We start from the raw sequence: 67,911 nt of genomic DNA, 5'->3' as shown, positions 1-67,911 counted from the left end.
ATTGAAGTTTTGAATGGTTTTTAAGTGTCAAAACTATATAAGGCCATGACGCGAAAAAAAAAAAGGTAAACCTTGAAGCCTCTAAAATGAGATTTGCATACAAAGAAGTATACTATTTGGTTCAGATAAATACACGATCATTCCCATATTTAACTCCATTTTCAGCCTACCAATTTTAAGGTACGACAATCATACAATGTTCAACTGATCAGCAGGTATATGTGATAAAATGACCAATGCTATGTAGCACATACCAAGGTGGCACAGATTCAGCGTATCGGCATGGTAAAACCTGACCTGCCAACTTAGTATTTCGCTGGTTGGCATCCAAGCCGAACTGCACACCCTAATTCAAATCTGTACAACCAAAAATGTAAGGGAAAAGACTTCTATAAGGGGCTTCTTTTTGAAAAATTACAAGGAGGTTATTGGCTATTGCTAATATGAGTTCAGATTCAATATTAAACGCCCACCAGAACTGTACTAACAGAGGAACTTACATCAACTTTCTGATGCGATTATTGGTAACTTCAGATGATATTGCCCAACCATGCAGCAAATCATCCACTTTAAAAAAAAAAAACTATTTTCTTTAACAAAGATCTTCTTGTAGAACTCTAATATCCCAGCACATTATCAGCATAATACATGCCAGTAAATGAAGAACCTTACTCGGTTCAATGTTCTCAAATCTAACCTCATTCCTCGATAAAACATGCATAATGAAGAACATGACAATGCCAGAGAGTAGACACCAATAGATCGGTAAAGCCATACCATCCCGTTACCAGCAGAAGAAGAATTCATTTCAAGGATCGTATCACGATTTAAAGAAAATCCATCAGTTTCTGGTACAAAACCCTAATACTTAAAGCATCATTACCACGATTTGAAGAAAATCCATTAGTTTCTGGCACAAAATCCCTAATACTTAAAACATCAGCTACAGCGCCCAATCCTGTGTTCCGTTACCCTTCAAATGACGGGCGTAACAAAAGAGGAAAAACACATACCATGAGATTTTCACTGGCTATGGAGAAATTAGGCCGGATGATCATCGGATGAGACATCAAAGATTCCATCAAATAATCGCTTGAAACCGACAACAAATCGTCAGGCACTCCATCGAATTCAAGATCAAAAGCGAGTAGACGGCGAAAGGAGTTACAATTAACAAAGAAATTCAACAAAAATAGGATAAAAAGAAGCGAACATTAATCACCAAATTGCGCTCGTTGAATTGGCCGGCGCTTCCGCATGACGCGGAAGAGCAATGACACCGAAGGCCCAAAAGAACTCCAAACCCTACCCTAAAGATCGCCGAAGCGAGACGAAGAGGTGCGGAGAGACGGATTAGGAAACCTTACGCCACGAGCCCGCTGTTCGATTCCACCGCCCATTTAAACCGCCATCCCCTCTCCCCTTCAAAACGGCAAGCTTGGACGCCACGTGTGCGCTGGGTGATAACTACTAATGTAACATTCTGTTACAGAGGCTGTAACGGATCGGGAATTCAATTATTCGGATCTGTTTTACGAGCGAATTCCCGAAAAAAAAAACCCTTCATTTTTTCCTATATCTGCAAAATATCATTTTCGCTCTCTTAAAAAACATTAAACAGAATCGAAATTGAGATAACCTAATAATCTATCTGATAAGGGTAAAAATGACGATGTGACACGCCATGACGTCAGTCATGCCTGGACAACACATTGCCCGAGGAAGTCGGCATTAACACCTAACTCAGGCCTGGTTCTTCACGCCACGCTAACCCCATGTCAGACGCGATCAGCCTGCCTCCTACAAGCAACCACATCAGGTAACATCAAACTCATCTATAAATACCCCAGAGTTCTAAACGAACAGGGGGAGGAATACAAGCACAACGCACTCGGAGGCACCTCTTCCTCCAAAAACCCTCTCCACATCGCTAACTTGATCGTCGGAGGGGTCGGGCCGAGCTCCCGGCCCGACCTGTGTGCAGGTGCGAGACGGTGTCGCGTCTTCCCGGCACTGCGATGGAGCTTCCTCCCGACCCGACCTACCGACCCGAACCATCGTGCCCGGTCGTCGGGAGACCTCGAAGGACGCCGCCCGAGATCCTCGACATCCGGACCCCCGAACCGAGTCGCGACGGCCCCGCATCACTATCTATTTTTAAATTATTATAGTAACGAATATATATTTTCTATACTGATGTCTTGATTTATTGAAATCGAGTTTGGTTATCTAATTTGGGAGGATTTAAAATAAAAAGGGGATCGAATTTGGATTAGATATGTATTGATGAGAAAGCTATAATGAGAGGCTGACAACCACCCACTGACCACTGACGCTACTGACCATGAGTCACGTGGGCTGTGGCAAGCATGATTGGGGTAACATGGAAGATGCCATGGCGATCCACTCATTGGCTCCATCCGTTCTCAGAAGCTCCATCGGCATTCTTCGATGGCTTCGTCTCCACCCAACCCCTCCCTCTTCTGCTTCCTCCTCTTCTTCCTCTTGACAGCCGCCGCCGCCGCAACCGCAGCAGCAGCAGCGTGGCCAGAAAGCTTGGAGGTCGGCCTCGGTTCGGAGAGGTCGACCCACCTGCGCGTCTACTTCCACGAGGTCTTCCGGGGGCCCAACGTGACGTCGATCAACGTGGTGAAGGGGAACGGGGACTACCCGAGCGGGTTCGGGAACATCGACATGATCGACGCGGCGCTGCGGACGGACGCCGACGCGACGTCACGGGTGGTGGGGCGGGCGCAGGGCGTGAGCTTTCACGTGTCACAGGAGGAGGAGGCGCTGCTGATAGAGTTCGTGCTTCTGTTCACCGGGGGGGAGTACGCCGGGAGCACGCTGACGGTGGTCGGGCGGGTGGACGCGGCGGGCAGGGGGGACAGGGCGGTGGTGGGAGGGACCGGGCGGTTCTTGCTCGCCCGGGGGCACATGGTCACGCAGGTGCTCACCTCCTCCGTCGACGGGCTCGTCGCCGTGTACGACATCTATGTGATGCATTACGAGGGCCCTCGCCAAGCTTAGCGTCGTCGTCGTCGTCGCACCGTAGAAGCCTGTAACTGATTGCTTGGCTGCAGCGTCTCAGGCATCCACTGCGGCAGCATTTGACGACTAAATAAAGTAACCGTTCTCTTGGACAGCGTGTCTTATTTACCTAATAATATTTAAAAATAAACAATATTATTTCAATTATAAAACAACCTTATGAATTATTCATTTGATCCTCTCATTGATTTTATATAGACAGATAATAAAGAGAAGATTCTCTAAATCACAAGAATTATGATTCTCAATCATAAAATTATGTTAACATATCATTTCTCTTAAATCACAAGAAAATCATGATAATAATGTTTGCAATTTTTACTATATATTTATTTATCTATAAATACCTACACACTGAATAAAGATTGATTATTGTCTTCACTGATCATGGCTTCTTCCTCTCCACGCCATTATTCCGCCCTCTCCTTCTTGTTCCCCCTCTTCTTCACCCTGTTGGCTGCCGCCGTTGCCTTCCCGGTGACGTCGGAGTTCGAACTCGGGCCGCAAAATCGAACATACTTCCGCGTCTACTTCCACGAGACCTTCATCGGCCCCGACAACACCACCTTGAACGTGGTGAAGAAGAACCGCCCCAATGGCTTCGGCGACGTCTTCGTCTTCGACACGGTGCTGAGGGTCGGCCCCGAGGCGAACTCCACGTACGTCGGGAAGGCGCAGGGAGTGACCTTCGGGGTCTCGCGGCGGGACGTATCGCTGCTGATCCCGCTGTTGTTGGTGTTCACCGAAGGGGAGTCCGCCAACAGCACGCTCACGATAATAGGAAAGATGGACGGGGCCGGCAAGGCGGACCGGGCCATCATCGGAGGGACGGGTCGGTTCCGGTTCGCCAGCGGCAACGCGGTCAGCGAGGTGATCTCCAGCTCGGCCGAGGGGCTCATCGCCGTGTTCGACGTCTACGTCGTCCACCACGCCGGCGTTCGTCCCTATCCGTGAGGACGTCATGTAACTGCATGCATGGTTATGATATGAACCAACGATTGAGATCAATAGATGTGATGGAATAGACGATCACGATGGGTTCTTAGTGTCCTTCTTCGTGTCTTTATGATGACTGTGGTCGCCTTCCCGCCCGATCTTAAGCTTTGGGCCGAAAACCTAATCCCGTCTCTCTGCTTCCTCTTCGCCCTTGTCTTCCTAACTCGATGCAAGATTGCCAACCAAGGAGATTATTTGGAGATGCACGTTGACGGTACGAAAAATTTATGGGGCGATGCCACCGATTCATTCGTCGATCATCTTCCTATGTCCTGTAGAAGATGACCTCTGCTTGGGTGCCACGATCTCAACAGTAGCAGTAGTGCAGGTGCAAAGTGGTAGGTGAGGCACAAAGGAGGAAGCGGCGGAGGCAGGAAGAGTCACCTTCTGAAAGGAATCTACGAGCGTCTCCTCTGCTTCAGCCCATGTGGTCGGTCCTTCGGCTCCATCGACAGAGCATGTGGAATCCAAACAAGTCCTCTGTTCCTGAGAGAATCTGCCAAAGCAACCAAACAACAGTTGGGAAGGATATCAACCTAACCCATTACCTCGAGATTCTTAGTTATCAACAAGACTTGATACTGAAGCTTAAAAGACAAAAGACCTCAACTAAGCTGATAGGAAAGAGATTATTCCTCAGAATCACATGATGAAGCTAACAGCACTCCACAAGTTGTGTGAAACAAAGATGAGCAACTCAGAATGAAGGAATATTTGTTCTTCATCTTCATCAAGCTAAAGAAAAGAAAGAACACACAATGGGTTACAATGGACCAAAGGTGAAATAAGCATAAACTTCCTTTTACATGACCTGTTTGACTTGAAATAAATAACAATACCTCCACAAGAATCAGGTCATTTTAGTGGTGTGTTGATCAGCTGAAACATGATAGCAACCTTCACATTCAAAATTTTCTTCTGGAAATCCTATAATATGTGAAAATGCACTTAACATCTAATCAGATAACTTTGATTTTGAAGAAAAGCAGTAGTTTTGAGGTTACAATTAATCCATAAATAACTACATGCAAAATTTAATTGCTTCTTTACGGTGAGTAATCATATGGGTACTTACCATAAGTCCAACTCCATCAACGAAAAATATAATAAATTTAAATAATCAGTGACAAATACGACAAAAAAAAAAGAGAAAAAAAAACATGTTGTGGACTTTCTATTTATGTACTTTTGTGAAAGACTTCCACCTCCATAAGGTGAAGAGATCTTGCAGTTGTTTTGGTAGGCTATAACAAATGACACTTTGATTACACATTGGCCGAAAGGCCTGTTAATTGCTCAAAGGAGCAGAGTTATGACATTCGAATCACATTTGTCCCTAGATGTATAGAAGAATTTGGTCACCACAGTCCTAGAATTTAATTAATAATGCAAAGCATAAAAAAAGAAAACAAGACTTCGAAATAAAACCTGAATTCGTAATACAAGCTCATGTATTTAATTAAAACATAGCAGATGTATTGTTGACATGAAAGAAGATACAACTTTGAAACCAAAAGCTTTGCGGGGTAGTTGATAAAAGCTAACCAGAAAGCCTTAGAAAGTGCAAGCCAAGATAACACTCAATTTCAGCTGGCTTTTTGAAATAAATCTCTAATCCTTAAATCGGAAAATTGAAGTATTACCTTTGATCATCGGCTGCAGTTAACATAGAGAACCACTTGCATGTTTAGTCGCCGCATCTCGATCTCCATATGTTCATCTGCTAAACTACAATTCATAACATCTGAAGTCAAGATATCAAGATAGATGTGCTCTTCACAAGGCACCCAAAATAATACAGATGGAAGGTATAAATGCAGAATCGGCGACTGAGAGGACAATAACAAATTATACATTTTAAGAGAAGTAAAATGAAGCAAATCATTAAATGACTGTAGAAAAAGTCACAAAATATAGAAAAGAGCTTCACTAGAAGCGATAATAGAGACATCCTAAAAAATGAGGTCGATAGGGGATACAATCCATAAGGAACTGAACCATAGGAGAAGATCCATGTGGTGGACTAAAGCAGCCCAGACTTGGTATCTATATTTCTTCATGTGGAATGTTAGGTGTGCTGATGCATGCTTCGGTACAACAGCAACAACAATAATAAGACCGTAAGTCACTGATGCATGCTTCAGTGGCCAAAATGAAAAGGAATGTCTAGAGAGACAATTTCACAAACCTAGAATGCAAACAAATGATCAACTGTCAATTGTCATACATTTTCGAATCTTTGGATGCAGTTGAACATAAATGATAACCTGCAAAAGCATAAGAAACTTTTATGAAGTGGCTGCAAGCCACTGTGGTCAAGAAGTCACAGAATTATATCCGTTATGTCATTATTATGATCTAGAACTCAACTTGCCAGTTCTTGCTCCTGCATTCCTAATTGAGTGAGCCAAAACCTTAACTGATATCACAAGTCAAAAAACACGAGCATATTCCAATCAAAATATAAACAAAAATCCTCTGCATAATTCCATAGCCATCACCAAATGGAGAAGCCAAACAAATCATACAGTACACTGAGAAATTATATAGATTTTGTTAAAAAGTTGGAAGAAGAATACATCAACAAATTAGTTCTAGAGGAAAACAAAACTCAACAGATAAAATTTAGGAAACATCACTCGTTTTCCATTCTACAAGACCGGGTGTCATGTCATATACCAATAAGGTAAGTAGGAATGAACAACCTCCCTGGTAGTTAGATTCACTTATCTCCCTCGACAAAGAAATGGTGGCATCAGGAGAGCTTGTAAGAATACAATCAGATCTCCAAACAGTATTGCACATATAAGCACAAGAAAATCTCGATGCTTGCTCTTTGTTCCAGAAAGATCATCGAACTATGTCAGACACTCTTCGTCATAATAGTGCTACAGTCGTCGACTTCCTCAACTGCACTCACTGTAGCATTTGCAACCAATCTGCATGCCACTAATAAAACTTACTCACTTTCTCGCTTGCAGTTCCTAGGCAAGAGGTATCGGTACTGGTCAACATTCTGAATCAGGTAACTAGGAAGATGAACAGCAGAATATGAACTAGGTATTGGCCCCAACTTGGCAATGATTTGTTGGAACGTATACTCCTCCGGAAGCATGTCAAACAGATCTGCTCCTCGGCATATCACATCTTGAATTCGCGAAGGATTCAGATAGTAGGCAAATCTCACTCGATCAACGTGACTGTATGCCGTCATCTTGAATATGAATTGGCTAATATGACGGAAGCAGAAGCTGCAGTGCCACCCTGAATCAGCAAAGAGATCATTGGACTGGCGGAAATGAGCATATCTGGTCTTCCCTCCTCGGTACCTGTGAACCGAAGCCCTCCAGCTCTTGTCATCAAGGTGAAACTCAAAGGAGTAGAGATAGTTCCGGAGCTGGAGATGAAGCTTCTCGGGGATCTCATCACACCATCTCAGGAGGTCGATCGTATGACCGCTAGGGATCTCGTCAACGTCCGACATGATTAGCAAGTCATCATCTTCTATGCCCGCTATCTTAATAAGCTGATCAAGCGCCACTCTCTGATACGACTCCTCCACAAATGGATTCTCCCCCTTCACGAACCTTCCTCCCACGGTGCCATAGGTCAGCCGAGACTCAGAAAACTCGAAGCGGCGCCGGTTGCTGGCAAAGACGAGGGGCTTCCTCAGCCCGGTGAAGGTGGAATTGGACTCGAGGAGGACGAATTCGGAGATGTAGGGGCTGAGCTCGTGCCACCGGATCTCGAGCATGTCGAGCTCATTGCTGAAGAGGACGGCATCAAAGACGCGGCGAGGGTTGTCGCGGATGCCCCACCCGTGGAGTCGGCAGAGTTGCTCCATGGAGACGTTGGGGTGGTAGTAATGGAGGATGGTGCGGAAGGGCTTGGGAGGGGACTCCCAGAGAGGCCGGAGGAAGTAGGTGACCTTCTGGCCATGCAAGTAGATGATAAAGATAACGACGGGAGCGCCGATGAAGAGAAGCAGCAATGCCTTGAGATCGAACCCCCGGAGGGCGCACCGCAGCCGCGACATGCTCAGCCCTCCCCTCGACGTCTGCTACAAGGAAAAAAAAAAAAATCAGGAATCGAGCCAGTAATTTGGGGAATCGAGAGTTCTTGCGGGTCGAATCCTAAAGATGAGATCTTTTTTTTCACAGAAAACAAATCGAATCGGAAAAGATAGCAAGAGAATTCAGTTTGAAGAGGGGAAACCCAAGAACGGAAGAAAAATGCAAATAAAAGACCAAGAAAAAGGAATCAGATCTGAAACAAGGGATGATGGGGCAAAGGAATCACCTCGCCGCAGAGGTCCTCGCAGATGTCGTCCGTCTTTTTGGATGAATAATACCCGGCTTCCGGCATAACGAAGGGAGGGGAAGAAGGAAAGAAAGATCGAACCTTTCTGAGTAGAAACCGAAAAAGATCGTTTCTTTCCCCCCCGGGAGGGCTCGAAATTTCTCGATCAGAAAACAACCGGTCGCCGAGGGGAAGCGGCAATGTGTCGGCCGCCCTCTCCGCCGCCCGCTAACGCTATTGGTGTCCCCAGCCCCTGCCTCCTCCTCGCGAACGGTGTGCTTTTATTCCCAGCGGAACCGCCTAATAATAGCCTTTGTTTGGGACGGAGAAGCGGGAAGGGGAGGGGGGTTCATGTGGATCCTCTCGTCTCTGCGCCACTCCCCTATCCTCTCCAATCTCTCCTCTCTCTCTCTCTCTCTCTGCCCCCCACCTCGTTGTCTTGTATCGGTGTAACGTTCTGCGTTTGTCGTTGTTTGCCTTGATATCTGTCAAGCGCATTTCTTCCCCCCCACCCCTATATATATATATATATATATATTCGAAACTCCCCCCAAAAATTGCAGGAAAAAACCTTTTTTTTCCTTAAAATAAGGAACACAATAAACAAAATTAAATGGAATGGAAGCGATCTGCGACTGCGATACGCTTAAAAGTTTGAAGCTTTCGATCGAACGTTATCTGAAACAAGAAAGACAGATTAGATGAACATATTTATTATGGATGGATGGGTGGGACGAGGTGTGTACTCGAGACAAGCTTATGCGGCGCGGACATGGCGGGTGGTGGATGGAAGGCGATGTTGGGCTCCAGCTTTGAGAGGGCTGGAAGAGGAGGTGGTGGGCGGCGGCACAGCGTCGAGCCGCGACTTGGATCGCTCACCAATGGTTTCAAGAAGGTGGTTCGTGGCACTTGTCGTGGCGGTGAGCGCAAGAGACGAGGCTCGAGTGAATTTCTTTCTGAAAAAGTTCTTATTTTCATCCTTTTTTTTCAATTAACGTTTTTTTATTTATTTTAACGTATTTTAGTAAAAAAATATCCCTTGTTATTATCCTTACGGCTCGTCTACCGTTGTCGTCATTCTCGCTTTATTCATTGCCCATGTGCCCTCATTGACATTAGGACTACGTGTGTCTTACATTCTATCATGTGTGTTTCTACGTCGAATCGCATTAATTCTAATTGTATGCGGATTCGTCGAACGTTGCGTGATGATATGGTGGCACAGGGGAGAAGCGCGAGGCCAAAGTCGACTCCTCCATAACCAATATTTATCATAGTATCGACAATAACAATCATGAGAGTGTGTAGACAAAAATGACAATGAGGATGAGAACATTCAAGCTAAATTGGACAAAGGTCAAGATAACGACTAGCGATGAGTGATGGGATAGAGGTTAAAAATAATTTTATCTTTTAGGAAATAAAGAGTGTTAATAAAAAAAGTAAAAATAATTATAAAAAAAAAAACTACTCATAAATTTTTGGAACCCTCGAATTGAGAAATTTTGAAGTCAATTAGTCGTTGAGCTTTGGTTCTTTAATATCTCTTTAATGGTCACTCCAACTATTAAATTAAATCCTTCTAATAATGGAGACGGATAAAGATCAGTAAATTAACCGAGTGAATCGGATAAGATATAAATAATAAAAACATGCATTGATCATCATGCACGGATCCTTTCCCAATATATATATATATATATATATATATATATATATATATATATATATATATATATATATATATATATATATATATATATATATATATATATATTCGAAAAAACTTTGAAAAAACTCTTTTAACTTTGATAAATTTTTTTAGAATGCCTCTTTTGAAAATTTTATGTTGAATGCTTTTTTTTTTTTTCATGAATAATCATTTTACCCTACTATTCCATCTGCTCTACATTATCATATTGCGTTATTTTCGTTATGCTCATTCATGACTTTTGCTCACGGAAGAAGGGGGTGCGAGAGTCATCTTTGTGGACCTTATTGACCCTAGTCAGGCTTACCCTTGCTCGTGTTGTCACAGACTTAGTTTGTTTTGCCTATATAGTACTCTTGCTTATTAATCCGTAAAGAATTAGCCTCCCAAAAACATTTTATGGTTCCTTAAAATACCATGAGATTATGGGTTAGAGAAAATATTTAACTCGAGATCCATAAGTAACCATCTTAGCAAATAATTGACAAGTAATACAAATTATAAATATAAACATTATAAGCTCTAAACAATCATGCGACAAATGGTCCAAGATGATCCATCATAATCAAAAATCCCCACAAGTGGTCATATGATACTACTATGATAAAATACAATGAACTAGTCCTAGATACTGTCCTATAGACCCATCCAGTCATGTGCCACCTGAATAACTCCTAGGTGTCATGCTGAGTAACACTCCGTATCATTCTAAGAAGCTGAAAATACCCAAAATGACTATCTAAATTTTCTATTTCTGGGCAATTTTGTGTCTGTCGATATTTACACAACTTATATTTATAAACATGAAACAACGACAAAAATCAATCAAAATAGGGTTATCAAACCTACCATAAGCTCTCTACATGTTGTGCAAAGCATGAACAAAATAAAAAAAACATGGACATATATTAGTATTAAATAGAACATCATGTTTGTAGCTTTGTCTGTGACAACACAAAGGCGATGGTAGATCCGACGAAGGCTAATGGGGTCTGCAAAGATGACTACGGTGCTCGTGCCCACTTATTCATTATACTAGGGCTACAAGCGAGTGTAGTATGGGTCGATAGGGATGTCCGATAAATAAGATGATATTTTTTTATAATTTTAGATGCGCTTTGACTCTTCTGGCACTCTATATTGATATTGATGCTGATATATAGAGATAAAAAGACCGTATATATTGTGGCTCACCGGATTCTATATTTAACTTACATTTTGTGCTATAATGCAAACTACGGGATAAAAAAGAACATCCACTTTGCTTGTTTGTGTGTGTCACACCACAGTTTCCACGAGACTTGACTTGTAGCGTTCAATGTGAGACCGAGTGTGTAGCTATCACACACAAGTACATGGGAGATATTTCTTCTTTCTTACGTATGTATTGTCTACCTTTATCGAAGAGATTGAATTAAGTCCTTAATTTTTACGGGCACTATGATAAATTATAACTCAAGGATTGATTAAGAATATTAAATTAAGATGATATTAAACTCATAACCTTCTCTAATATCATGATAACTTTTTAACGACGACGTAATCAATATTCCTAACTGCTTAAGTTTTTAGATTAGAGCATAATACATTTATGATTTAGGATTAGTAAGTCAATTAGAGAGAATGAGATCACATAATTATAAATTAAATATGGGATAAAGATTGAGAAACTGATACATGATTCTTTTAGTGTGACAAAATTATGATTGAACGACTAACAATCCGAAAAGCTAAGTTATAAATTATCAAGAAAGAATTATTTTTAATATCTCAAATACAAGGAATTATTGTAGTGATCACTTGAGAACAGAGAGATAAAGACAGAGTAGACAAGAAATAAAGAAGAAAAAAAAGCAAGGAAAAGAAGAAGATAAATGATGGAGAGAGAGAGAGAGAGTGTGTGTGTGTGTGTGTGTGTGTGGGGTTAGCTCGGATCACCATCATCCCGTGACAAAGATGTTGTGCGTTGTCATTGGTGGTCTTCTCGACTTTTGCGTGTGCCATTTGTTGATCCACAGATAGTGCAACTTTCCACTTCTCATGGGACGTCTCCATCACTTGGATGATGTAGTGTTGCTTGGTAAAGCCAATAGCAAGCATGCAGCATGACTGATACGACTTCACCCACGTTGTGGCCAATCAACAGATACGAAAGCAACTCGACCAATTCAAACATGTCACTGCCACACATAAAATAAGATGAGCATGTCAATGTTGCTCGGTGAATTTGTTTTTTCTTTTTTTTTTGTTCTCCTCTAAGTTATTGTGAGATCGGATACTACCGATCGAATCAAATCTTGGGTCACTAGATAATTAGTTGTTAGTCTTAATCGTCGTCATCGTTCATGCTATTGGACCATAGTCAGATAAAGAAATATTAAGATGATAAAAAAATATTTAAGAGAATTTTTTAAAAAATATATTTATGTTGTCGACTTTAAATAGTCGAGACTTATGATATTTTCGATTGGACAAATCCACTAACTAAACTCTAAGTAATCATAATAACTTTTTTTTCTCTACCAGTGCTCTTCCTTATGGAAGTCCATTCTTGCACTTGCAAAAGATGTCAGGTTGTGATGGTTGAACAGTGTGTGGCATCAAATAATGGTCTATTCTTCCCTTTGGTGCCATTTTCCACAGCATCGTCTTGTGCCACTCTTTGGAGTACATGTCAACAAGACTCTTCCACGCGCATTGACCAACCACGAGTGCCAATTCCCGGCCTCCACTGTCACCATGGGGTGGTTGTCGCCACCGCCCCTCCCCCACTTCCCCTCGGTGTTGACGGGAGCCTTCCTCACTCCGTCGCTACACACACATCGTCTCCTCTCGGAGATATTTCCTGTGCCCATGAGCTCGACGGGCTCTCGGAATAATAGGGGCGGTAGTAACTCGGATTCAACAAAGTTGCTGTCTCCTTTTGCCTTCTCTGCAGCAATTGGCCTAAACGTCGATGAGAAGGTGGCTGTGATGGTCGTATTCCATGACTTTCTTCTTCTTCCTTTTGTAATCATAATTTCTGAGATGATGGATATGTCATTTAGCGCAAATGCTTCCACTGTATTCTTCCTCTCTTTTTGTCGTAACCGATGAGTTCTGGTTTATCCATTTTAATTAAGGTTATGTACCAAGGGATAGAACAATATTTATGAATTTTACTATATTCATTTTGGAGTCTGATGAATTATTCAGATCTTCTATTTGTTCCAAAATCTGACTATGGTATTTGTTTTTCAATTTCCTGATAATTTCACTTGAGGCAAACATAGCATACATTTTTCTATCACAGTTTTGATTTTAAGATAAAATCTAATCCATGTTTGATGATACAAAATTAAGCTAGATGATAAGATCCACACTGATCATCATTTACAAAAAATCTCTCTGAGATAAAAAAAAATTATCATCCATGTTTGATGATACAAAATTAAGTTTGATGATAAGATCCAGACTAATCATCATCTATAAATATCTCAGATGTTGCACTAAACAATAGGAACAATAATAACTTTAGTCATGCCAAATAAACATGGAATTCATGATGGCCCTTCAGCTGTTATCATCCAAAATCCATCTGCTCCTATCTATGATTGATTACAACTGGCCCAAGTTGGTGTGTTCCTTCATCAAGCAGCTTTGCTTCGATTAGAAGCTGAAATGAACACCACATACAAGAAGGGATCACATACAACTATTCTTTCCCTCGACCTCCACCTCCACCTCCACCTCGACTCATTCTTAGCTACCATGGCAGTAACGTAGTGGCACTTGCGTTGCTAGCTGAGCTTGCCTCCAATTCATGCACACTTTATTGATCCTGCTTGCTTCCCAGCATTGAAGACCTTCACCCACTCTTTGAAGCTAAGCATATGGACAAGGATGAGGTGTTCATCACATTCCAACCACCACTGCGACTCTGAATCTGGTCCAGGTCGCATCCATTACTCCTCAATCCCCAGAGACAACGATGGAGACTAAATGTTGAGCCTGCTCAAAGCACATAGTCATGATGAGGCTTGATCCCAAGGTTTTGCTATCAGCTGTCGTAAGCTCGCTGGCATCTTCTTAAATCAGACAGGAGACACGTAATAAATCAGTGTGTTGTCTAAAAGAAGCAGAGTTTATTGAACTTGGATTCAGCAAGAAGAAATGACATAAAATGTATCTTCATGTCAATGAAAAGAAGAATATAATCAGATGCAGGACAAGCGAATAGCAAGAAATCTCTCCAACTTATCTAACATCACAAAACATATAGTTAAAACCTTCATACCCTTCCTCACAAATGAAAATGTCTGTTCTTGGATAGTGATCATATCATAATTGCTAAGAAATATGTGAGGCCATCTTTGTTTGAATGACCTAAATATGCAGCTTAATTTGTGGTGATAAAAATGCTAAAGTGCTTGCGATGGCACTTGAAAGGTAGGTAGTTGACTGCAGAAAGGTATATTATTGAAAGGTAGGTAGTTGACTGCAGAAAGGTATAAACATATAAACCAACTGGCTTAAAGTATTCATTCAAGCTCACAGAACGTGGAGGATGCCTAGTAAAGCATGATCACGGGAAGCATGTTTGGATGTTGTCTTATCTGGTTAAGGTGGGATCTGAAAGCTTCTTAATATATGAGAGGGGATCCTCTAAACCATTCACATATGACTTCAGAACATGTTTGATAGGATTTCTTTCATATCTTATTGAGCCAACACATCAATTATCTATGAGTTCTTTTTCAAAGCAATACCATCAGCTTCAGAATATTTCTATACAGAACAAGAAATGACGACAGTCCCTTGACTTTAACATTTTACCTGCTTCTTGAGGGAAAACCCAATCTCCCAACATGCTTCTTCTGAAGACAAAGATCAGATAGAGAATTCGAATTGAAGTTTTTGTATCTTGTTATTGAAACTTGAGAACAGAAACAACAGTAAACAAGGGCCAACTTTTCCTTGAACAAATAATCTCAGACATAATATTGATCTTATAGCTGCAATTTTAGCTAGAAAATTTGGGCTTTTACCAACAGGGTTTTTGTCAGTAAATTTAAGTTTGCTACAAAATATTTTCAATCTTCTTGTTTTTTTATTGATCTCCTCTCTCAAAGAGATTCCCAGTTAGAATCTAATTCTTTTCCCAATTTAGGAGGTTTGCAATAGGAAGGTACCATATTATTGATATTTTGTTTTCAGAAACAAGTTTATGATCACAACTTCACAGTTAACATTGAAGAAGAGGAGATCAGATTGATGACAGAATCACATAATGGTTTATATGATGACCTCAAAACCTGGTTGTCTGGATTTTTCTGATCAGTGATGCTGAATTTTTGGGAAATTGAGCATTCATACTCAAAAGTTTCATAAAATAAAAACCATTCAACAAAACAAAGAAGAATTCCAGGCAATGCCGACATTATTAGATATATTGAGGTCTACCATTTTTTTTGTTGTCATTAGAATCACAAAAAGTGAACTAGGAGTTCTATATGCAGCTTTCCAAAAGCAGCATCTGAGCTATTCTTATATTATTTTTCTAGAGAAAACACATAATCCCAGGGCTCAGGAAAAAGAGATGATCCAAGTGGAAAATTAAAACAGATGATTATGGGTTACATGGGCTTCTGGGAAAACTGTATATTGGACTTTATAATGACACCCAAGAAGAAACTGTTGACACTTATCTCTGATGGACTTCCCATGAAGTCTACAACTTCATCTCTGATGCAATGGCTATTTTATGATGGATAAATCTTCTTTACTTCTCTAAAAGGAAAAAAAGGTAAGTCGAACGAAAAGACACGACTCTGCTACCTGAGATGACTGTGTTCAACATTTTCGGTGCGGATACCATACTCCATATCTTTGATAATCCAACAACAAACATGGCATGGCTATCCACCAAAAATTGGCAAGATTTGGCCTCCAATGAGATGATGATTAAAGGAGGACCAAGAACAGTCCCACATTGGATTTTACCCACAACTTATATCAATGTCTAAATTACACACGTTAGTCTTGACTAGTCTAACTCTCAATCATTTAGTTAAAATCTCAATATGGCACGATAGTTAAAATGAAAAAAAGAAAATCTCAATATGGCGCCTATCGAATTTATCTTTCAAGTTACAAGTGGACAATTTAAACCTAGTCTTGCAAAACACAATGATCCTAAAAGAGTGGCTTGGGACTTTGCCCGATGAGCTAACTTAGACCAAGAGTCAGGAAGATCAAAACGATGCCTAAGGATGGTTAACATAACCAGACAAAAATAAACTTAGTCAAAAAGGACACTTTGCAATTATATTGAGAAAGGCCTGCCTCATCTAGTTTGCAAGCCCACACAAAAATATGGAGGGTCTGAAGCTGAAGAGTGGTAGTTGATGGAGGAGGAGGTGGCAGAAGACAAAGTGTGTAATGTGGAGAGGGTCGAATGCCTTCGGTCCCAAGTCCGAAGATTTAGCTCACACTGCATCGTGTGACTTGATTGGAAACCAACTCCCTGTTGAAGACTTCCTCTTGTAGGACCAATCAATTCCCTTCCCTCTACTCTTACAGGAGGCCGTGTTCTTGGATCTTGATCTTGATTCCATTGCTACAAGTTTATAGAAAGGTAGCACATCTATTTATATTAATGGTAATAAGGGGGAGGAGGAGGAGGAGACAAACCCGTGTATGTAAAATTTCGTAGGTCTTTCCTTTTTCCTTCCTTGCCTCCGGATCCGACCGCAATGGGCGTGGGAGATCTGCAACGACGACGACGTCTGCCTCCTCGACCTCGGGGGTCGGTACCGCGGCGAGCTGGAGCAGTAGGAGCGCCTGTCGTCCGGCTTGCTCGTCCTCTCCCAGGTAAAGGATGGACGTGAAACCGGCAGAATTCGTCTGAATTTTTGAGATTTAGGGTAGGGGGACTGTGTGCTTCGTGTGGAGGCCCAAGTGGCGGTTCTACGGAAGCAGTCGGCGGTCTGCGACCAGGCGGAGTCGCCGTGCGACAGCGAGGAGAAAGAAGAAAGCTTGGTGGAGTCTCTCACGGCGCTGCTGATTTGGGGAAATCCTGTGTGTCTCCGATGGCGTCGTTATCAGATCGACTCCAGCGGGGATGCGTTCTCTCCGGTAAACTAAAAATCCTGTCAAGCTGCTCTGTGTCGATCGATAATTCCACTGTCGATGTTGAACTAAATTAAGATGTTACACATTCGAAGCTTCAATGGATGAACAGAACAACAAACCAAGCCAGATGATGATGATATTAAATCACACAAACATGCATACAACCAAACAGGAAAGGCATAAAGAGGATTATACTGTTGTATCAATGCAGTTGATGTTATTGCAAGATGACACCACCTGCAGATGCTGGGTGGTAGCTGCATGTACATTTCGGATCCCAGTAAACTGCTGAACATAACATGAAATGAACAGGAAGTTGGACCTGCTCTAGTAGTAGATCACTTCCTCAAACATCAGGTTTAGCAACAGAGACTTCTGGCAGGAGGAGAAGCAGCACCAGACAGAGCTGGAGAGATATATTTAGAACTGTACAACAATACACAGCATACTGTTAACGACACCAAGCAGACACTTTTTCCACATAACCCCATCCACTTTGACTCGGTATATGCAGCATCAGATGATTTAAATGCACATCTAGAATAATATGATTAATCCCTAGAAGTGACCACATCACATGCTATCGACTGCACACCCTTATTTTCCGAATAAAACAATAAAAAGAAATCAATTACGTGCCGCCGGTGGTCACACATTTGGAGGAAAGAACAAGTCAGTTGTTGTAGCACAATAGATGGCTCCAAAGGTTCATCCGCATGATAACTGGGCTATTATGAGTAGGGATCTGGGACCAGGGAACCGCTCTGGTAACATTATACTTATTTTTGCATCTTACTAACACTAACTTTTGAGCAGCATTTTCGTAGAACATCACTGTGCCGCTCAGGAGGTAGTTCCTTCAAAATTTCTGCTATGGCAACACTATGCTTCTTTTCTAAATCATCGAGTTCCTTCTGCTGCTCAATCAACAAATGCTCTAATTTGTGCATGACGGACCGCACATCTTCGGACTCATTTGCAAGCAAAGTTTCATGTACATGTTGATCATTGCCTTTGTGCTGCTCAGAGTTGGCTGGGGCATGACACATCTGAGATCCAGCGCATGAAGCTGATTCTTCATTATCCTGGTTTAGCCTGTTACTGGAGGACCGGTTTCTGAAATTAGAAGATAACGGTGACAAACCAATATCCAGTCTATTGTCACCACTGTCGCTAAAATGTGGGAAATGTCTCTGTTGTTTGGCTGAAAAGCTGTCATTTGGGCAACGTTCTCTCTGGCCATCCTTGTTAAAAGAATCACCCTTCCCATTGTAAACCTCATCAGATATGTCTTCACTTCCATGCAGATCATCCAACTCGGAATATGAATTAGAACGTGCAGGAGATGATGGCAAGTCCACAGTAGTTGCCTTTGGAGAACCAGACCAATACTTGCGACCAGAAGGGAACCGTTCCAGTGTAAGACCGCCAGAAGGATAATCTGATTGATTGGGCAAAGCAGAAACTTCATCTACAGCTTCGGATGCATGGCTATTGCTATCTGAAACAGTATCATCATTGCTATTATTGTCAAAAGCATATCCTGGCATCCAATCTGGGACATATGCCTGTATCTCAGCATCTATCATTGCAGCAATGGTTGTGACATCTTGATCCGTAAGGTCCAATTCTGCCACCATTTCTGTGGCAACACTTACTGATGTGTCTGCTCCAATATCAAATGGGAAATAAATGTTGCGAAATTGACCTATTGCAAACAATTCAGCAACCGGAACATTGAGTTGAGAGTAATAATGAAGAAATGAGTAACTCACAAGTGAAGAAACTAGCATAGCCGTAAACCTGTCGAATCAGCGATGCGGAGCTTCAAGGATATCGTGTTGAGGTCTTTGCGTTGACCTTCCACAGTGAAATCTCGACCAGTTGTAGCTGGTTCTTCATTGTCATAACTTGTTCTTGAATTGGAGTGGCCAACAAAATCTGCATTTGCAATATAAATTTATCGAAGAAAGAGAGCATAAAGTCTCAGCTAATATCTCATAAACACCAATGGAAATGCTACAACCATGACGAAGTCAGTCCAATCTTTCTCTACCTGGCTGGCCTGGAGATGGTCTCAGGGAACCTATGCTGTCATTGTCCATATCGAGTCGGAGAAAAGGGTGTAATAATAATTCCCATGCAGGCAATCTCTCGGAAACGTTGGCAATGCATTTTTCAATAAACCTCCTGACTCCTGGATCCTTCACCTTAGCCAATGAAGCAGGTTTGATTCCCTACATGCCATATAATCCAACATATTAGACAGTTTAAAACAGAGAACCGCTTTGTAAAGCAGCTGACTTATGGCTTACATCAAGATTATGACATGCAACAAATGTAATTTTTTTTATGATTAATAAAATAAATTCCAGGCACACCAGACAACAAGGCCATATAATCTATCAAAAATAACTATGTTTAGACCAGTGAAATGCACAGGGATAAAGCCGTGTGGAACTTCCAAAGAATATTAGAGCCCAGGTCACACAGAAATTGCCCGGATATATGAATGACAAATACTTCCATTCTTCTGTAGCACAAACAAAAACCTCCTGTGCTTGATGCATAAAGAAAAGTTCTATGTTGGCAACTTGGGAAAATATAAAATAATAATAATAAACTGAGAATGATCAAAACAATTAATCTTATACAGAACAGGTATAATGGGAAGTTAGCACTTTGTCAAGCATCATCATGTGCCCAAAAAAAATCATCAAAAGTCAAAGAAAGTCGAAGAGCAAACCTAATACACATCCCACCAATGTAACTTTTAGGGAGGGTCAACATATAAAGCTTTACACCTACAAGAGTCACTTTCATGGTTTGAACCTTTGACCACCTAGGTCATAGAGGAGCAACCTTCAACCAAAATGTGAATAACTACATTTATATACAACATGATTCCAACTTACTCTATGATCTACCACCTTGGTGATAAACAAACAAAATGCAGAACTTAACAAAACATGACCAACTTAGTAATAGTGGTTCCATGAGGACGGGATCGAATGTAGACCAGAGAAAATAGCAAACATCCGTCCATCAGTTGTTTACTCATCTTCTTAAATTTAGCATCATTATCAGCTAACACTTATAATATATAGCACTCATTAATCGTATCAAACAAGGTCTCCATAAGATCTTGCATTGATTATGTATCTTGAAACTGAATAGATACGTCAATGGATTTTCAAAAATTGACCTTTTTCTTATAATACACCAAAAAAATTAGATGATGCTCATCCTAATACATCCAAATCAGTTGTGGCATATAACAGTTACAACATACATGTCTCTCTGAAATTTTGAAGGACAACTGATATAAAGCAGTTACATTATCAAAAATGTATCGGTGCATCTATGGCATTGTGTGAGACTATGTATTAATACCCAAGTCGGCTGGTGCACAAGGCCTCGGTACAACAACTCTTGCAGACAGATACACATGAAGACTAGAGATTCAATTCAATCAGATTCAGCCATGATCAGATTGACAAAAAAGGGAAACATCATCTGATCTGTTTACACAGCAGAGCTAACATGAAAATGGAGACAAATAGCTGCTAAATAAGAGAGGAAGGGGAAAAAAATGAGAGAGAGTAGAGAACAAAGAGGAACAAAGAGAAACATTCTAGAAATAATATTATAAGCAAAGAAGTTATTTTTTATACTCTATCACAGACAATCAATTCCTTGTTGATCATGCTTCATGCCACTCCAATTCTCCTCGAGTTAGAAATTTATCTAATGAAGAAGGAAGTACAGTTGGTTGTTGTACCATTTCCTAATATTCCAAGTTGACTGTTATATTCTCGTGTTCGGCTCAAACTAGATGTAAGAGGCTATGGTTGTATACTAATACCCAAGGTTCAGAGAACCAACTGGACCGATCAAGATGTATCAGTTTTCACAAGTCCAAGCCATGACCAGTGCCAAGCATGGCAATTTCATCCGTTCCCGTTGTAACTAATGTTTACCACTAGGTACACTTATTTGTGCCAAGTGGACTGGTCAAATTATGACCAGTACATGTAGGTGCATCAGGCGACAAGCCTACAGTTTGGTACCGAAACTTGTAAACTCTTTTCTAATATGGGCTCTCTCTCTCTCTCTTCTTCTCTTGTCTCTCCTTCGCATCCACCGACATTGTAGCAGCATCCTCTGCACCTGCCCCTGCCTATAAATTTGACTTGTTATCCATTGCCTCCTCCTTGTGTTGACAGAGTCTACTCCTGCTCCTCTCGTCACAACTGCCATCTCATCCATCCTCTAGTCCATGCTGTTTCCCTCTTCTCCCTGTGTTGCCACTTCCACCACCACCTCCCCCTCCGTGTATGTTTTATCCTCCTCCATCTTCACCCCCGCCATTGCTTCCTCCTCGTCCTCTCTCTCTCTCTCTCTCTCTCTCTCTCTCTTCTCTAGAAGTTCTAACAGATACAATCTATACCAAGAATAGGTATGTTAAACCGAATTAGTACCATATCAATTAGAATGCCATCCAGCACTGGCACTAGATCAAGATTTGAAACCTTGCTACAACCTAGTACGAGTTGTACAAGGCTACAAACAAAGGCAACCAAATGACTGAACAAGCCCAATTCAACTTCAAAATTTTAAAAGCATACTCTGACCAATTGACCTGAGTAGACAGAAGGACTAAAAGGAACCTTCCAAAAGATTGCCCAACTAAATTTAAGAAGTGTGTATTCAGATATAGGGTTTTCTTATACATCAAGCGAAAACTAGCATCAAATGCATGATCTTTTCATAGCCTTTAATTGCATTGGATGAAAAATATCATAAATCGTAAGTGTGAGATAACTCAACCATAAAAGCAAAGTGTCACTATTAGATGGACGAAGCCGTCCTAGTTGAATTTCTTGAAAAGCATGAGTGTACATGATGAGGACATTAACACTATTATATCTCTACCAACACTTAAGATTCCAGAAATACTAACATGCCAAGTGTCAATCAATTGAATTCTTATGAAAAAAAAGGGGAGCAAATTTATAGAATCCACTGCTTGATAGACTGACAAAGAAAAGGTAAACCAATAGTTGATATCCAGTAATCTCACCGAGGTCACTTTCTTGTATATTTGTGCTGCATTAGTGCATTCGATGTATGGATACTCGAAAGTCACCAACTCTAACAGACACATGCCAAATGCATATATATCAACAAGCTCATTATATTCTTCCTCATAAAGTTCTGGAGCCATGAACTCAGGTGTCCCTACAACAACATAGTGAATGGTAATTCAACTTCCACGATCATTTGAAATCTAACATTCCAAGTTTCCAACTAAGAGGAAGGAAGCATTCACCAATGACACTATGAGCTGAGTGAGCATGGCGAAGAATGGCTGCCAATCCTAGGTCACCTATCTTCACCTCCCCTTGGTTTCCATTTACAAATATGTTATCACATTTCAGGTCCCTATGGATAACTGGTGGATCATGGCTATGGAGGTAGTGAAGTCCACTCAAGATTTGCCTCGACCACTTCTTCAATGCCCTTACATCCACATGCTTGTGTTTTTTCCTATACCTAACACGACAAACAAGTGATTAAAAACAAATCATCTAGCAGTCTTGGCTAAACAAAAGGAATCTGGATGTTCTTCAAAAAGAGATTGAGTGATGAAAAAAGGACATACTGTCGCAATGTCCCGGAGGTGAAGACCTCAGTTATAAAGTTGATATTATTGTTCTTGTCGTCCAGCCACGAGTTGTAAAACTTGATAATGTTCTTGTGCTTCAGAGTCTGGAGCAACAGAACTTCCGAGCAGAGCCGGTCATAGTCATCGGCACTCCGCAATAAATCCGTCATCTTGACCTGATTCCAAGCAACCTCTATTCCTTCCAACTCATCAAAAGCCTTGTAGCTGAGAAATTACCCGCACGTCAAGGATTGCAATCAGCTCGAAAATGCTGTATCAGAGCTAGACAAACAACGCTACAATCAAAGAACAATACTTTACGCCTATACAACCGATGATTAAGGATACACAGTCTTGAAAGCGCCCTTCCCCAAGACCTCCCTGTACTGCAAAATCACACACAAAGACGTCGAAAGAGTAAGGTCTAAATCATCAAAGAATTTGCTCAATCTACACAAGAAAAACGACCGGCGAGGATTGCTATTGAGCGTGGGATTGCATAAAGAAAAGAGACGATCAAATACAAGGATGAGGGTTAATCGGCGAATTTGAGGGTTCATAAGAGCTAAGGATCGGGAGGACAGACCCGGCCGTAGCGTCCACTAGGATCCATCTCCACGAACTCGGTGTCCGGATCGTCCGGCTCCGGCTCCGGCGAGGAGTCTCCGGGCATCTCGCCGCGAATCTCCGACCCTCTCACGCACTGATCCTTCAAATGCTCCGAAATCGAACGGTTACATGACACAAAGAAAAGAGGAAATCGAATTGCTAGGGATTTGGGGAGATCGCAAGGATAAATATAGACGAGCGACGGAATGGCGTTCGACTCCGAGAGGTGACGGGAAATCGTGTTTCTGTTTTTGTTTTCGTTTCCATTTTCGTTATTGTTTTTGTTTCGTTATTCTTTCTCTCGCGCTTGACCGCAGGAAAACAAAAACAGGCGTCGCAAATATGTTGCCACCGACTTGGAAATTAAGACGGCATCGAACTAATATTTTTTTTGTGACGTTTTGAGGTGCGAAAGATTTCGCAGAGCTTCTGGTGCTCTGCAGGTACAGTATAAGGTGCCTACTTCTGTACACGTGGCACTGGATTATTGGAAGAGGATATACTTTGAGGTGTGTCTACGTTATTTCAAATTTTATATCGATTTATTTAAAATTCCTCAAACGCTTCTATTGTTTTTATCACGACAATGAGTATTTAAAGCATTATTATTGATTAAAAAAATATATATTAATAATTAATTATCATCCGATAAATAACATCGTGTGAAACTATTGTGGAAAGAAATAGCTCATATTATCCTCTCCTATTTGTCCGCGTGAACAATGATCCGCGTGATAGGCCATTTGGGATTATCGTCCCCTATCGTCCATGTGAAAAAAATATTATCATTATCTTCTTCTAATATCTAATATAAATAATACTCTTCGACATGATATCTAAGATTTTTTTTTTGAAAAGTCCGATGTCCATTAAGTCATCGATAATTAATTTAAATATCATATGAGATTGGGATGAAAAACTTCTCTCAACATTAATTTTGACGTAGGAGTAATCTCGAGAGTTTGACGTCCTCACCTCGGAATTACTTTGGATATTCTTATGAATCACATCTTAAAGATTATAAATTTTTAAGTATATATATATATATATATATATATAATCATTGACTTGGGCTGGACGTAATATATATTTTCAACAATAGTGTAGTTTTGAATTAAATTCGCGTATGTACTTCCACCAATATGATATAAATGAAGAAAATTACGGAAGAAGAGCAACTGTAGGGAGAGTAGCACAAGATGGAAAGTGAATAGTGGTGGGGACGAAGGTGGCGTGGCAATGTGTGTGGTATATAATATGAGTCCGTCGCTTTCACGTGAACATTTGAAAGTTTGGTGAGAGCAACTCAGCAACCGAGGAAGGCTTATTTGCCACCGTGTCACACGAAAATGAGGGGGCCGCGTGGGTCTATTTCGGCTCGGATCGAACCGGGAGACCTGAGACGTCTGATTGTTTCGAATCGGTTCCCAAGTCGAACCGAAGCGTGGTCGGTCTCGTTCATTAATTGACCCCCAAAAAAAACCAGTGATCTAATCTAATTCACATTAATCTTCTACTCGTGTATATTTTACCTTCATCCCTAACGATCGAACATTAACTTGGGATCATGAATTGGTGGGAATACGCAACACACGTCGAGTTTCATTTATTAGTTAGGCAATCATCGAGACCTGCAAGAAGACCACATCAAACATGTCGACACACGTAGACTTCCGCTACAACCCTACCACCACTCGGCAAACCAGGAGACCCGTCGAAGAAGAGGATCCTATTCTTCTCTGTGCAAGGAGAACCGTCCCTACTTCTTCCCCTTCCTCTTCTCGACCACGAAGAAGAAGGCGAGGGCGACGACGGAGAAGGCGGAGAAGCACGCCGCGGCTATGTCCAGCGACGCGTGCCGGCCCGTGATCCCCGCGATGTCGAACAGGTTGGTGGTCTTCTTGGGGTCGGTACTCTGCCCGTAGGCTACCTCCGTGTCGGAGGCGTCCATCACGTAGGCCCGCACGAAGTAGGTCGCCGTGGGGATGTTGCGCTCCACGGTGTACGTGACGGTGCCGGTGGCAGCGTAGGGGCGGGTGGCCATCTTGAACTGGCACGTCTTGTCCTTCTTGAGGTGGTCATCCGTCTTGCGCCACCCGCGGTCGGTCTGGCTCACCGGAGCATAGCACAGGGTCACCTTCACCTTCTTGTATCCCGTGTCGGTCCCCGCCGGCAGGCTCTGGTTTAGCGCCCAAGTCACCGTGATCTCATCGACGCCGGCGTGCAACACTGCACGAACCACACAAACAATACAATCCCTCTTATCTATGTAATGGAAGAGCCACCATGCTTAAAGACAAAGCACAAACCTTGGCCTGGACTCGGGGATGCTGTGACTCTGAGAGTCTGCGGAAGGGAGGAGAACAGCACCGCGGCGGAAGGCCCGATATAACATAGGAGGACGAGGAGGGCTGCGGCTTGATTCGAGAGCAAAGCAGCCATGGTGTTTGTCTCTTGCTGGAGGAGGAGATGGAGGTCTTGTTTGCCCGATGGAGGGAGCGGTCTTCTTAAATAGTCTTCCTGAGCCAGTGTCCAAAGGGAAGCCAAAGGGTATCTCTCATCTCTGTTCTTTAGTCCAACGCAGAGGGACGCTTCGGGTCGTAGCGTGGACTTAAGAGGCCTTCTTGCTTATTTTTCTTGCACGAGCTTGTCGTCTCGCTTTCCCCTTCTTCTCTATGTGTCTCTATGTGGGGGCTCTTCATGGGGCCCAAAGGATGTCGGACTGGCTCCGTTCTTTCGTCCAAGAACAGAGACCGGGGATCTTGTGGGCATGCTGGCCTTCGGTATTGGCCAAAGGGTAAATGCGAGGAGCACAGTTGACTTCGCACCTTCAGGCCATGGCCGCGTTGACTTGCAGCCACTGTGCGTGTTATTTTATGCTGAAACAAATGATTCGTGGTCCGTTCTTTGACATTTTCCACACGAATCGGAGATGTTTGACGGAGAGGACCTCAAACTACCTCTTGGCGGAGATGTAGAGTTGCCAGCATGAGAGATTACAGGGTTCGAGCAGCCAAACAAAGCATCGATCTTCCTGAAACTATCATTGTCCGTGAACTCCAGATGCACAGAAGCTGTGTCTTGGACAACATCACTGTGGTGTTGCAGAGTTGCAGTAGATGCAGAAGATTCCACCGTGGTGTGGTGCCCTGTCTTGGGCACGAAGGTGGAGAAGCCCCTGCAAAGATCCTTGGTGGTCCCATGGTTCATCAATCCTGAGGTCCTACAGTAATGGAGCTAGCAAGAAGATAGCATCGAAGCACAGGTGCTATCTGTGTCAGTCCTTTCCCTGTGCATAGACGAGACATTCTCATATGCGGTTGCCATGGGAACGTAGAAGACATGGCAGTTGACATGAAAGGAAGACGATTCTTGCATTTATGATCATATATTTGATGTAACAAAAATTATTGGGCAATTTTATTTTTATTTTTATAAAATATGAGATTGTTCGTAATCCCAATCCTATTGATCATCTTCCTTGTGCCCCTAGCCTCCATCACATTGCGGGTCGTTCAGTCTCTTTTATCTCATTTACATGTCTTGTTGCTTTATCTTTTATCCTCGTTCTTTATACCCCTTGTCTTTGATAGTATTAGCGAAATATTTGTAGAGCTAAGACGTTTCGATGAGATCTGATTACTTTAATAATCTATATTAAATTACTTATTGAAAGTAACAATGGAGACGAATTAAAAATTGGATGGCTTAAAGTCAAAGGAGAGGTTAGGGTTATGGTTACTATCAATGTCGGTGATGATGGTGATGTTAAAGGTGACAATAAATTTGTGTGAGCTTTTGTCTGAGGTTAAAAGTATGAAAAATCTAAAAATAAAACTATAAGTGTTGATAATACGGAGACGAACCACAATTTAAAGAGAAGTAATGAGGGAGTGATGACTAAATGAGTAGTCGATGCTTGGGATAGACAAGGTTTCATGATGACAATAGTGAAACTTACATGAAAGGCACTTATGATCAAAGGTGATCTATGCAAAAGGGAGAAGGTAATGGGGGCGATCACAATAGGCCACAGGTTGATCGTTAAGCAATAATTTTATATTTTAAAAAAGTAAAAAGTGTTCTAATAAATTATGAATTTTTTTTGAGAAATTTGCACAAAAAAATTATCTGTTCGAACCAAGAAAATTAAAGATACTGAATTCCAGTCGCTGGTCTTTGTAAGCTTACATAAGCATGACGTCGTCCAACAACGATGTGACCGCCTTTCCCTGCCTATTAATAGTGATGTGTGTGTGCTTTTCTTGTGTACACACGGTTGGTCACCTCTATCGTTATTGGAAGAGGCATGGGGTCCTTCAACATCACAGCAATCGAGTGGACGGGTACGGAAGAAAAGCTGCGGAAGATTAACACCTTTTCCATCTCATCGTCACAAATCTGAGTCGGGGGAGGGTTGACGGTAGCGTACCCATGGCATTACGCGTGTGTGGGTCGTACCCCGAGACGCCATCCAGGAAAGGACACGGAGCGTTCTCCGTGGCTGTACCCTGTTTGGAAGGAGACAGCGTATCGGAACTCACAGTGGACACGGAGGTTCGGGCTAGTGGAAGTGGGTAGGGCCCACAGAAGCGCACGAAAGGGAGCAGCCATTGCCGACGTCCCGTTGAACTACCTAACCTTTGGTCAAAGAGTCAGCCGTTCCAACCACCGAAGACGGCTTTCCCCCTGTTGCTTCCTTCCGCCGTACCAACCCGTCCCTTTCCTCCGTCTCCCTCTTCTTCTTCACCTTCCCTTATGCTGAACAACGCACGATAACAATAATATGAATCCATCGAACCTTTCTTCTTCCCCTTCGTTTGCTGTTGTTTATGCTTGTATTTGGGGACAGCACAGACAGCTGCCAATTTTTACTCCATTGTTGAATCCTTCTTCTTCTTCTCTCTCTCTCTCTTGTACTCTGTCTCTCTGATCTTAGTTAACGATGGCTTTCTTCCTGCCCCACTTGAGATAGGACGACCAAGAAGAGGTAAATCATACAAAATGGACGGCGAGGATCATCCCTCCTCCTCCGGTACGCCGCGCAAGTTCCTCCTCCGGTCCGCCACTTGGACGGCCCGCTCAAATTCCAATTCCAACCCTAACCCTAACCCTAACCCTAATCCAAATTCTAATCGGCCCCCCAAACCTGGCCGCCTCGCCCTCCCCCCTCCCCCGCCCCTCGCCGCCTGGCCCCGCCCCGCCTCTGACGACTCCGGCCACTGGCCCGCCACGCCCTCCACCGCCGCTGCCCCGGCCGCGGACGATGGCGACGGCGACATCTCCCGCGTGGACGACCACGTCTACCTGGGCGGCGACGCGGCGGCCCGCGATCGCGCTGCTCTTCGTCGCAACGGCATTACCCACGTGCTCAACTGCGCCGGCGGCGCCTGCCCCGACCACTTCCGCGGCGAGCTGGCATACCGAACCCTGTGGCTCCGCGACTCCCCCGCCGAGGACCTCGCCTCCGTCCTCTACGACGCCTTCGACTTCCTCGAGCGCGCCCGCGTCGCCCCACGCGGCCGCGCGCTCGTCCACTGCCGTCGCGGCGCCTCCCGCTCCGCTGCCCTCGTCGTCGCCTACATCATGTGGCGCCGGGCGCTCCCTTTCGACGACGCCCTCCGCACCGTCCGCGCTGTGCGCCCCTCGGTGGATCCCAACCTCGGCTTCGCCGCCCAACTCCTCCGCTGTCAGCGCCGTGTCCACGCCCTCCCTCCGACACCCGGCTCGGCAGCCCTCCGCGCGTATCGCTTGGCCCCCCAGTCACCTTACGACCCCCTCTACCTCGTCCCTAAATCCGTCGACCTCAGCGCCACCTCCGGCACGGGATTCCTCGATTCTCGGGGCGCGTTCGTTGTCCATGTGCCCACCGCCATCTACGTCTGGCTCGGCCGCGACAGCTGTCCCGCCATGGCTGCCGCTGCCGCAACTGCCGCGCTCCAGGTCGTTCGCTACGAGCGCGCCGAGGGCCCTATCACCACCGTCCACGAGGGTTCCGAGCCTGCAGTCTTCTGGGCCGCCCTCACCGACGAGCCCCCATCCCCCGCCCCAGAAGGGCTTCTTGGGAACAGGACAGTGGAGCTATATGATCTCGACTACGACATCTTCCGCAGAGCCGCAGCGAGAGCCAGAGTGGCGCCGCCTCTCCCACTGCCGTGGGCAGGTGCCGGGAGAAGGCCCCCGGTGAAGGAGAATGGTTGGGGTCGCCTGAGGCGCAAGTTTGCAGAGAAGGGCTGGAAGGAGATCATAAAGGCGGTGGTGGAGACCAGGAGTTTTAACAACGACGAACCGCATGCAACGGATACAATTCGGTCCCCCGGGTCATTCTCGGTCGAATCAAGCGCCACACCATCATCCTCGTCGACGGACTCTGCTTCGATTCTGTCCACCTTCTCGCCAAACTCGTCATCGTCCTCAGATTGGTACAATTTATCACCACCAAGGTCAGAATTGCATAGGATGCCACAAACTGAGCTGAATTCAGAGTTGCAACCTATGGATTCTGGAAACGTGAAGGGAAAGGATTTGAGATCATTAGCTGAACGTAGGAGTAGCGATGCTCCTTCTTTGGTTCTATTACCATCAGTTGGTGATGCCGATGAAAGAGCCTCTCCAACAGATTTTGTAAGGGACTGGTGTCCATCTCCTCCTTTTATTTCTGAAGTGGAAGACGATCAAGAAACTTTTGATCTAGAGCGACGACTCTCATTGGGTGCTTCTGATCAGGGTGACGCTGCAGAAGATGAAGCTTCTTGTGCCGATGACCATAACCAAGCAATTCACCCTGTTCTTTTCCGGTGGCCAGATATGGAGAAAGTGGAAGATGTTCATCCTGGACTCCTTGACACCGAATCAGTGTTCTTGTTGTTGGCATCGGAATCAAAATCAGGTTCAAGAAAGCCAAGGACAAAAAAAATCTATGTGTGGCTAGGAAGAAATAGTGGGAAGGATATTAGCGGAGTCAAGGAAGAACATGAGCTTATGTATTTGGATAGGGTTAGCACAGAATTCTTCAATCACATGGGTATTCCGGTGGACACTCCTGTACAGGTACGTAATACTTTTGTCAACCTATTTGTGCTTTTTCCTTGATGTATATGCTGATTTGTAATACTATTCTGATTGCAAATCTGGACTTATTCATAAATTCTTTTTGGGAAATATCTGTCTTCCATGTTTTCAGAGAATTTGTCATTGATGAAATCTGTCGTTATTTTTTTATATGAGAATGTTTGTTATGCAAATAATATAGGATCTTACATGTGAACAAGGTGCACTGTCCTTGGAGATTCCATCTCATAATGCCCATCCTACTTATTTTTAACTAGGATTATTGAGGCATTTATCTGTTAGGCTAGTTTACTTGCTACGGAACAAACCATAATACTTGTTTATGATCGATTGGGAGAAGAAGATTATATCGTTAAACAAGCTAGAATCCAGCCTAGTACTTGTATTTAAATTCAAGGAGAGAGAAACATAACATTGCAATATTCTTCTAGATCCTAAACTTGTACCTTTTCGAATTCCATTTACACTTATTCTATCGACCAGGTATATTTTATTGACTCATAAAGTTGAGAATAGGAAGTTGTCTAGAAACTGTAACTTCTTATACTGGCAGTTCAATGGCGGAAAATAGTTCATGTAGCTAATCCCAAATAGTTGGGACGTTACGAAGGAACAAACTGTTAGAACTTAGCAATGTCATTTTGGTGTATATACAAGTAGCAGAGGTTAGATGCTGATGCAAGCTGCAACTGCCTGTGGGCTATTGAGTTCATAGTATATTCATATGCATTGTTAACTTTCTCTGTAGGAGAAGTTGCATGGATTCTCTCATGAAAGGTGAAGAATCATACCTTAAAATTTCTGTTACATGTCCGTAGGAAATCATGTATTTCAAAAGCTCATAACTTGTCTGGTTATGTATGACAAAGCTGAAACCATAGGGTTCAGCTTTTACCTGGATTTGTCAACGCACCTGGATTGGTTATTTTTTAGAAAATATTTGAAGAATTCTTTGGGAATAAATTGCCAAAGTAGTTTGCTTAGAGTTTGCATCTACTCTTCTTTTCTTCCTTCAACTTGTCCTTTTGCATCGATTTAGATATCGATTTAGTCAACTGTGTGGAAATTATATTAGATTCCTTGAGTTCCAAAAGTCTCATAATTTTTGTTTCACATTTCAATAATAGATATATGCAATATTGCTTTTCTGAAACCTTCTGTAAGGCAAATAATTAACAAAATTTTCCATCGTAAATTCCAAATTCTCTTCATGTTGTGCCATCTTTCCCTACATTGTGGTCTACTTCAATCAATTCATGAACTTTATCCTTTCGATCTTGGTGCTGTCCATAGGTAGCCATTCGCCGCACACAGAACCATGCTCCTGTTTCTGAATTCATGTGGTTGGTCTAAATAATTATCATGGAGGGATATCTATTTTACTTCTTATGAAGTAGTGGGCTGATCTCTCCATTATCTTACTGGAATTAGCAGGATATGAAATAGAACCTAGTAAACAAATATCCATCTTAGGATGTGTTTGCTTCCCTTAATCGAACTCTCTCTCCTCCATCAAAGATTACTGTTTTTGAGAAACTGTGACAAACTATAAATCCTAACCATACAACATTTGCCATAAATTTGGAAGATTGTCTGACATAACCCACTTTCCACTACTATCCTCCTTCAGAACAAAATTCACATATTAACTTGACAAAGTGAGATGGCTATTTATGTCTGTCGATTGATTTATGGCAGAGATAGTAGCTCGAGGGTCAATACATAGATAATTATGTAGTTCACAGTTTCCAATATGCAAAACATGGAAAAGGTGTTTAGGTGAAATTATAATTATAAAAAGTTGTGACAATTCTGCTATTGTTGTTGTTGTTGTTGTTGTTTTTTCTAATCTGTACAAAAGGAGTATTACTGTGGGAAACCATGTTGGCTCATTCAATGAATTCTTAGTTTCTTGCTTTGCTGGCCCTAGATGTGGTGACTTGTCTGTTTCTATGTAAAGTCTTCTCTAGAGTAAAATATGTGATCAATCAGTCTAATATGCCATATCTTTTAAGGTAAAATCATTTGCTTGTGTGTAGTTTGTTGATCAAAAGCTAAATATATTATTGTGTATCCAACAGATAATTAGAGAGGGCCAGGAGCCAGAGCAATTCCTGAATCACCTCTTCTCATTCCACCAAGCTACAGAACGCCATCCGAGCTGAAGACACTCAGAACAAGGAACGATGTGACGTTCCTTTGGACCACGGCCTATGCTCAAGCCCTGTTGGAGGACATGTACAGTGTTATGTGCTCACCCAATGTCACACTAAGTACATGGGCATAAGATCCTCAGCCGTCACCCAAGGTGTGAATGGAGCTGGACAGTAACAAGGCACAAAACCTTCAAGTAAAAGATCGGTCTCCTGTTTTTTACTTGAGAATATAATCATGGTGGCAGGTTATTTCAAGAGATTTTACATTGGACAGAAGAAGCTTGCCAAACTACAGTGATCCTTTGCTGTAACTCTACCGCTGCGCTCGTCACTCATCCAAGCATGTCAGGTGAAATCCCCGTACCTCCTCTGGCTTGTACATAACACTTGAATAGGCATAATTTGTGTTTTTCTTTTTCTTTTTTGTCCCTCGAAGGTGTTTGATGAGTGATAACAACATCACACGCCTTTTCCTGAAAGCTTAATGGTCACCTATCACGCGTCTTTCCAAGATTTTGGAAGGACGGAATGTGTGGGACAGCAAACTAGATCACAAAATAGAAAAGAGTAATCAAATAAACGAGAAGAGACTTGAATCGTTCTGTTGGTGATGGTTATCCATGAATCCTCCACATTGCTTATGTGGAAGAGGTCCTATCTAAAGAAGGTACGAGCTGGCCAAATCCGACTATATCACTTGAGAATAATGTCGGAGCACCGGATTTGACAGTTGTCGAACATCTGACCAGGAAAAAACTAGATTGCATTGGATCGATGCCCCCAGGTCTTGCGCTTCGTCGCTGCTGACGAGGCAACCTTATCCACCAGGTCATGTTCTAAATTTATATCCTCAAAATGGGAACAAATCCCTGCGTTCTTTTGCCTCTTATTTTGGCCAACCACTTTAATGGCAGCTATATTCAGATTCATGCCATCCATCTGGACCATCTCATCCTTCCTCTTCTCTCTTTATAAACACCCTTTTGACCAATCCCATCTCTCTCTCCTTCCCTCGTAAAAGCTCAGCTTGATAGGAAGTAACAAGAAGAGCTCTGTTCGTTGTTGCAGAGATGATTGCTTCTCCTGCTAATGCTGATGGCTTCCGGCGATGGCACGAGGCCGGAAACGATGATCACATCCCTCCCGCTGACGTTCGCATCGTCACGTCCGATGGGCAAAGCATCGCCGCGCATTCGAGCCTTCTGGTATTGCCTTCTCTCCGATGATACTGCCTACTCTCTCCGCGTGTGATTGTTCTCCCTCATCGTTATGAATGCATCCGTATAGGGTTCGGCTTCGCCGGTGTTGGAGCGGTTGTTATATCGTCCGCGTAAAACCTGGAACTCCGACAGGATCATCCACATCCTCGGCGTGCCACATGATGCAGTGCTCGCCTTCGTTTGCTTCCTTCACTCTTCTTCGAGGTAAATTACTGGAACTTGGTCTCGCATTAGTCCGGATCTTGGCTCGAGCGCTGATGGATTGATGGTGGGTAGAACGGTGCTGACTTCAAGAGAGGCAGAGGAGGCGATGGGGAGGCACGGCGTGGCTCTGCTGGCGCTGTCGCACGCGTACCGGGTTCCGTGGCTGAAGCGGGGGTGTGAGGCCGCCGCCGCCGCCAGGGTGAGCGCCGAGAACGTGATGGACGTGTTGAAACTGGCGAGGATGTGCGATGCGTTGTGGCTGCGTCAGCGGTGCATGAGGCAGGTGGCGAAGGACTTTGCGGCGGTGCAGCAGACGGAGGGGTGGCGATTCGTTCAGAAGCATGACCCCGCACTCGAGCTCGAGATCCTCCAGTTCTTGGAGGAAGCCGACCAGGTTCGTGACCTGCACATAGACGCATGTAATCCTATCGGAAAGGCATTGCCCAGGAAACGTCTTGGACTCTATGCAGTTTCCGGCGAAGGATTAGTTCGAGTACTCATTCCCGATCCCGCATGAACATGCAGAGAAAGAAGCGATGGAGAAGAGAACGAGCGAACCAGGAGATGTACCAGATATTAGGCGAGGCGATGGATTGCCTGCAACACACATTCGCCGGCGGCTGCGCGGACGAGGCCTCGAGCGGGAAGAAGTCCCCGTGCAAGAGTCCTCTCACGTGCCAGAGACTGCAACACCTCCTCCGCCACTACGCCACCTGCGACAAGAAGTTGGTCCCAAAGTGCTGCCCACATTGCACGAGAATGAGGCGGCTCTGCCGCCTCCACTCCTCCCTCTGCGATCAAACTGCATCCTGCAAAGTCCCTCTCTGCAAGTACGAACTCTCTCTCTCTCTCTCTCTCTCTCTCTCTCTCGTTTCATGGTCGCCGGAAGTTTTCAGCTCAACAAAGTTCGCCATTCCTCGTGACTCCTGCAGGCAGTTCAAATTGAAGGCGGAGAGAGATCAGGGAGAGGAGAAGACATGGGGACTCCTAGTCAAGAAGGTGGCAACTGCAAGAACCATGGCATCTTTGGCCAACAGGGAGAGGTCGGAGCTCGTGCAGAGGTCGCGGACAAGATACAGAGGCGCAAGATGACTTGGCCAACTAGTTTAAGCACAATGCCTTATTCTTTCTTTCATAGTTGTACACAACATTTGCTCCAATTATAATTGTCGTAGACAATATCGAGCGCTTGATTCCGCAGTAATGCATCGCTGTAGCCTCTGAAGACCCATTCTTTCTCCATCATTGCTTCTTCCGAAGCATCAAAAGATCAATTTTGAATAACAGTGCAACCTAATTCAGGGAAAGAAGATAAAAAAACGGTTTTTTTAGGGTAGAAGAACGTACAAAGACGAGAAGACAACCCCTTGACGTCTGACATGACCTCCGGCGGAGCCCCTGGTCCTTGCAATTGATGGCCATAAGGGAGGGAGTGCGCCAGACGCCGGCTCTTAGAATCGAGCGCATCCAACCCGAGGTGGTTTGGAATTCGTTCCCCTTCCGGTCTTCCCTTGCGTCTCGTCGCCTGCTTCGGCACGGGGTGGTTAGGGTTTGCGGGCACAACTCCACCAGAGCCGTCCGTCCGTCCCACTTCTCGTCCCAACGTCATACTAATACTGCACTTCCAAACAAGCGAGGTCCGACGAGTTCGACCCGCGTCCAGTGGTCAAACCTACCCTCCGACGTGGGACCCACAAAGGCCCTGTCCGAACCCATCAGGCGAGCGGCATGAGTGGGCGCCGGCCCACGAAAGGTGAGTGTTCGGGTTTCGAGCATCGGGTAGATGAAGCCGTTAAAAGGAAATGAAAAGCCTTTCGGGGAGAGCAGAGGGTTCTGCGGGGGTTTTAGGCAGAAGAGACGTGAGCATTGGGCGAGAGAGACGATACCAAAAGGTTAGGGTTCCGACGGCCTTTACGAAGAAGCAAAAGCAAGGAAAAGCGAAGATTTGGGAAGGAGGAGGGCAAAAGATGGCTGGTGTCAAGAAGAATAGTGAGATCCGGAAGGACAGCGCAAGGCAGTGCTCTCCCGGGAAAAAGCTCTCCTTCTCCTCCTCTTCTTCTTTTCCTTCTTGTTCCGACCCGTCTTCTTTCTTTAAGATCATGCTCGGTAATTTCAGAGACTTCTTGGTATGCCTTCTATTCTCTTATTTTGTGGCATTTTTTTTTCTTGTTCATACCTTTTATATCCTCATAGAGAATGTGCCATATCTCTGTTTGTCAAGTTTTTGGGATCAAGACCTCGCTTCTCTATAGTTGTGAGTTCTTGTGTTGTTTCTTCGGTTTATGGTACGCTTCTTTCAAGTGCTGTCTTTGCTTGGATTTAGTCATGGTAACTGGCAAGAGGATATTATATTGTGGGCAGCCTGTAACAGGTCTATTTTTAACCAGTAGATGATAATATATTTCATTAGGGAAACATCTAAGGATGTTTGCTTTCGATGCATTATTCTTCCTTTTTCACATGCAATACTTTTTGGGTACTATTATCTAATATCTTCTCTTAAACAATTGTATGTAGCTCATACCACCAAGATTCGCTGATAGATTAGTAGGCTTAGTCAATCAGAATGTATGTCTTGAAGATCTTCATGGAAGCTCTTCTAGTGTTAAAATATCTATGGTTGATGGTTCATTGGCTTTTAAAGGAGGATGGCGTGATTTTGTGTTGGATCATTCCATTGATGTTGGGGAGTTTTTGGTGTTCAAGCATGTCAGTAAATCATTGTTTTTTGTTCAAATGTTTGGAATCGATGCTTGTGAAAGGGTACAATTTGGCGAAAGAAACAGCAAACAATTATGCACAAAGAAGACTATTAAGGCAGATTTATCTCTTGAAAGGTCTCAGCTGCATAAAAGGCTCAAAACCTTTGAAGCATCGAAAGATGAATATTGTCCTGCTAAGAAAGATCTGCAGAAGATACATGATTCTTCTGTTAGAATTGTAGAAGGTGAATGTGTTGTTAAAGTTGTGGTAGAACCTGGTGGTGAACCTGAAAAAGCTCCTCAACATCACCATGATCCTGGAAGTACACAGATTGCAGAGGTCAAGGACCTAACTGGACCACTGGTCAACATGATCAGTCGACAAGTTGTAGAGGAACCCCAAAAAGAAGCTTCTGTTGAACAATTCAAAACTTGTGTTGGAGTTTCTGTTGAACGATCCAAAACTGGGATTCATTTGGACAATATGTCGACATTCCCATTGGTTGAAAGAAACTTATTGGATCATGAAGATAGCCATGGCAAATCCCAAACTGCACCTACAGTTGCTTTCAGAAGTTCTGGGACCAACAAACGGAGTATTTGCTGTTTGGGCTCCCCACTGCCACTAAATGCAAATGAGAATTTTCTAGCAGGAGAACAGGAAGAAAACATAATCCAGAAGATAGGTTTGAACGGACACCAGACTCCTGGAGGTATGGGTGCAAACTTGGTTGCATCTGAGGAGGTTGCTTGCAAATTTCTTCTCACAGAGGAAGGCATATGCCACATTGTCAATGAAGATCAGAAGAATGGACGCGGTGCAGTTTCAGTAACCCCTGTTAGTTTAACTGCCACTGAAATTGGTACTTGCATAAGCTGCAATTACAGTGACACCATGTCTAAAGATGCCTTCTCTCATCTCGAAAGTGTTTGTGAAAATGGTCATGTGCCAGGCAATGGTATGCATGCATGCAGCAAGACTATGCATGCATGTGAAGATAATGGTAAGTACCAATAGGCCAAAAGGGATTTGATTTCTTCATCATAGATTTTCAAAATTATCATAGGTGTTTCCGATGTTATTTTTGTGTGTCATCCTCATTGTCTCTTCCATATTTTCTACAGAGAATGAAAGAAAAATACTTTGCTTGTAGGAAATACCCCCGGCTTTTTATCCAGAAAAGAATTGTCTTCATCGGTTGGAAGTGTCGGACGTATACTATGGAATGTGCTTGGTACAAACACTGCTGTGGGAAATAAATTCCAATCTGGTGATTGTTATCCGGACTTCTCTTTTCTTTTTCTGTATTCAAACTTTCATATATGTCCAATGACAACAGTAATAGTTGAGTTGAAAATGTATGATAGTGCCTGATACCGTTCCAGTAGAGGACAAGGAGGAGAATGCTTTCTGCTTGAGAAGCCAAAATCTTAAAGCCGTTAAGATCGAAAACATGGATTTAGATAACCTGTCTTCGGCAACTCTTTTCTGCTTCAGCTTAACCTTATCATCCAACACTAGGTGCTTGCTCGTGAGTATTTCTCGTAACATCCTTAGCAAGCTTCACATTTATAGACAACTCACTGACATTTGGCTTAAGATGTGCATGATATTTGCTGGTGTAAATTTGAGCAGCAATTTAGATGAATGAGTTTGTCCATCGGACTAGATTAGCTCAGGTTTAGTATAACATATGCAGATTTAAGTATTGTTGCGTAACATTAAAATATGAAAAATAAAAATCAGGTTTTAGTATAATCATCATTCGATTGAATTACAAATACTAACTAAAAGTTAAATTGATCAACAAATAATGTCATGTTGAGCATCTTTGCAATCAGCCACTATAAGACAATTTCAAGTCTTTTGTTGCTTTATCATGCAGTTGGTTATGATGGTAGCATCTCACCCATTCATATTTTAGCACGTCTGACATTGAATTTTGGTATTGCATCAGATTTACTGACTTGAGTATGGCAAAATTCTTTTTTCATGCAATTTTGGATTCGTGACCTAAATGGTGATCAGCTTGTTGTCCTTGTGTTTTGGCACTGTTGGATTCCATCTGCCTTTTGTTTTGCCCATGAAAAACATGTCTCCTTGACACCTGTATCAAGGCAGGACCTGGATTCTGTGATTTTGAAACATTCTTTAATTTGATAACGTGTTTATCAAATTGGTGTGAATTTATTTCTTGAAATGAATCGATTTACCAGTCGTGTGATGAATGTTATTATTCAAAATTCTGTTATTGACAGATCTTGCCTCTGTACTTCATATGAGGTTTCATTTTTTTTCTAGATCTTGCCATAAAAAATGGTCATCATAAAATTGGGTGAGAATTTGCTCTTAAAATTTTTTAAATAGTTGACAGTGACTATCTACCGCTACAGAGTTTACCGATCATATTTGTTTCAAGTAAAAAAGAGCATGAGTTAAATTAATAAATTGACAAAAAATGCACATGATGTATTCTAGATGAGTCGCTGAAACATCTCTACTTGCCTATGTAGGCTGACTGCAGCTAGTTTTTTCTTAATTCCCTCAAGCAATCCATAGACCCTACATTAGCGTAAGCTTTGGATGACCCATTTTTCGATAACAATGGCAAAAATGTTACGACTCTTATACTGTATTTGCTTTTTACATACTCCATTTATATAACCTTCTTGATTGCTGTCTGTCTTGCTGAAAGATCACTTTTTGCTGGCCACATCTTTCCTCTGGATGTAAGTACTCTCTGTTAGGCTTTTTATGAAACCTTAGTCTTATTTATTCTCTTGCAATTAAGATAAAGGTTCTTTGGTTGGCTAGCATACATTACGATGTTATTTTCCCTCCAGAAATTACTATCGAGGATTGATCAATAAGTTTGTGGACACGGAATTAGTAAAATAGGAAAAATGACCAATGATGATAAGCAGGATTAATACGAGGATTGATAAATGTTTGAAGGCAAAATTGCTTAAAGAGGACCAAAAGACATCATAGTAGGATTGGTTTGCTCGTTACACTTTTTAATGAATGAGATGCTGTTGTTATTGTTAGTCTTTAAATAATGAAACATAATGTGCCCTTGTGTTTCTCATCTTGAACACTTGCAGGAGTTGCCCCAAAAGTTGCCAGTTAACAATGGCAAGAAAAGACAAAAAGTGATAATTCTCCTGGATCCATCCCACAGATCATGGCCTGTCATGTACCATGAGAGCACCTGGTTTATAGGCTTCACAAGTGGTTGGAATGAATTTGCAACAGTAAACAGCCTTCAGCGGGGAAGTCTGTGCGAGTTCTTTGTGGTAGCTGGCAAGTTTGAGCCTACGTTTCAAGTTCAGATAAGTCAACATTAGATATCAAGAAGTTGAAGTAAATTCTAGTACTTGCATACATGACCCCATATGTGTCCTGAACATATGGGTTGTTTATACTAGCATTTTGGTCATAGTATTTGTTAGTGTCTTATGTTCACTCCTGTTTTGCTTACTCAATGGGTATTTTGAAAATGGATTACACCACCCAGCACAAAATGCAACATTTCTGGCACACTCAAACGAAATTACCAACCAAATATATTTGGTTATGTTTTGATATTTTCATCCGCCTGATTCTTGCAAACTAAACAGAATGATGATCTGTGTATTTATCTGCAATCTTTCTGGAAAATCTTTCCAATGAGCAATATGAACCAACCATTGTGAATCCATAAAACTCAAGTTTATGGAGAATCACCCAAGTTCTGTGGGAATATATATATATAGGCCTTGAGATGTGGTGAACTTGCATTTGGTGTGTCTGATTTAGTCCCTTATTGAAAGTGGATGGATGAAGTTAAACTAACATGCTATCTCACACTGACTTTAGAGTTTTGTCTCTCAGGTTCTGCTATCTAAATGAATGGTGACAACTGGTGATGACAGATGAGGAGGATCCAATTATAAGCACAATGAGGATTTTAGTAAGAAAACATTATGTGGATCATGGATTCTAGATAATGATGATGACTGCTGATGACGGATATGAATACGATGGCATAAGAGAGAGCATTTGGTGTCATTTGCTCTTATGACACAACAAACGAGATGAAGTTGTCGGATCTTAGATGTGTTTGTGTTACTACCACATGGATATGCTGTAGGATGTTGGAGTTGCAACGTGATCGAAGCACTTAATCCTCTCCTTCCAAGCTGGTGATCTAAGCAAGTTTTGTAGCGTCTCGCACACAGGCCATCCTCTCCTCAGCATATAAGTAAACCCCCCCACCCCACACCTTCAACGGCAGCTCTTCCCTCTCCTCGCGACCTGTGCTTTTTGAGCCGGTCAACATGCGCCTCCTCCTTTGTCTCTTGCTTGGCTACTAGTGATTCCACCATAGCTGCATCGAGGACATGGGTCGACTCCAGGATTCAGTACAGTCCAGTTGGAGAAGAGATCCTTATCTGTACAAGCGTCACTCTCTCCCTCTCTCTCTCTCTCTCTCGATCGACTTTACGATTGTGCTTGTGGATGCTCGAGTTGGGTCATGTTTTGCGTCCACATGCAGCCGACATCACTGTAGAGATGAGTCAGTCTCCAACGGGTAGCTGTCTTCGCCTTACGTACACAGCTTGTGCTCTACTACTGTTGGTGGGAATCAATTGATTACCAACCTCCTCGTCCATATCCTCATACTCAAGAGATGATGATCCACCTGCTACGAGTCATTCAGATACTACGTATAGGGAATGCATGCCCCCACAAAGTTAGGGTAACCTTGTATACTGTTAGCTTTTGGTATCAAGTGATTCTCATCGAGATGGTTGATCAGCTCGATTTGGTCTGACATCTGAGCCTCGACTTAGTGTGAGAGTCCCTCTTGAGGTGGTTAGAGATGCTTGACAGTGTAATTCCGACGAATCTTAGTGTCACTTATTTAAGGATAGTGGAATGAGAGAGGGTCTTTGGTTGATGTGCCTCGGGATCTCTAATCCCCGATAATTAGTAAAAATAATTTTTGAATCCAAAATATTTCTCACGAAATATTTTTTATAATTATTTATATGATAAACCCATATTATTATTGATAAGGTCATTTAGTCTCACATTCGTTGAGGAGTATAGAACCAAAGATTCATAAATTTGTCAGGTCTCCCTTAACCCTTAGAGACGTTTTTTTTTAAGTTTACATGCTCCGAAAGGATAAAACCGTACGGGTACGCTCATCGTCCAAAACGAACAATTTCTCACGAGCCTACGGGCCACATCAATGGTCGATCGACCAAATGATCCTTTATCAATTATATTTTATCCTGTTTTGTCCGATCAATGGTCACATGTGGAGTTTCTAATGTAGATCGATATTTTCCTATCATATATAACATTGATATGAACGAATGTGTGTATATAGGCACACCTATTATACCAAGTAAAAATGTATCATTTAACCTTTTTCTTTCAGGTAAGCTAGGTTGGGCTAACATATGTTGCTAACTTTTCCCCTCAAAGTGGTCAAACATTCATACTCATCACAGTGATGAGTGGAAGGAGAGTTGAACATGACTCATGTCATGCTGTGTCCCAACAAGCGATCCCTTCTTCTCCTTGGCAAGTCCCCTTTTTTTACCAATCAAAGCTCTTTTGACTTCATCATATATTTCGTTAATATTGCCACATGCTTTGAACTAAAGATGATAATTGCCTAAAATTGACCACAAAATTCGTTTTTTTTTCTTTATACTTTTTGTGTGTTTAGGGTTGAGATAGGGAGTCAAAAGAAGGTGGTCGGTATGTGAAAGATGGGCATAGACTTTGTCATCACGTCACACACATTTATAGGTGGTAACGAGTTTAGGTTTGGCCAGATTTGCAAATCCTAACCCTAGTCGAATCTCTTTTGTAGTGCTATTTTCTAGCTAATCCATGATCAATTGACTCTCCCAACCATCGCCCATCCAAACAAAAGAAAATATTAGCATCAAATTTCTTGATGCGGAAATAGTACTCTTCTTCGTGTTACTTTTAATTGTCTAACTTGTGCTCCCACTTTTGAGTGTCTAATGAGTTGTAACATTGCTTTCAATCATCTCAACAAGCTTTTTGACTTGAGATCTCTTATAATTAGAATATCCGAATTTACGATCGATACGAAAGTAAAATATTTAATAGTTAAAAAGTCGCTAATGGTACTCGAAGAGGTAATGTAGAAAAAAAATATTATTCGAATTCATCTATTTTGTTGAGACTTCCATTGACTCAAGTTTTATCTTAACAAAAATATTCACTATTATTATATATGCACTATAAAAATATAATAAACTATAAAATTATTATATTTATAATAAACTATAAAATTATTATTACATATGCAAATATAATAAACTATACAAATATTCACTTATGAAACAGTGGTTAAATTATTAGATTTAATTCAAAAAAATCTGAAATTTTTATAGTTTATTATATTTGCATATGATTATTATATTTATTATATTTACATATGCATACGAAACATATGAAACATATTATATTTATAAAAATAAAAAAATATATATATTATATGTTACCTTTCTGCGGTGCGTTAGTTCTCCGTACGTGTCTTTTGATGGATGTTGTTGCGTGACCGCCCACAAAAACGACGTTGATAGATACTCTAATTGGTGTTCGACGAATGGTCTGTTATCGGTCACAGCTGGCGTCCACGCCCCCGCTCGCTCGGTCCGTCTCAGAGATCACCAACATCGCCTTTTGACGTCGTGTTCTCTTTCTCCCCGTCCATGGTGTGAACTGATGAAGAAGAAGAAGAAGGAAATCCCATCGACAGCAGTCGTGGCTGGTTCAGTTCGGACGTCGAGAACACAAACCATGTGCGCTCGCGTCCTCGCGTCCTCTCCGCTACCAACCCACTCCACTCCCGCCCAACTGCGTCGCCATCTCCTTGCAGAGGCTCCATCCAACCGAGGCCGCAGACGTCGGCAGCGATGATGGCGAGCTGATGCCCGGGCTTGACCGTGGCCACCAGTTCCGCGGATGGGTGGAAAGTGGCGTCCGGAAAAGTATATGGCTCAGGAACAAAGCATGAAGCTTTGACCTTCTGTGCGAAGCGCACCAGAAAGCTCCAGTTTGGTTCTTCTGTATCTGAGGCATAAAACTAAGGGAAACAAAAGTCAAAATTAGATTCGATTTCTATAGCTTTTCTTGCACTGTTCCTATGTTTTAGTCGACATTTGTTTTCTTTGGATTGTAGGGATTAAAATAGGAGATCAGGATGAACAGATCATAGATTGGGCAGAGACATCATAAATGAATCATGATAATTATTTCTGTCGCAACTTCTGCCATGAAAGATGCATCTGTTGCTGACTTGCTATCGACTCTGACCTATTTTGACGCAGATTTATCATTGATTTCGATACATGACAAGAAGGACAAGTCAAACGGCTGTGGCTGCATCCTCTGCGGTCTCGGAAGGTGCTTGATGGTCCTGTGTGGTATCCATCGTCCTCCTCGTCTTCGTCGCCCACCTGTAAACCCCCATCACGTAGTCGGACGCATGCAGCGCGACGTATGTCCCCATCCCGGCGATGATCCCGTACGCTATGGAGTAGGTCAGTGGCATCAGAATCATGGTGAGGAACGCCGGCACCGCCTCCTTGGTCTCCGACCACTCGATCTCCTTCACCATCTTCATCATCATCGCCCCCACCAGCACCAGCGACGGCCCGACCGCCCACGGCGGCACGTTCGTGAAGAGGGGCGCGAAGAACAGGGATACCAGGAACAAAAACGCGACGGTGATGGCCGTGAGCCCGGTGCGGCCGCCCTCCCTCAGCCCCGCGGTCGACTCGAGGTACGTGGTGACCGTCGTGGTGCCCAGAGCCGACCCCACGATGGTGGCGCTGGCGTCCACGATGAACGCGCGGTACTCCCCCTCGAAGCCGCCGGTGTCGTCGGTGAACCCCCCGTACTCCGCCATCGAGTACATCGATCCGGTCGTGTCGAGGACGTCGACGTAGAGGAGCGTGATGACGGCCACCCACACCTCGCTCCTGTTGAAGCCGCTGAAGCTGATCCTCCCGGCCGTGCTCTTGATGATGTGGAAGTCCACCACCTTCTTGAAGTAGTCGTAGCTCAAGTTCCCCGGCGGTGTGTCGGGGAAGACCGTGACGCTGGTGCCTCTGATCCAAGATACCAACGTCACGAACACGACGCCATAGATCATGCTGCCCTTGACATCCCACGACAGGCAGGCCGCCATGACGAGGAAGCCCACCGCGCCGAGCCAGAACGTGGGGCTGTGCATGGTGCCGCCGAGGCACTCCCCGGTGGCCGCGTCCGTCTCGGCGCACGCCGCGAGCGTGACCAACGTCGACGAGCTCGGCCCGACGAGGCCGACGCCCTCGCGCGCTTGCAGACCGGTGAAGGCGAGGAAGAGGCCGATGCCCACGGCCGACGCGAGGCGGACGGAGCGCGGGATCAGGCGGGCTAGCTTGGAGCGGAGGCCGAGCACCGACAACGCAAGGAACAGGCAGCCCTCGAGCATGACGGCAGCGAGGGCCGTCTCGTACGGAAGGCGGCCGGATCCGTGGAACCCTACCATGTTGTAGGCGAAGTAAGCGTTGGCGCCCATGCCGGGGGCTAAAGCCAGCGGCAGGTTGGCGAAGGATCCCATGGCGAAGCTGGCGACCATGGCCGCGACGGCCGTGGCGATGACTAGGTCGTTCTTCGTCCTCGACAGGCAACTCTGGTAGCCCGGGTTCGCGTCAACCTTGCACCCGGGACCGGCCGGCGGCGTGCAGTCTTGAACCGTGCACGGCCCGCCGGAGTCGGTCAGGATTGCGGCGTTGACGGAGATGATGTAGACCATGGTGAGGAAGGTGGCGGCACCGGCGCGGAGCTCTTTGGTGAACGAGCTCTTGCGGGCTTCGAGCTTGAAGTATCTGCCGACGGTGCTATGGGCGACGGCGCGGTTGAGGGCGCCCTCCGCCCGACGCCACGAGCCTTCTCCTCCCATGCTCGCCTCCCCCCTTCGAATTGCTCTGCTCCTTCGGTGCTCGTCTTATATAGAACACGGTGATGTGCTTTCGATGTAGAACGCCGCAGACCACCTTTGACTGGGATTTGGTCGGCTAAGATCTGTCCATACACATGGCGGCATCACCGTTCACATGACCGAGTTAAATCTAACCCAACAATCATGGTTTAGCCCAATCCAGATTGAAACCCCGGTCCAGCATCAAGCCGGTCCAAGGCCCATGCCCGACCCTCGATGGGCTTCGTTAACGTAAGCGAGCCGGTGGAGTTATATATACCGAACCCAACAGAGCGACGCCGGAAGGAGGAGATCGAGGGAACCAGCAGAAGGAAGAAGAAGAAAGAGAGGCGAAACGAGGGGGAAATGGAGGCGCAACAGGGAACTCAGGAGCTGCACCTCGCGCTCGCCCACAAGCTCTTCCTCCTCTCCCACCCCGACATCGACGACATCGAGAAGGTCCGCCTCCGCGATGAGGTCCTCGATGCCGTCAAAACCGACGGTAACGACCACGTTTGCGATGAAAGATCTTCCTATGCCTTATCCTAGCTTGTTTCCTTGCCCTCTGTCTTCCGTTCGCGGCCGTGACGTCCTCGCCTTCTTTTTGCCCCAACAGACATGTCCTCCCTGTACGAAACCCTGGCCGCTGCCTCGGTGCTGGAGATGGACGCCACGGTTCTTGATTCCATGAGGAGGAGGATCGACAACGAGCTCAAGAAGCTCGATGACAAGTGAGATCCCCGTTCTTTTGCTTTCTCTATAGTTTCATGTGCTTATTTTAAGCTTTGGATGTTTGACACAAATGTAGTGTTTGATAAGCCGGCGCAATTAAATCTCAAATATGTCCTAACATGCAGTATCAGTAGTTCTTATATTTGATCCTTGAGATCCCTCTAGCAAGATTTTGTGATGCATAAGGAGATCAAGTTTTATTTCTGTGTAGGTTTATCTTTTGTATCACAAGTAATTTGTTGGGTTCTAAGTCACCGAAATAGCACCTCTAATTGTAAGAGTAAGACCATGCGTGTTGGCAGGCCTTTTCGTCACAAGTGATCTATGCATTACCTTCAAATCTGTGCTACGGAAAGGGGTTCCTCTGAATTCTATTAAGATTTGAAAATGAAGATATGTCAAAAAGTAAAACTGAAGCATGAGTAAGTCCATTACTTAACAGAATAGATATTAAGGATACATCAAGCCAAGCCGAGCCAAGAATCTAAGTATTCACGTCACTTGAGGCCACGCCTAGCATGTCAAAAGGAGAAATTTGTCACCAGGGATTCATTGTATCATCATTCAAAATCATTTTTGGTTTCACAAGATCTTATGCTGTGATATTTTGTGTCTGGAGACAGTGTGACACGCTCTTAGGTGTCTTCTCAGAGCACGTTGCAAGAGAGGTATTAATTCCTGATTTGCCAAGGGAATTGGCGTGACGCTTGGGCTATGTTGGATCATGAGTCTGGTTGTACCGACTAAATATTTTTTTAAAAAAAGCCCATTTAAAGATCAAGTGCTGCACAACCAAGCTTGCTCTTAAATGAGATGCTTCAGGCTCTTTGCCAGACCAGGTGAAACAGGTTGATGATTTTGTCTTGTGATCGATGATTATTTTCATGAAACATCTTCTTTCTTCTTGTATTATTGCAAGTGAGCTATGTGAAGATGATAAAATTTTGCTAGCAATGAGTGAACGAACAATGCACAATGAAAATCCTGACCAACTGATGTTCATTGAAACACATTGCCTACACAAGCTATGCATTCCATATCTCGGATCCTATATACGTGAATGCCAAATGTTTATTGTTTGAAAAAGAAAATGAATGAAAAGGGAGAGAATATTAACAAATATAGATTGCACCATAAGAATGTCAAATGACCAGATCCAAGTTGAATGCATATTTGAATTTTAATGTCTACGGTGATGGCATAATCTATAAGAATCTTGTGCATAGTTGCTGTTGTAGTAACTGGAGGACATATATGGTGTTGTAAGATACTAGATGTGTGTGTGTGTGTATGTATACATACATAAATATAAATATAAATATATATATACTGTAATTTTTTAATGCAATTGTTTTTTTTAATTAGCTTAGCTACATGGTGTGTGGGGTCTTGACAATTTGCACTGATATTCTCTGTTACATGATTATATAGTATTCTCATAATAAATTTTGGTCCTACCAAATTCATCAATTATGATATAACATGACAGTTACATTTTGCTTTTAATTCAATAAAGGATTGCTGATGCTGAAGAAAACCTTGGAGAAAGTGAAGTACGTGAAGCTCACTTAGCTAAGTCCCTGTTCTACATTCAGATTGGCGACAAGGTATTCATGGCTTTAAATTTTTGTGGTTCATTGTGATACTGAGTGTTATGGTTGTACTAAAGATATTTTGTTCATCTTTTCAAATACAGGATAAGGCATTAGAGCAGCTCAAAACAACTGAAGGAAAAACTGTTGCTGTTGGTCAAAAGATGGATCTGGTCTTCTATACATTACAACTTGGTTTATTCTACATGGACTTTGATCTTATTTCCAAGTCCATTGACAAGGCTAAGAAGTAAGTTGTGGATTTTCTAGTGCTAGAATATATCCATTTTGCAATTTCTGGGAGACTTGTGCTAAATCAATTTCATATTTACACAATTTTAACAGTTTATTTGAGGAAGGTGGTGATTGGGAGAGAAAGAACCGGTTAAAAGTATATGAAGGTTTATATTGCATGGCCACCAGAAACTTTAAGAAGGCAGCCAATTTGTTTTTGGACTCAATATCGACCTTCACAACTTATGAGCTATTGTCTTATGATACCTTCATTTTCTACACTGTCCTAACAAGCATTATATCATTGGACAGAGTATCACTTAAACAAAAGGTGCTTCATAATGAATGCCTGTTTTTCGTTTGTTTCTTTTAACTGCCTTACATTATTGATGATTAATATGGCAGGTTGTGGATGCACCTGAAATCCTTACAGTGATTGGCAAGATACCACATCTATCTGAATTTCTTAACTCGCTCTATGGCTGCCAGTACAAGTCATTTTTTTCTGCATTCTGTAAGTGGAAAATTGATAAAACATCTCCTTTTTTATGCAATCATAAATGACCTTATTTGTTTGCTTTGTATTTGCATAATCTTGTGTTTGTTATTTATTTTGTACCTAGTGGTATGCTATAATTTTTCAGCGGTAGTCATCCAAGTTCATTTCTTAGCATTGATGTTTAGACAGATTGATTAGTTATTTGCATGATCGTTTTTCTAGTTGCTTCAATTAAGTCTAATGGTGTTTCTAAGTGTGCAATATTTAGATCAATGTTTCAGATGTTGACAAATTTGGTGTCGATCAAAATTTAAATGATCTTGATTGATTGACATTAATTTTCTTTTTGTCTTATTAAGTTGTTAAAGTGATAATGCTTATATTTTTCATTCAGTTATGTATCTTCCTACATTTGTTACTCATCCACCTCAGCCATTCCTGCATTATTTTCGTGCAATTTTTTGACCTATTGATTGCTTAGCTTAAGAATCTAATAGATGGAGCCAATTTTTATGATCATCTCAACTCCTATTTTTAAAGTACCATATGCTATTGAATTGCATCACTTGGCAATTCTGCTCGGTTTCCTAACACTAGTAGCTTCACTTACTGTTAATAGTATATTATGGTTGTCGCCATGTTGCTTTCATAGTCACCTCATTTATATTCACATCAAGCTTTCGTAAATTTTGACTTGGAATTTTGGTGGCATATGTTTTCAAGCATTAGTGATGCTATAATGAAAATAATCAATAATGTGTTGCGCAAAAATTACCCATTTGGAAAATGCATGTCATTGGCTAACAGGTGGTTGCCATCAGCTTAATCCTCTTTCCAAGAAAGTGTGTGAAGTGTCCATGGGTTTTTTGAGCAGAAATCTACCGCACTTTCTATTTGCTAGCATAACTTTTTTTTAATTGTGGTCTTTGCTGGATTTTGCTTTGCAGCTGGGCTGACTGAGCAAATAAAGTTAGATCGCTATCTACAACCTCATTTCCGGTTTTACATGAGGGAAGTTCGAACAGTTGTCTATTCCCAGTTCCTTGAATCATATAAGAGTGTGACTATGGAAGCAATGGCGACAGCTTTTGGAGTTTCTGTTGATTTTATTGATCTGTAAGTACTTCCACAAATCCTTGCTTATCAAAGTCTTTTAGGTTCCAAAAATCTTACGTTCTTGAATACTTTGTGTCATTGTTATATAGGAACTTATAATCCAATTTAGAGTGAGGTTCACCTTACTGATACTACATAGGATGATTTCTGATGCCTTCTCCTTTTGACCTGTGGCTGGCAGTCAGCTTTCGAGTTAAATTAATTCTCTGGATTCGACTGAACATGGATCTATTACTTGTTTACTCATCTGCAGGGAATTATCTCGGTTCATAGCTGCTGGGAAGCTTCACTGCAAGATTGACAAGGTTGCCGGTGTTTTGGAGACGAACAGGCCCGACGCAAAAAATGCACTTTACCAGGCAACCATCAAGCAAGGGGACTTCTTATTGAACCGAATCCAGAAGCTCTCTCGTGTTATAGACTTGTAATCAGATAACGTTTTCCTGTTCCCACTCGGAAACTTGTCTTCACGACTTCATCTACATCTTTGACAGCTTTTTGTAGTTGCAGCACTTTCATATTAGATTGCAACTCTTATTGATCCCTGTCCTCGAGAACTACTACTGTCTTCAAGCCTTTGCCTTGAGAAACTATATTCAGTAGTATTATTGGACTTATTTTTAATGGAATTGCTTTGACCTCCTAGTTTTATTTAAAGGTTGTTTTTCTCGTCGGAAAATACTTGGGAAGAAAGGTGCATTAAATAACATGCCTGCGATGAGCTTCTGAGATATATGGCCTTCCACCTCGTGAAGAAATATGGATGTTCCAAACTGGTGAGATCACATCCCACGCGTTTATATGTGGCCCCAGATTGGATATCAGCCGTCGAGCTTTCAAGAGAACGGGATCTACCGTGATATTTATTTCAATCGAAGCTGCTGGTAAGAAATTGTAATTTTCCTTAGTTGCATCTTTCAGATTTCATTGGAAATTGTGTTTGCCATCTAATCAACTTAAATTATATGGTCGGAAGCCGTAAATTTCTGATCCATTCATTACATGTGCCCCGAAATAACTGCAATATGATGATATGGTCAGCTTGTACAGGACGTTGCGTGTTGCCGACGAAGATAACGGGTTACCGGGCCAAAGTTCGCGGGTCGAACTGCACCCGAATCCGCTGTTCGAGATGAATGAATACGATGTGAAAGGCAACCGATTATTTCGAGAAAAAAAATATTACTTAATGTAACGGGTTACCGGGCCAGCGTCCGGTCTCGAGCTCAACCCGCATCCGCTGATCGCGATAAATGTATGCACGGTCAAGTCAAAATGCAAGAATAAGATCTCGCTCGGCTCCTCCCCTCGGCCGCTGCTGCCCTAATCCCAAAGGCGGAAAAGAGAGAGAGAGGAACCATACGAGCGAAGACGAATACGAGAATTGACCGAACGGTGATTGTTGATTCTTGTATGGTTTTTCCTACTTTTGTGTCTGTTCCTGAAATTTTGAGACATATGAAAAAGGATTTCCGATTGTTCATTCGATCGCTTCCGTTTTCGTGGCAATTTCTTTTGTGTCTACTGTTGTGTGATTTTTCTTGGATGCTTCCTGTTGTCTGGATCGCGATCAGACCCACATCTTTCTCGAATACTCGGATCGGATGGCGAAATTGTGAGGAATAACCGAACACTTTTTTAGGAGTTTCTCCAATCTCATAAACAGTGGGCGTGGTGCTGAATTTGAAGGTGCTGTTATTGCTTTGTTCCATTTACTCATAACTCGCACTGATAAAGTTCGTGCTCTTCGTGAGGCTTTCTACCGTCAGAATCTTCCAAATGTGACCAACTTGCTTGCCACAGTTCTGGTCTTCCTCATAGTTATCTATTTCCAAGGTTTCCGTGTTGAGTTGCCCGTTAGGTCAAAGAATGCTCGTGGGCAACAAGGTTCGTACCCTATTAAGTTGTTTTACACCTCTAATATTGCCATCATTCTGCAGTCAGCGCTTGTCTCTAACTTGTACTTCATCGCCCAGGTATTTATGTTCTCAACAACTGAAGTTGTCTAACAATATTGACCTTTTACCTGTTGGATTATACCTAAGCATTTTGATTGGTCGATGCAGTTGTTCTACAGGAGATACAGTGGAAATTTTCTGGTCAATCTGTTGGGTAAGTGGAAGGAATCTGAATATTCTGGTCAATCCATCCCTGTGGGTGGTATTGCTTGCTATATTACAGCACCATCAAGGTGAGTAATCTCTCTCTCTCACTCTCATGATCGGTTGGATGCATGCTTTGACTGTTGGAGTGTGAACATGGGTACTGTACAACAAGGTCTTCAATTTCTATGTGACAACGTTGCCTCATTTTTCGGCGACGTCGCCCCCACCTCGTTTTTATGCGACATCACCCCGCCTAGGGAGAAGAGAGGCGATGGCGCCTCGCGTGGGGAGAACAGGTGACATCGTCGAAGAAGTTTTTCTTTACTATATATATATATATATATACCGAATGGTATACAGTAAGTACCGTATCGAGCGAATCTCGAATCTTTGGTACGATACGATATTTCAATCCTTGCTGTACAATCTGTTTGGTCTTTGGAAGAAAATCTTCTCATTACTTTTTAGTTTTCATTTTCCTTTTGTTGCGTATTATCTTCATACTTGAAATTGCATTTTGCAGCTTGGCTGATATGGCAGCAAATCCTTTCCATGCATTGTTCTATATAGTTTTTATGCTCTCCGCCTGTGCTCTTTTCTCGAAGACTTGGATAGAAGTCTCTGGATCGTCAGCAAGAGATGTGGCCAAGCAGGTTAAGGTATGAGCATATCTGTAACATCTCCTTGTGTGTTATATCTCACTTACTATCAACATTTATATAATAACTAGGTTAATATTGTCAGTATGCTTAGTATAATTGTATTGGTAGCAATTTGTTGAGAATAATAATGATCTAGAAGTCAACCTGCATGATTTTGTTTAATAATCAGATTAAAGAAAAATATTTGTAGAGGTTTGAATAGCAGATGTGTAGACATTACAAGTTCAAAATCAATGACAGCAAATGACACCTTAATGCATGTTTGTGGAAAGGTGTTTAGCTTTCTTTTGAAAAGAGGGGTACATCATGTGGTTAACATGAAAACTGGATGTATAGATAAGTGACAAGTCAAATATCCACTATTCAGTGTGTTCTGCGCAAAATTTTATATCAAAATTTTTTGTATTAACTTTTGCTTATTAATTTGTTTGGCAAAGCTCGTGTAACTTGTGATGATAAATGTCTTAATGGTATGCCGACGTATCAGTGATTTAAAAAGCGCTAGGTGTCAAGGTCCAAAAATGTCCGAGGCACTAGGCACTCGCCCGAGCGAAGCGAGACGCTAAAATATAAAAATATATAATATAATTAATAAATATAATTATTTAAAATTTTAAATTAAAATATACTATTAAATTAAGAAAATCTATTAACAGTATTGAAAATTAATAATTTCAAATAAACCTAACAATATTAACAGTATACAGTATACTGTTAATAGTATACTATATATTGTTAACAGAAGGAGAAGAAGGAAGTGTAAGGGGGTGCTGAGTCTGCTGATTGAGAAACCCGAAGCGCTCGCCCAGGCGCTCGCCCGAAGTGCCCAGGCGGCGCCTGTTTGAAGCACGCCGCTTGGGAGATTAGCGAGGCGCTCAGGCCTCACCTCGCCTCGCCCGAGTGCCTAAGCGAGCGCCCGAGCGCCTTTTTAAATCGTTGCGACATATCACATGTCAATATGTTGGCATATAATGGACCCATAACAATCCGGCCAGGGACCGGTCAGGGTCCTGAACCACAACGTGAAACCTTGGAGGAAAGCCATGCTTATATAAAACAACTGTTTGCTGCTAGAACTTTTTCAGTTTACTCTTCATTTAGGACAAATAAGTTAGCAAGTTTAGCATATGGATACCACTCATGGCTATTGTACCTTTATATTGTCAACAGATGAAGGCATGAAATTTGATCTTTGCCCTATTCTTTTTCCCTATATGTGACTCCTTAGAACTTCCATTTGAACTTTGAAAGTCTTGCAAGGTTGTCATTTGCTGTCAGCCAAGCATTTTTTTTAATTTTCTATCGTTAAGGTGATACAATTTTTAAATGGCATTGCTCAATATGTTATTATTTGTGTCTTATCATCATGTGTGGAGTTTCTTTGTTGTACTGGGCCATGAATTGAATCAGCATCAAATACCTTATGAGCATTAATAGAATTTTTTGATTTGATAAAATTTAACTTGAAGGACTTGAAAACCTGCAGTCTGCGAGCTGCTGCAAAGTTATCCACCTTAGAGCCATTGCCTCAAGCCTCCCTCTTCTTGCTTTTATTCTTTGAAACTGCCTCAAAACTGGGGAAGATGATATTATTCATTGACACAAACGATTGTTATTAAGTTATTTATTTACTTTAATAAAAATATAATTATTAACTAAAGAACGTAAGGGAGTTATTTACTTTGTAAGGTCTTTTAAGATTATGGGACACCCGAGTCTCACGCTCCGACGGCTCAGATCCGTTCGACTGGTGAATCGGTTTGCAGAGTGGGCTGGAAGCGTTGGCCCGCGTTCACCGAGTCAACTCAATCCAAGCCTAACGTAGAACACTAAAAGAAAAGAAACGAGGCGGCAAACCGACTTATTCGCGCCTGTTTACGCAACCCTAGTCGCCTCCGATCTTTTCCCTGGTGTTGCTTCTGTCCACTTGCCGCCGGCAATCTCTCTCAAGTCGAGCCTTCCAAATGTTAGACGTCTTCGTTTCGCTAACCGTAGCTGCTGCTTTTGCTGCTGCGTCCGGTGATATCTCTTAGTTTGGTCGTGGTCGTCCGGCCGCCTTCCTTCCGGTACTTGATCCTCCCTCCTCTCTTCCTCCCTTCTTGTTCTTTTCCTCCTTTGTCTTACACGACATTCAAGAAATGGTGGGTAGCGTCTCCTCCTTTCGACATTCTATCAATCGAAAAACCCGTCGAAGATTGTGTACGATGATTCAGGAAAAGAAATGCATCGTAACAAAGGTAAGGCAATTTCAACTATCACTGAATTGAATGATGATTGTGCAACCTTTTCTCTCATGCTATTTTATAGTTTCTAGTATAATGTCATGTCCTCCAATTTTGCCTTCTTGTTTTATTTGACACTTAATGATAAGTTATTGCAGGATTTAGAATTGCATTTGATTTATCCCAACACCAAGTGAGACAACTAGAAATACTTCAATAAGATAAATTTATATGTTTTTACACACGTAAATATAAAAATTACGTGTGTAAACTTGCCTTTTAAAAAAATGAAAAAAGCAATATTTTCTTTGGTTTGGGCCAAGAAATAGGTAATTGCTAACTGCACATTGAGAGCGGAAGTAATATGAGTAGTTCGAACTCGAGCCCATGTCTGTCTCGGGCTCAAATGGTTCAATGTTAATGGGCTGGGCTCAATTTGGAATCAATTCGATATTAATAATAATGGTTCACTTTGGGTTGTCACATATATATTTAGTTGTATTATTATTAATAATTAAGCTTGATTGGAAATCCTAACGCCCTCACATCGACATAACATGTCCCTCTCATCTTACCTTTTCCTTGTTCTTTGAAATGGTCTATAAATTTGACCATCCCATCCTTGTCACCTACCGTTTTCTTAGACTACCTTGTACGCTATGGCTGTTGCCCCCCACTCCCCTTTCCTCCTCTAGATGGGACTGCCACAAATGACATTGTGTTGATAAGCAACTCCAAAAACAAAATAAATCAATAAATGTATATATGGAGGAGTTTTAATTAAATTTTTTTTTTATGGAACAGGATTTGCATTTAACTTTCTGAATGTGACCTCACCGATTAACAAAACCCAACCTCTGGCCTAAATGAACATTTATGGGAGCACACAGTAGGGCTTGACGGCAACAGACGAAGTCTAAGGACAGCTGCCAGCAATCCATGGGAGAAGCCATCACTTAACAGAGATGGATTATTGATCCATCCTGATTCCTTTCGAGACTAATCCATTTCCGCAAGCAGCTCCATCCCGTTGACTTTGACTCCGTTCCGGTAGTAGATTCTCGTGCGGTCGCTCGTCATACTTATATGCTATTTTCCGTCCGATAAAACGTGTAAGAGACGTGCGTAGAATCTTTGGACATTAAACAAGGACTATGGAATATCTTTATTATTATTATTTTATTATCAACCCGGAATTTAGTAAGGAATATTTCGAGTTGGACATTCTGACTTTGGTTTTTGTCTTCCGAAGGCTTAACTCGGACGAAAGCTCCTCTTTCCTACTTTTCTCTCCACTTGTGATGCCGAAGACGACTCATTTGATACTAAGTCGGTAAATATTAGATATTAAAAATATAATTGGTCGGGATCCGCTTGCCGCTGGACACTTGAGGATCCGACCCGACAAACACAATTACCATCAACGGCGGGCCCAGTTTTACCCAACAGGGCATGCAAAGTCAACATTCCGCGCAAGCAGGGAGGCGGTCAACGTAGCGACCAAAGCAGTCAACACCCGGCGGGCCCCGCCTGACGCCCTCGAAAGTCTTCTTTAACTGCTCTCATCCTACCTAAAGCATCAGAATTGGAGAGGGATTCCGACGTGACCGACGACATCGATTTGCGTTCTGTTTTCCTTGGGACACACACCATCTTCCTCCAAATGCCATTTTTGTATAATAATTAATAGATATTTCATGCCATCGAATTTTTCCAAATTTTTTTAATTAAGACTCCGATGTCAAATGTAAAAATCACGAAACCGATATGAAACAAATCCTCTTTTCAGACAAACATGACAATACACGAAAAAGAAATCAGATAGAACCCATTACGTCCGCACGATTGATGGTGAAAATTGATTCAATCACGATCAAAGTGTGATTCTGGATGATCTTTTCCTCCGCAGTCGTCGAGAAAACACGATTGGCATGGCGATGATTTCAACTTGTCAGATACCTATTGATTCTGACCGCAACAAACCGAAACGATTTGAGTAAATGAGTTGGACCAAACGGAGTTAGGGCGGGGGGGCGATTAATTAACTGCCCTCCTCGGGTTGGATCGGGCCCCACCTGCAGCTCACCAATGTCACTCTCTCACCTACTCGTCTCCAACCCAACCCGACCCCCTCTCCCCTGCTTTTGCTTCCCACGAGTCTCTTCGATCCCTCCTCCTCCTCCTCCTCTCCCCTCCCATCCTTATTAATCCCCAACATCGGGTCGGACGATAAGAAGAATCCTCCTCCTTCGAACGCAGGCGACTCGGAGCAGCTCCTCCCCCACCCTTTCTCCCCTCGCTCCCCGTCGCCCACCGGGGGTCAAACCTCCCTCGGTAGCCCATATATAATTCAAAATAAGACCACTACTCTGTCGCTTCCTCCTTCCCCTTTTGTTTATTTTGCTTGTATGACCCTCTCTCTTGGATCTGTGGGGCTCGGCAGCTGAATGATGGAGGGCGAGAGGGAGGCGGTAGAGCGCCGGGCCCTGCGTTCGCTGGGGCTCGGCTTCGACCTCACCAGCGACTTCCGCCTCCGCTTCGCCAAGGGGTACCCCCGCGGCCGCCTCGTGCAGCTCGACGAGGTCCACACCCGGGACATCGTCTTCCCCGGGGGCCAGGTCGTCCGCGGCGTGTCCGAGGACGTCGGCTGCGACAAGGGCGATCGGATGCGGTACCGCTCCGACGTCCTCGAGTTCAATCAGGTGAATCTCGGCTTCTATTATTGATTGTTGGCTCGTTTGTGGAAGGCACTTTTGTTGTGTTGGATCAAAGATTCGCCGCTTGTTGACTGGGGAGGGCTTCCCGACCACGATGATCGGATAATTGGCTAGTATGGCGCTAATTGTCTATTAAGTTGTCCAGTATGACGCTTGTGGAGAGGGAATCCAGAAAACTAATTGGTCCTTCTCTAGTAGTAAGAATTAAGGGGATGGCAAATGTTCTTTCTCGATTCAGATGTTAGTAGATATAAAGCAATAATTTAGAGTGGATTATGTATTTGAATTTATGGGGTTCTCCTCTGGCCTTTAGTTGAAGGAAGAAATGGGCGAACGTCTGTTCATATGCAGAAACCCCATAGCAAATTGTCAATAACAGAAGATGTCATTCATCAATACATCGCTGTGCACTTACATATCAACCTCAGTTTTGGCCCCTTCTGCAACACAATTCATTCGATCGATATGGTCTCATCAACCCGGGGGCTACAAGCCTTGCCTCTAGGAGTGAAAGTGAGAGGGGCATGACGGTGCTTTACCAATGATTAGAAACAAGATTTTAGAGAGGTTATTTTCCTGACAATCATGTAGGATAACTCACTCATGACAGATAGGACCTCATTATTTCTTTTACATTTACTTATGCTAGAATTAGGTCATTTTTCACCATTCCATATACATTTAATATTTCTTTTTGTTTCACCATTTCAGTTATTTGCTTGTTGACAAAGGTTCTAGTTGGAACTATAAACTTTTCTACTCAGGACTCCCTGCAGGTCTCATCCTATATAAGCTGGTTCTTATATTTGTTTTAGGTGACAAAGGCATGAAATTCCTGCCGTACATGCAGACTTAGTCTATTATTGAATAGGTTGTTGCTGATCCTGAAGATATAGAGGAAATAAACAACTTATGAATGGAATACATTTCCACAAAGTTAAAACCATCTTAATTTGAGGAGGTAGACAATGATTATGGAAGAAAATGTGGTTTCTTGTATTTCTAAAGCTTAGGGTACTTAAGATGGGGCCTCCATTGGTCCCAGCCCTACGAGATCAAGGGGCACTACCGGAAAGCATATTGTTTATTTCGGCTAAAACATATTAAGAATTTAATTCTTGTTTACAAGATATTTTCAGTTTTAATTGTGTTTCATACGTCTAAACTAGTCAGAATATTGTTAAAAAAAGGCTTCGATTTTACTAGAATGTGCATATAGTTTTATTTTGTTTAGTTTTCCAATCTGAAGTGTTTTAGATGAGTTACTTACTTTGAGATTAATTGTAAGAAGGGGAATAGGTTGATAGTTTGGATAGATTTTGATGAATGATGATCCTTTTTGCTTTATTTTTAAACAGTTATCATGGACTAAGAAATGAGGTGTAGGGAAGGTAATCGGGATTTATCTTTGATGACTCGTGAGCCTACTGGCACTTGAATAAGCATGCTTCCCAGAGGCTGATAACTTGATATTACATTTACTTTGTTTGCCATTGATGACTTTGGTGGTGCAGGGATAAATGATATGATTGTCAATCAAGTTAACTCATAGTCTGTCCAGACTGCAGCTTTTCTAATTGTTGGTCCACAAACGTCTGGCAATTTCAAGTCCAGCACATCCATGTGATGTTTAAAAATTAATGCTAATATTCAATTTAACAGCGAATTTACGTCTTGCATGGCTTTGTGGTCCAAGCAATCAGTAATTAGTGAGACTTTCTTTAAGAAGAGTTTTATCTTGCATAGGCTTTTCTTTGCGAAGATTATCCCTGTGCTTTTTAGTTCGGATAATTTACCGGTATTTTGTCCTTGTTAACTGGTTTGCAGATCACCTATGTCATTATAGTTATATGATCAATGAAGAATTGAAGCCATATGCAGTTAATTATGTAATTGTGGTAAAGTCAATTTGATTTCCTGGCCATGTCAAGTAAGCATCTAGAACATGCAGTTCTGTTTACTTAATCCCAGGCCAGAAACAATGACATCTTCTTCTCTGGAAAGAAAAAGACGCCATACTTATGACTGTCAAATCATTGCTGGTTTTTTATGTTTCATGGTAGTTGATTGGGTTAAAACAATTTGAAATTCTGATATACTACATTCTTTCATGGTCCATAAATAAGCAGCTGCCCTAGTGTCTTTTCTTTCAAGTCATCTAAATGCCGCCTTTTTATTTTATCACTCTTCTGCTTGACTGTTGATAACCGATATCTTTTCCTTATGGCAGATGTCTGAGTTACTCAATCAGAAATCTTCGGTCCAAGGAAAAGTACCTTCCGGTTATTTTAATGCTCTTTTTAATTTAACTGGAGCATGGTTGGATGATGCCAAGGACACAAAATATCTTGCTTTTGATGGATACTTCATTTCCTTGTACAATTTTCACCTAAGAGCTTCTCCTTTGGTTCTTCTTGAAGAGGTTAAAAGAGCAGTTCCATCGAAGTGGGATCCCATGGCCCTCTGTCAGTAAGTGCTAAACTGTTGGCATCTGTATACAACTATATGGCTAGTTTATTCTTTATACTGTCATTTAGGTTTATCTGATTTTGTATAATCAATAAGTTGAAATTGGTTGGCATTTATTCTGGCTTTCTTTCAAGGAGCTGAAGAAACATGTACGTTTTAACATATTTATCGATTAGTTGTGGAAACTTAAGATATATCCCACTTAACTTGTTGACTAGCAGCATCATTGGTGAGTAAGTGTCGCACCAAATTTAACATAGGCTTCCTCATCACAACAATGTATTAGTGTGATGCATAACATAGAGAGAGACTTTTTCATGAAATAATGGAGTTTATTCTTTTCTTTCAGTTTCATTAGGACCTATGGAACACATATAATTGTAGAAATGGCTATAGGGGGTCAGGATGTAATCTGTGTTAGGCAAAGTCCTTCTTCAACAATTTCATCTGCTGAGTTAAAGGTTCATCTCGAAGATCTTGGAGATTATTTATTTTCTGATGGAAATAGTCTTTCTCCTCTACATCGGAAGACCAGAGAAGGCAAGAACAAGGTATGTTTACTTACTAGCTTGTATCTATGAAATGGTGTATTTAATTAATGTTTCGTTTAGTGTAGGTGCCTGAAGTCTTCATGAGAATCTTGCAATCCAACAACTTGCAACTGTCTAGCTATTCAGAAACTTCAAGCAAGGAAGTAAGGCCTGTACACATTATCCTCTATTGCTACTTGACTTTTATGTTACTGAACCAGATATATTTATTTAATAAAAACAGGGACTCACAATCATTTGCTCAAAAAGAGGAGGTGATGCATGTGTGTTAAATCACTCTACTTGGTTACAAACAGTACAAAATAACCCTGATGCAATAATGTTCAAGTTTGTTCCCATCACATCTCTTCTAACTGGCGTTCCAGGCAGTGGATATCTCAGCCATGCTATGAATCTATATCTTCGCTGTAAGTTCACATACACAAAATTTGTTGCTAGAATCATCTGCTTGATAATTTCTATTTAGGGTGCAGATTTGTATTCTCTGCTGTAACTGTGGAACTAGTCTGGTTTAAGAATGCCAATCCAGCATACAGCGTATGACCTGCAAATCCAACATCACTATGTCATGCAGATTATAATTGCTTTAAACATACCCATGAAAAAGTATCATATTGTGCAGCTATTCCTCCTAATTCCATTATCATGGTCCCTTAAAATGTTAGCATCATGGTGTTTATTGGCTTTCACGGGTATATATATGCAATCTTGAAGTCTGAAATAACTCATGAAAAGGATGCATATGCAACGTTTTAAACTTTTCAAGGGAAATGTACACTGTCCAAAACTTTGCAGGGTAACCATGCATTTCACCAAAAACATTTAAAAAAGAAAAAAAAAGAGCCAATTCAATACTTTACTGTGGCATGCATGCTGTCAACCGTTTCACAGGTATATGTGCAATCTTGCATTAGTGCAATAAACCACAGATAGCTTTAGAGGCCCTTTGTGTACAATGCCTTTCAATCGTTTCTGTTTAACAGATAAACCTGATCCTGAAGATTTACAGTATTTCTTGGAATTTCAAGTCCCCAATCAGTGGGCACCGATGTTCAATGAACTAGCTCTGGGACCACAAAGAAGAAAAGTCTCCTACCCCCGGATGCAATTTAGATTTTTGGGACCAAAGCTACATGTTAACACTGATCAGGTACGACTACTGTGTTTATGTTTTACTTAATTTTTTCCATGTTCCATAATCTCATTCAGGTCTTGGTAACACACAAGATCTTTCATTGCTGTTTTTTGGGTAATTTTCCTGGTATGCTATCTTATAGTTATTGTATTTTGGGCATCTTTCCTAACCGCTCTAGTGGGTCAACGCCATTTTTGTTATGGGGGGGGTGCAAGTAACATTGGAACAATTTGTGAAGCCAAATAAATTCAATGCTTCATACAACAGCAACTTTGGAAAAGCAAACGAAGTTAAGGCCAACACCGAAAAGCTAGGTTTAAGGGTGCAACATTTTTTTGCATTATTACCAAGTGAATGCATCTAGTTATGAATATAACCAAGAGAAACAATAGTTTCATTTCCCTGTGGTGCCATTCATGGTTTCCAGATGCTTACCTTTTTCATACATTTCAAGTAGCGATGCCCTTGCCAGAATAGCAAACTGCCTAATTCTTCCTGGGTGTCTCATGTTATTCCTTTACCCAGTTAATTTGGTTGTAGGCTGCTCCAAGATATGCAGGTCTCGTGGAGCCATGGTTAGTTACAGTAACCGTTCTTGTTCTTTTGATTCATGAAATAGTGGATAGTGCTTGAATTCATCGTTATGATTAAGGAAACACATCAAAGCTTGCTGGGATTAGGAATTTATTTGCCTTTTATTCTTGATTTAATTCAAATGGAATTTAAATATTACAGATATATAAATCAATTTGTTCTTTCTAAAAGAACTGTTATATAAAATGAGAATAGGTGTAGGGTTTTATACCTAATGGATCCATACCATTCCCTTCTCGGACCGGTAAGGATCCATACCATTACCAAGAAGTGATGATAGCATATATCAAAAAGGAAAAAAACAAGAAAGACAACTAATGAACCCCAGGAAAATAGCTTAGGAATAGAAGAGTGTCTCTAACTCCCCCTCCATTATTTTGACATCCTTGGATTTCAAAGGGAGATCTTAGCTTGCAACTTTATTGCATCAGAATTGAGCCACCCATCGACTTACCAAACCAGGCAGTTCTTTACTGTTACAGTTTTCTTGGTTCATTTCAGTTTTGATGCCAAACATGGTATATGACAGATCAATGAGGAGCAGTGTGCCCCCAGTGAACAAGCAATTTGCTTCCTGGACCTTGCTCCGACCCATATGTATTGCTTGTATTGATAATTACTGAATATTATAGTCTTGCATAGTGCTGGCAAGCCAAATTATTTTTGTCAATTAGTGAGTGATAACTTGATCTGATCGACCCATCAATTCTTTGATTTATGGACTGTAAGGCCTGTTCAACCATTTTAGTACAGATGCTGGTGGCAACATGTGGATGCAAGTTAAGTGGCATCTCTGCAATTGGCACTTAGTCATAGACTCATTAATCTGATATGTTTTATTATTTGGAAGGCCATATTGAACAGCAATTTTGTTGGTTGTTCTGGTTTTCTTCCCTTGATGTTCTGCATGGAAAATAGCCACTATAATTCAAGTGGTCAGAGATGCCTACACATGGGGGCAACTGGTGTTATTGAAGGTGCATTAGGTGCACTAAGGCATGAAGCAAGGTGAGGCAGAAGTTTTGAGGCTTGCCATAGCTGATGCAAGAACCTTAACAAAGGCATGCCTATGGGTTGAATCCTTGTGAGTCTCGATTGAATGAAGAGGCACCGGAAAGTTACATATTATTTTTTCGTACTTCTTTTCTTATTCTCTTATTCAACCATTGGATGGGTTAATCAAATGTGGGGTTACTTTAGGGAAAAAAAAAGGAATAACAAGGTACCCTTGTGAGACATTTCGGCAAGTGAACAGGCTAATGTGTGGCTTGGGCTCCGTTTAAAATGAGACTGCTTTTCTCCTTTCCTTGGTGCTTCGGAGCTGGCAGTTGTTTTTGCTTTGTTTTTCTATTTCATAGCTATCGTTTATGCAAATATAGTGGTAAATTTGTTTGCTGATAATTAATTTTTTTGTGAACTGTACTGTTGCCTCTAATTTAATAGTGTAATTGCTTTATTAATTGAACTGATAAGCTAACATATTATCAGTACTTTAGTTACCTGACATTTATATAATATGCATTTCTTGATCAACCATTTTTTCCAGTTTTATGATTCATTTATAAATTTTCATGAACCATGATAATGCTTAATCTCCAGTAGTTCGTGGCACCTCAATAGTTCTTAAGCCTTTCACAACAGTGCAGTGTACTGTCCACCCGGCTACCCAGTGATAAATGACTTTCGTGTTTAAAACAATATCCATCTTTACAAGGAATACAGTATTGAAATAATATGTACCATATAATTTTGATCTGTCAGAACATAATTTAATGGTAATTAAAGAATGTTGCAAAACACAACCTATCATTTATACTTGCTATTCTTTTATGCAAGTACCCTGCCTCAGTGTATCTATTTGCAGTCTTTCTTCTGGCCTCTGAGCTGACACATAAGAGCATAAAAAATTGCTAGTTGCTCTCATTTTCTGCAGTTAGAAAACACAATTGAATTCATAAATTCCATGTTTGTTTGGAATTTGAAGGCACCCAAGAACTTTCTGTTTTAATTTTACTTTTTCGTTTATTGTTGTTCCCATGGTTTCAGGTCTTGAGCAGTCAGAAGCCTGTGATTGGCCTGCGGTTGTACTTGGAGGGACCGAGGTGCAATCGGTTAGCCATACATGTGCAACACCTTTCAAGTCTCCCCAGCATGTTCAGGAACTCTAGTTCATCCGAAATGTCAGCGTGGCAAGGATCAGAAGACTCTGATGCAGGATACTTTGAACCTATCCAGTGGAAGAGATACTCAGCTGTATGCACATCAGTTGTGGAGCACAATCCTGAGTGGCTCCAGAGAGTATCTAATGGTGTGTTTGTGGTAACTGGTGCTCAGCTTGTCACCAAAGGGAATTGGCCGAAGAAAGTGCTTCATCTTCGTCTCCTCTTTACACACATTCCAAACTGCACAATCCGAAGGACCGAGTGGGCTGGTGCACCAGCCACTTCTCAGAAAGGAAGCTTCCTAACAAATTTAAGTACAACGTTTAGCACACCATTTACCCAGAGAGATGTGCCACCACCAGCGAAGAATGAGCCTGCACAGCTGAATTCAGGTGTGTATCCCGATGGTCCACCTGTGCCGGTTCAGTCAAGGAAGCTCTTAAAGTTTGTGGATATGGTCGAGGTGGTCCGTGGTCCACACAACGTGCCAGGACATTGGCTTGTGACAGCGGCTAAGATTGTCAAAGAAGGGGGAAAGATCGGATTGCATGTAAAGTTTGCTCTGTTGAATTATTCAGCTGAGGCTGGGTTGATCGACTAATGTCCATATAGGATTTCTCTCCTGTCCTGTAGATTTCGGAGTTCTGATTGCAGGATCAGGCTAATTTTGTGCATTATTTTTTTATTTATTTTGGTTTAGTTATTACAACTGTACAGATGATAGTAATAATCTGCATGTAATTTTGACATATGGCTCGGATTTGGATCTTAATTTAGTATTTCGAAATTTCAAATCGTTATCTACCGGATAAGTATTTTTTTAAACTGAGCTGAGAGCTAACTTTGATGTTTTGAAATGTTTTAGTGGCTTTCAAGAGGAATAATGGATCGATATGTTTCATTGTGTTCTTACGTGACTTTGCTCTTCGGTCATCATCAATTCGGTGTCCTTCTAGAAGGGAGATGGTCATGTCGCTACAGCCACCATATTTAGCTGATTAGATCCGTCCGTGAACTCCTAATGTTGCCAATGATCCTTAACCCCTCCTCCCCCTATTTAAACACGAGTATATGTTCGCTGTGGCCATCGAGCACATCCATGGTGAAGTATCTTCGTACCATCACTCTCGTTATTGTTGCCATCCTCAGCCTGCTCTCCGCCATTGAGTTTGCCATGGCGGAGGACAGCCTCTACAAAATGACCGAGAAAGCCATGGTCGCATGCAGACAAGTACTCACCGGTTTTGTCTCAAGTGGACATCAAGCTTAAGCTCACCAAGCAACTCGACAGATGCAAACTCGGCTTGCCCGGTGCCCAGTGAATGCAACTGAGCGTGACCTGTCTACTAAAGATTTAAGATGAACGTATAATGTTGAATGCTAATAGTATTTTTCTAAGTGATTACTCAATCTATCATCTGAATTAATGATATGTCTGCTTTCATCTTGATGAGTATGAACTATAATCTCTTTGTGGTTGGAGCTATGGCAGCTATAATATTTATGTACTTTATTTATTTGATGGGATATATGTAGGATTGGTTTTGTCTAATTATAAATTCAAATTAATATCTATAAGATATCTACCTAATAGGATTTTATCAAATCTTAACTCCTCCAATAATTATATTATTATTGAGGTGAGAGAATACTTTAAGAAAAAATTAAAAATTAAAAAATAAAGATTTAGATTTATTTAAGAACTCTCTCAAAACTATATTAGAATCACCCAAAAATCCTACACTATATCTCTTCATCATGTATAATAATATATCCTAATTTATTATTTTTTAATATTTTAATTTCTAATATTAATTCTAATCCTTATACCATCTACCTATAAACTCCTAGAATATTTAAATAAATTAAGATTAGTTTATGCATATAAAATGAAACAATAAAAAATTGTGCAACATAAAAGGCTTCATAAAAAAATATAATTTTATTTTTTAGCATGAATAATAATCATATATATTAAGAAAAATTTTGCTACAAGAAGTTATATAAAAATTATTTTATACTATATGATTACCAGTCTTGCTAAAAAAATCACTGCATGTGATTCCATTAATCTATCTTAATTAAATCTTTTAGTTAATTTACTGTTATGCAACAATATTATTTTAACTATGTGCAATCATTAAATATTTATTTAGATCTATACCTTTATGCTTATCACTAAATATACCCTCAAATTCTTGGGAATAATTTGTGTTTTATCTTCTCTTATAATATATAAAAATAATTTAATAACTAAAAATAGAATATATAAGAATATATCTCATTACAGGCTCAAACAAATTCAATTTGAGGATGGTACTCAATAAATTTCAAGCAGTCAAGTCAAATTTTATTCCTAAAACATTTCACTGTAAAAAAAATTAATGTATGAGAAAACGCAATGTTCCATCAAAATTCAACCTAAGATTTCCATATTTGATTTCTACTAATAATTCCAGTAAAATTCGGCAGCAGTTTACAGTGCTGAGACGGCTTCCTCTTCCTCCTCTCCTTTTGATTTCTTGCGGAAGATCTTACATAGGACGGACTCGTCCAACTGCAAAATATAACTCGTCACTTCTTTTGCATGCAGAGATTAATCTAACAGAAGATGACACCAAGAAGGCGAAAGAGCAAGATGAGACCCACTCACCAGTTTGGACCACTTGGCTGTAGTTCTAGCACTGGATTTAGGTTTGGATCCATCGTGGGTCCTGTACTCAGTCATCATCCACTTCGTCTTCTTCCCATCCGGTTGCTTCCCCTCGTGATAAACCAGGTGTTTCTTGACGCCGATCTTCCGGTCCCGGCGGTCGTAGATGGATAGGTCAGCGCCTGTTGCTTTCCAGTACCCCTCCCCGGTGGAACGGTTGGGCCGCTCTCCGTTGGTATACTTGCGGTCTCTCGGGGTGAAGAAGTACCACTCGTTCTCGGTGACTTGTTGGTGCATCTCTGCGGCAACAGTAGATGAAGAGGAAGAAAAGAATAACAAGAAGAAGAAGAAGAGGAAGAAAAGAATAACAAGAAGAAGAAGAAGAGGAAGAAAAGAATAACAAGAAGAAGAAGAAGAGGAAGAAAAGAATAACAAGAAGAAGAAGAAGAAGAGGAAGAAAATAATAACAAGAAGAAGAAGAAGAAGAAGAAGAAGAAGAGGAAGAAAAGAATAACAAGAAGAAAGAGGAGGGAAGAGAATATACCTGCAAGTCGCTGTGGATGATATTTGTAGATGTCCACATCGACGACTGCGTTGCTGGGAAGCGGTGCTCCTTTCTGCTTCAAGGCGAGATAGTATGTGATGAGCTCCTCGTCGCTGGGAGCA

General features: G+C 42.0%; 11 protein-coding genes across 15 annotated transcripts; 7 read left to right on the top strand and 4 right to left on the bottom strand.

Moving 5' to 3' along the window:
* The first annotated feature begins 2,238 nt into the window (after positions 1-2,238).
* LOC135641765 (pterocarpan synthase 1-like) lies at positions 2,239-3,143 on the top strand. Its single transcript, XM_065157459.1, has one exon. The coding sequence runs from the start codon at positions 2,452-2,454 to the stop codon at positions 3,028-3,030; it is 579 nt and encodes a 192-aa protein (XP_065013531.1). The 5' UTR covers positions 2,239-2,451; the 3' UTR covers positions 3,031-3,143.
* Positions 3,144-6,572: 3,429 nt separating this feature from the next.
* On the bottom strand, positions 6,573-8,845 carry LOC135641622 (uncharacterized). Of its 2 annotated transcripts, none has more exons than XM_065157138.1 (2): positions 8,347-8,845; positions 6,573-8,107 (listed from the first exon to the last, which is right to left on the bottom strand). In XM_065157138.1, the coding sequence occupies exons 1-2, from the start codon at positions 8,410-8,412 to the stop codon at positions 7,007-7,009; spliced, it is 1,167 nt and encodes a 388-aa protein (XP_065013210.1). In that variant the 5' UTR covers positions 8,413-8,845; the 3' UTR covers positions 6,573-7,006. The 2 variants fall into 2 exon arrangements, with proteins under 2 accessions (XP_065013210.1, XP_065013211.1); XM_065157139.1 differs by having other exon boundaries at positions 6,573-8,104; positions 8,347-8,843.
* Positions 8,846-17,551: 8,706 nt separating this feature from the next.
* Positions 17,552-23,665, bottom strand: LOC135641254 (probable serine/threonine-protein kinase WNK2). 2 transcript variants are annotated; one of them, XM_065156506.1, is made up of 8 exons: positions 23,425-23,665; positions 23,187-23,224; positions 22,836-23,063; positions 22,503-22,726; positions 22,254-22,411; positions 19,227-19,407; positions 18,974-19,111; positions 17,552-18,878 (listed from the first exon to the last, which is right to left on the bottom strand). In XM_065156506.1, the coding sequence occupies exons 1-8, from the start codon at positions 23,509-23,511 to the stop codon at positions 17,950-17,952; spliced, it is 1,983 nt and encodes a 660-aa protein (XP_065012578.1). In that variant the 5' UTR covers positions 23,512-23,665; the 3' UTR covers positions 17,552-17,949. The 2 variants fall into 2 exon arrangements, with proteins under 2 accessions (XP_065012578.1, XP_065012579.1); XM_065156507.1 differs by having other exon boundaries at positions 23,160-23,224; positions 23,425-23,489.
* Positions 23,666-25,019: 1,354 nt separating this feature from the next.
* LOC135641255 (high-affinity nitrate transporter-activating protein 2.1-like) lies at positions 25,020-25,969 on the bottom strand. Its single transcript, XM_065156509.1, has 2 exons — positions 25,757-25,969; positions 25,020-25,676 (listed from the first exon to the last, which is right to left on the bottom strand). The coding sequence occupies exons 1-2, from the start codon at positions 25,887-25,889 to the stop codon at positions 25,207-25,209; spliced, it is 603 nt and encodes a 200-aa protein (XP_065012581.1). The 5' UTR covers positions 25,890-25,969; the 3' UTR covers positions 25,020-25,206.
* A 2,149-nt stretch (positions 25,970-28,118) lies between these two features.
* LOC103988361 (protein-tyrosine-phosphatase MKP1) lies at positions 28,119-33,342 on the top strand. Of its 2 annotated transcripts, XM_065156924.1 has the most exons (4): positions 28,119-30,497; positions 32,600-32,868; positions 32,949-33,023; positions 33,111-33,342. In XM_065156924.1, exons 1-2 carry the CDS (start codon positions 28,452-28,454, stop codon positions 32,681-32,683), a joined length of 2,130 nt encoding a protein of 709 aa, XP_065012996.1. In that variant the 5' UTR covers positions 28,119-28,451; the 3' UTR covers positions 32,684-32,868; positions 32,949-33,023; positions 33,111-33,342. The 2 variants fall into 2 exon arrangements, with proteins under 2 accessions (XP_065012996.1, XP_018683484.2); XM_018827939.2 differs by having other exon boundaries at positions 32,600-33,023.
* A 206-nt stretch (positions 33,343-33,548) lies between these two features.
* Positions 33,549-35,283, top strand: LOC135641532 (BTB/POZ and TAZ domain-containing protein 2-like). Its single transcript, XM_065156927.1, has 5 exons — positions 33,549-33,879; positions 33,962-34,098; positions 34,171-34,492; positions 34,624-34,928; positions 35,031-35,283. The coding sequence occupies exons 1-5, from the start codon at positions 33,745-33,747 to the stop codon at positions 35,188-35,190; spliced, it is 1,059 nt and encodes a 352-aa protein (XP_065012999.1). The 5' UTR covers positions 33,549-33,744; the 3' UTR covers positions 35,191-35,283.
* A 102-nt stretch (positions 35,284-35,385) lies between these two features.
* On the top strand, positions 35,386-41,409 carry LOC135641530 (uncharacterized). Of its 2 annotated transcripts, none has more exons than XM_065156925.1 (5): positions 35,386-36,224; positions 36,616-37,804; positions 37,955-38,071; positions 38,169-38,332; positions 39,906-41,409. In XM_065156925.1, exons 1-5 carry the CDS (start codon positions 35,901-35,903, stop codon positions 40,146-40,148), a joined length of 2,037 nt encoding a protein of 678 aa, XP_065012997.1. In that variant the 5' UTR covers positions 35,386-35,900; the 3' UTR covers positions 40,149-41,409. The 2 variants fall into 2 exon arrangements, with proteins under 2 accessions (XP_065012997.1, XP_065012998.1); XM_065156926.1 differs by lacking the exon at positions 39,906-41,409 and adding an exon at positions 39,315-39,865.
* Positions 41,410-44,067: 2,658 nt separating this feature from the next.
* Positions 44,068-45,821, bottom strand: LOC135641098 (adenine/guanine permease AZG2-like). The gene has a single exon (XM_065156143.1). It carries the CDS (start codon positions 45,782-45,784, stop codon positions 44,204-44,206), a length of 1,581 nt encoding a protein of 526 aa, XP_065012215.1. The 5' UTR covers positions 45,785-45,821; the 3' UTR covers positions 44,068-44,203.
* A 223-nt stretch (positions 45,822-46,044) lies between these two features.
* Positions 46,045-50,632, top strand: LOC135641099 (26S proteasome non-ATPase regulatory subunit 6-like). The gene is made up of 8 exons (XM_065156144.1): positions 46,045-46,304; positions 46,419-46,533; positions 48,051-48,141; positions 48,231-48,376; positions 48,472-48,691; positions 48,766-48,874; positions 49,807-49,975; positions 50,229-50,632. The coding sequence occupies exons 1-8, from the start codon at positions 46,169-46,171 to the stop codon at positions 50,401-50,403; spliced, it is 1,161 nt and encodes a 386-aa protein (XP_065012216.1). The 5' UTR covers positions 46,045-46,168; the 3' UTR covers positions 50,404-50,632.
* A 376-nt stretch (positions 50,633-51,008) lies between these two features.
* On the top strand, positions 51,009-53,001 carry LOC135640813 (uncharacterized). Its single transcript, XM_065155580.1, has 4 exons — positions 51,009-51,129; positions 51,596-51,951; positions 52,042-52,166; positions 52,604-53,001. The coding sequence occupies exons 1-4, from the start codon at positions 51,009-51,011 to the stop codon at positions 52,743-52,745; spliced, it is 744 nt and encodes a 247-aa protein (XP_065011652.1). The 3' UTR covers positions 52,746-53,001.
* Positions 53,002-57,142: 4,141 nt separating this feature from the next.
* On the top strand, positions 57,143-65,392 carry LOC103987609 (MACPF domain-containing protein At4g24290). Its single transcript, XM_009405956.3, has 8 exons — positions 57,143-57,298; positions 57,408-57,666; positions 59,912-60,150; positions 60,500-60,701; positions 60,767-60,844; positions 60,925-61,108; positions 61,685-61,851; positions 64,477-65,392. The coding sequence occupies exons 2-8, from the start codon at positions 57,412-57,414 to the stop codon at positions 65,191-65,193; spliced, it is 1,842 nt and encodes a 613-aa protein (XP_009404231.2). The 5' UTR covers positions 57,143-57,298; positions 57,408-57,411; the 3' UTR covers positions 65,194-65,392.
* Positions 65,393-67,911: the final 2,519 nt, after the last annotated feature.

The sequence above is a fragment of the Musa acuminata genome, chromosome BXJ3-6 (assembly GCF_036884655.1).
Source record: "Musa acuminata AAA Group cultivar baxijiao chromosome BXJ3-6, Cavendish_Baxijiao_AAA, whole genome shotgun sequence".
Classification (NCBI taxonomy): Eukaryota; Viridiplantae; Streptophyta; class Magnoliopsida; order Zingiberales; family Musaceae; genus Musa; species Musa acuminata.
Note: the sequence above shows the minus strand (reverse complement) of the source record. Positions and strands in the feature narration are given on the sequence as shown.

Coding starts and splice junctions, on each gene's coding strand:
- LOC103987609 (XM_009405956.3), top strand. CDS start 57,412: ATGATGGAGGGCGAGAGGGAGGCGGTAGAGCGCCGGGCCCTGCGTTCG. Junction 60,845..60,924: donor CAGAAACTTCAAGCAAGGAA/GTAAGGCCTGTA, acceptor TAATAAAAACAG/GGACTCACAATCATTTGCTC. Junction 61,852..64,476: donor TACATGTTAACACTGATCAG/GTACGACTACTG, acceptor CCATGGTTTCAG/GTCTTGAGCAGTCAGAAGCC.
- LOC135641532 (XM_065156927.1), top strand. CDS start 33,745: ATGATTGCTTCTCCTGCTAATGCTGATGGCTTCCGGCGATGGCACGAG. Junction 33,880..33,961: donor CCGCGCATTCGAGCCTTCTG/GTATTGCCTTCT, acceptor GCATCCGTATAG/GGTTCGGCTTCGCCGGTGTT. Junction 34,099..34,170: donor TTCCTTCACTCTTCTTCGAG/GTAAATTACTGG, acceptor GATGGTGGGTAG/AACGGTGCTGACTTCAAGAG.
- LOC135641622 (XM_065157138.1), bottom strand. CDS start 8,412: ATGCCGGAAGCCGGGTATTATTCATCCAAAAAGACGGACGACATCTGC. Junction 8,108..8,346: donor GCGAGGACCTCTGCGGCGAG/GTGATTCCTTTG, acceptor TTTTCCTTGTAG/CAGACGTCGAGGGGAGGGCT.
- LOC135641098 (XM_065156143.1), bottom strand. CDS start 45,784: ATGGGAGGAGAAGGCTCGTGGCGTCGGGCGGAGGGCGCCCTCAACCGC.
- LOC135641099 (XM_065156144.1), top strand. CDS start 46,169: ATGGAGGCGCAACAGGGAACTCAGGAGCTGCACCTCGCGCTCGCCCAC. Junction 46,534..48,050: donor CTCAAGAAGCTCGATGACAA/GTGAGATCCCCG, acceptor AATTCAATAAAG/GATTGCTGATGCTGAAGAAA. Junction 48,875..49,806: donor GTCATTTTTTTCTGCATTCT/GTAAGTGGAAAA, acceptor TTTGCTTTGCAG/CTGGGCTGACTGAGCAAATA.
- LOC135640813 (XM_065155580.1), top strand. CDS start 51,009: ATGGTCAGCTTGTACAGGACGTTGCGTGTTGCCGACGAAGATAACGGG. Junction 51,952..52,041: donor ACTTGTACTTCATCGCCCAG/GTATTTATGTTC, acceptor TGGTCGATGCAG/TTGTTCTACAGGAGATACAG. Junction 52,167..52,603: donor TATATTACAGCACCATCAAG/GTGAGTAATCTC, acceptor TGCATTTTGCAG/CTTGGCTGATATGGCAGCAA.
- LOC135641254 (XM_065156506.1), bottom strand. CDS start 23,511: ATGCCCGGAGACTCCTCGCCGGAGCCGGAGCCGGACGATCCGGACACC. Junction 22,412..22,502: donor CTCAGCTCATAGTGTCATTG/GTGAATGCTTCC, acceptor ATGTTGTTGTAG/GGACACCTGAGTTCATGGCT. Junction 19,408..22,253: donor TATACAAGAAAGTGACCTCG/GTGAGATTACTG, acceptor TATGGCATGTAG/GGAATCAAACCTGCTTCATT.
- LOC103988361 (XM_065156924.1), top strand. CDS start 28,452: ATGGACGGCGAGGATCATCCCTCCTCCTCCGGTACGCCGCGCAAGTTC. Junction 30,498..32,599: donor CGGTGGACACTCCTGTACAG/GTACGTAATACT, acceptor TGTATCCAACAG/ATAATTAGAGAGGGCCAGGA.
- LOC135641255 (XM_065156509.1), bottom strand. CDS start 25,889: ATGGCTGCTTTGCTCTCGAATCAAGCCGCAGCCCTCCTCGTCCTCCTA. Junction 25,677..25,756: donor ATCCCCGAGTCCAGGCCAAG/GTTTGTGCTTTG, acceptor TGGTTCGTGCAG/TGTTGCACGCCGGCGTCGAT.
- LOC135641530 (XM_065156925.1), top strand. CDS start 35,901: ATGAAAAGCCTTTCGGGGAGAGCAGAGGGTTCTGCGGGGGTTTTAGGC. Junction 36,225..36,615: donor GTAATTTCAGAGACTTCTTG/GTATGCCTTCTA, acceptor AATTGTATGTAG/CTCATACCACCAAGATTCGC. Junction 38,333..39,905: donor CCAACACTAGGTGCTTGCTC/GTGAGTATTTCT, acceptor GAACACTTGCAG/GAGTTGCCCCAAAAGTTGCC.
- LOC135641765 (XM_065157459.1), top strand. CDS start 2,452: ATGGCTTCGTCTCCACCCAACCCCTCCCTCTTCTGCTTCCTCCTCTTC.